This window comes from Diadema antillarum, unplaced genomic scaffold (genome assembly GCF_040938485.1).
Source record: "Diadema antillarum isolate AM-2024a unplaced genomic scaffold, OU_Dant_1.0 seq00001956_RagTag, whole genome shotgun sequence".
NCBI lineage: Eukaryota > Metazoa > Echinodermata > Echinoidea > Diadematoida > Diadematidae > Diadema > Diadema antillarum.
Window position 1 is genome coordinate 49,866 of NW_027272616.1, and position 72,089 is coordinate 121,954.

The 72,089-nt window shown below is 38.9% G+C and overlaps 5 protein-coding genes across 5 annotated transcripts in view; 2 read left to right on the top strand and 3 right to left on the bottom strand.

Annotated features, from left to right (window-relative positions):
* Nucleotides 1-8,500: 8,500 nt before the first annotated feature.
* On the bottom strand, nt 8,501-21,221 carry LOC139713388 (methyltransferase-like protein 22). Its single transcript, XM_071625123.1, has 9 exons — nt 21,170-21,221; nt 16,836-17,096; nt 15,330-15,370; nt 14,569-14,713; nt 12,888-13,034; nt 12,187-12,264; nt 11,710-11,809; nt 10,820-10,976; nt 8,501-8,603 (listed from the first exon to the last, which is right to left on the bottom strand). Exons 1-9 carry the CDS (start codon nt 21,219-21,221, stop codon nt 8,568-8,570), a joined length of 1,017 nt encoding a protein of 338 aa, XP_071481224.1. The 3' UTR covers nt 8,501-8,567.
* Nucleotides 21,222-21,852: 631 nt separating this feature from the next.
* On the top strand, nt 21,853-27,512 carry LOC139713387 (ankyrin repeat domain-containing protein 40-like). Its single transcript, XM_071625122.1, is given in 5 exon segments — nt 21,853-22,079; nt 23,675-23,823; nt 25,500-25,676; nt 26,433-26,492; nt 26,495-27,512. Coding segments are annotated over 5 exon segments (738 nt in total). The 5' UTR covers nt 21,853-21,954; the 3' UTR covers nt 26,722-27,512.
* Nucleotides 27,513-35,260: 7,748 nt separating this feature from the next.
* On the bottom strand, nt 35,261-53,464 carry LOC139713389 (ribosomal L1 domain-containing protein 1-like). Its single transcript, XM_071625124.1, has 7 exons — nt 53,381-53,464; nt 50,853-50,995; nt 40,336-40,474; nt 39,592-39,740; nt 39,007-39,108; nt 37,036-37,277; nt 35,261-35,511 (listed from the first exon to the last, which is right to left on the bottom strand). The coding sequence occupies exons 1-7, from the start codon at nt 53,423-53,425 to the stop codon at nt 35,261-35,263; spliced, it is 1,071 nt and encodes a 356-aa protein (XP_071481225.1). The 5' UTR covers nt 53,426-53,464.
* A 3,497-nt stretch (nt 53,465-56,961) lies between these two features.
* Nucleotides 56,962-65,383, top strand: LOC139713385 (N-sulphoglucosamine sulphohydrolase-like). Its single transcript, XM_071625121.1, has 5 exons — nt 56,962-57,296; nt 61,579-61,845; nt 62,511-62,664; nt 63,430-63,668; nt 64,331-65,383. Exons 1-5 carry the CDS (start codon nt 57,149-57,151, stop codon nt 65,104-65,106), a joined length of 1,584 nt encoding a protein of 527 aa, XP_071481222.1. The 5' UTR covers nt 56,962-57,148; the 3' UTR covers nt 65,107-65,383.
* Nucleotides 65,384-71,757: 6,374 nt separating this feature from the next.
* LOC139713390 (pentatricopeptide repeat-containing protein 1, mitochondrial-like) overlaps nt 71,758-72,089 on the bottom strand; it is an 8,903-nt gene continuing 8,571 nt past the window's right edge. The window contains exon 9 of the mRNA XM_071625126.1: nt 71,758-71,937. Within this exon, the coding sequence (XP_071481227.1) occupies nt 71,758-71,937 (180 nt within the window). The remainder of the gene's footprint in view (nt 71,938-72,089) is intronic.

The following is a 72,089-nucleotide window of genomic DNA, read 5'->3' on the forward strand; positions in this document are numbered from 1 at the left end:
ATGTGAACTGCTCCTTTGTGGAACAGTGTTTGTTTGTTGTCATCGAGTAGTAGATGGCATGTTTGTTTTTTTATCAGTATCACAAGGTGTACACCTGATGTAGCACGTATGTTGTCTCTCTGACTTTAATATGTATAGAAACCATTCTTGTTGGACATGTATATCTGAAGGTGTGAACTGATATGTACAATATTGATAGAAAGTTGTGAACATGCTTAGTGAATAGAAAACATTTTCTACTCTGTATTTTGATCCCTGGCCCTATGACTGTATATTCAGTGGTTGTTCCCCCAGGTTGCAAACACATCCTTCTCATAATCTCATTGGAAATTGTCAGACCATGTCAAATGATTTGTACTATTCACTGTAACTTTATGTGGCATGGGTAGTGCTATGATTGGCATAATTAGGATTTGGATAACACTTGTAACCACAGTGACCCTTCTAAAGGGGTATCCGGGATACAGAGAAATCATGGTCATTTTGAAGTATGAACATGGTTTGTTGAACTTTTTAGAAAAAAATACCTGCCTGCCAACAACACACAAAGAAAACAAAGAACTTATGATAAGAATGTTCACATCTTTCACAAGCATAATATGGAATATTACAAAACCATCATTGAACATGTGTGCAAGGTATAAACTAGAAAAAGTCCTTCCAAAACTTGCTGAGCCCCATTGCTATGCCTATGGGGACTACCATGGTATGTAGCATGGTAGTCCCCATAGGCATACAAGCTTTCATTGGTAGTCTTACATTAGATATCTATGTAGATGCTTCTGAGCATGCACAATCTTTCGGTTTTTGCGCTCAGTTTGATTTCTCCCGATCTTTCATCAACTTTGTGTGTTTGCGACCCCAAATGACAAACATTTCCTTGAACAGTTTTAGCACTGTAATGGGGATTTCTGCTCATAAATAACTAACATCACATGGTTTAGAGATGAAAAAAAAAAGACTAGTGAGTTTACATACTCTCAAATGGGAGACTGCCATTCCATAGCTAGCTATGGTGTAAATGAGCAAATTTATAATGCATTACATGTACCAGGCAATGTCAATTATAATCCTCTTGATCTAGTTGCCTTGTGAAAGATGGTGTGTATTCAGAGATTGGATAAGACAACTATCAGCCTGAAAGTGTACTGCTTTGTAAATGTATGATCCTCTTCCCAGAATCAAAGTGATGTCAGTGAGAGAAGATATACCTTCTCGCGATACTTTTCTGTCGTACTATACCCACCAATTTCCTGAATTTTGTTGTCTCCTTTGGTGTATGTGCTGCCACTGTTGAAATGGACAAGAAGTTATATTCTATTCCCAGTATGGGGTTCATGTACACCATCATCAGTGACTTGAAAAAAAGAGTCAATTAGTAGACCAAACTGCCTCAAATTTTGTCATACTTCCATGCATACCTGATTCAGAGGTTTGCTACAAGTAATTGCTGCATTTGTCAAAAAACAAAGTTTTACCCTCTGTGTTCTGGGCCTATGAAACTTCTCTCTTTCACGTGGGATTTTCTTACTGCTCTCTCTCTTTCGTGGTTTTGATGTACCTGCATCCAAAATCGGAGTCAACTATCAAGGAACGATCGGGTGTCAAAGGAATCTCACTCTAAACCACAAGTAAGTCACAGTCACACTACGTGAAACTCCGTGTAGTTTACTTCCTGAAAACTTCCTCGTGTTTGAGCATGTGATCACACTGCTGACAAAAGCACATGTAGTTTGAGTGTTGGGGAAACTGCCCATAGTTTTGGTCTCTAACATGCATGCACAACCACATGCAAAATAATGTGCAATGTGCGTGAGCAACATGAAATGGATCTAATCATGTGACAAACTTCTTGAAGTTTCTTCTTCTTCATCCGTGCTCGATTCACACTTTACAAAACTACTCATAGCTTCATGAAAAGTGAGAAACTTCCCAAGTTCATGCAAGAAATTTTACAAGAAGTTTGCGGTCGCATTTGCCAAACTGTGGGAAACAAAATATGTGACCCGCCACAACAAAAGGATCTTAAAGCCGCTGATGGCTGAGCTGAGAAAATTGAGCTTGAAGTCAGATCATCAAAATCGGTCGAAACGATTGGAATTCTGTTTTTGACATAATTTTGTAGTCTAGAGTATCATCTACCATCTGCCGAAATTTTGAAGCTAAACGATGAAAGAAGAGGAGAGAAATGAGCATTTTTCTTGGCTATGATTTTCCGACTTTTCAACAGAAGTGTGTCCGATGGTTTGGATTTAGCGCCGCAGCTAGACTCCGCCCCTAGCAACGAGAGAGTACTCTTATTGGTCAGTGCGTGGCATTGTGGTTACTGATTTGTGTTGTGTAGACCGCTGAATGAACATCACGGAGGTTGCTAGGAGCATACCTTCTATTGTCAAGATGTGAGAACTGTCTTGCCTCCTCTTGATCATAGTAGCGTCTGAAGGAGAGCTTTGAAGGCGGTTTTCTCGAAATGCTGGTTTCCTAACCCACTCAACATGGGCTAATAAAATCATTGATATCTCCGCAACTGAGTACTTGTATGAGCCATGTTATATATGAAATTAAAGTGGAAGAGTAAGGGAATGATGTTGTGTCATTTTCAGAAAATTGTCCTCCCCCGACTGTTGGATCCTTTTGTTGTAGCGGGTCACATATTGGGTGGTGAAACTATGCATAGTTTTGCGTAGTTTGACGATGACTGTAGAGACATAACATTGCAATGCTCTTGAAGAGCATACTCATGATTGGAGTTGGCAAAGTTGCAAGGGAGAGAGATTTCTCTAGGTTGTTCACAGAGGGTTCAACAAATCCATCTTTACATTCATGCTGCAGGCCAGATCAAATTGTCTCCTCCTAGGTGTGTGTGTCCTAGATGGTGTGTCTGACCTGGAAGGGCAATGTTGAGTTGCCATGGAAACAGTTCTTTGTCCTCCATAGAGCAAGAGTTTGCGAGAGATAAAGCTGGATAATGTTAGAAGTACAGGGGACTCTCATAACAACTCCTCGAGACCAGTGAAGTCATTACTTTAGTATATCAAAACTTTGTGATAGTAGGTTGTGAAAAAAACAAAACAAAACTGTGTTACAACAAGAGTTTGTTATGTCAGTCTGTTACATGACGAGAGTCTGTTATATGTTAAGGTTTCACTTTGGTGTGGTTGGTATGGCTCTTGGGAAGCACTGCCAATGCTTACACAAAGTAATAGAAAGAGTGCCAAAGAGGCCTTGGGGGATAAAAAAAAAACGTCAGTGGAAGCTACGACCTGTCTGAGGTCTGTTTGAGAGAAGCCTTGTGGAAGATAGATATCTGTGAATCTGATTGATTTCATGTAAACTGTCCAATACTTGTACCAGGATCTTCACTGTAATGTGTCGTACAAGAGGAATGAATTTGTATGGTTTTCGGGCCACTGGGACATGTCGGAAGGATGTCTTATCTTTCTTGCCCGTGGCAATTTAGCAGATTTCAAATTTTTGTTTGTTTTCACAAAGGCTTCATGTGTGGCCTTGTTTTCACATCTGGTACACAAATGATGCATGGAAGAAAACTGGCTTGATGAGATATGACATGAAACGAGAATATTAACTCTTGATTTGAAGGGCAATAAACTTGTACAATGGAGCTTGCAAGACAATCAATATCATGTGTCTGCTGAAAAAAAGAGAAAGAAATGAAAAGAGAGGAACTTACAGAGAGCTAATGTAGGCTTTGAAAATGAAATTTCTAAGAATGGAAAGAATAGTAGAGGGGGAAAATCGCTATCAATGGCTATTGATCTTCCAACTTTGATTCCCACGAATGATATGTTCAGTGATGGTAGAGATTAATTCCTACTGTCATAGTTTGACAACGAATGACGCCTATAATTAAAGTGACACATTGAGTGATGAAAAGCACTGTACGTTGAGTAGGCTATGACCTAATCAGGCATTACTGTTGATGTGCAACTCCCTGACAGAGACAAATATTGTGTGTATCATACCATTTGGCAATGCTGAGAGCTACAACAGTAATACATTTATAAACTTATTGAAAGGTGTGCAAGTGATGTGTTGTCATATCCTCAGTCTTGTTGTTTTACTTGAATCTTGGCAGTTCATGAAGGTCTGGATGTTGTAAAGTGTTTCTGGAAACATCCCCTTACAAGATGGTTTTTAATGATTTTATCTCAATGAATACGTCTATGACTGCTCAATGAGGATTTCTTGTGAACAGGAATATAATCTAACAGTAGCTTTAACTCTTGGTGTGCCATATTCACAAGCCTGACTCGGTTGATGGCTTGCCAAGGTTGCACATTTTGTCGGAACGCCCAACTGCGCACAAACCAATCGATAGATTTCAAAATGTCACAGTACACAGAGTACCCAAGTTTGATGTCAGAGCAATTCATCGCCATGAAAATCGGTTCCAAACAACATCACCTGGCCCAAGTGTAAGCACTTCTATAAAAAGTTGCATGGCTTTGGAAAAACACTATGTTTTCTAAAAGCACTCATGAGTTGCAGTCGTGGAATAATGTGGCACAGAAAGAGTTAAACAGTGACAAAACCAGCTGCTCACATACGGGATATGATGCTGCACATAATGGCATTCGCAGATCAATTTCTGTATGGAAGTGTCTGTAAAACACTTCTTGAGACAAACATCCCAAAAGACGTAAATAGAAAAAGAAACTCGGCATCAATCATGTCGTTGGATATTGAATCATATCGTCGCTGGGGTAGTAAGACCTTGTACACTGTATGTGAAATGTTGGTGAAAACGAATTTTTTTTTTTTTAATTAATGGTCAGATAATCAGTCAAGTGACGTCCTGTCCAAATCCTAGCTGTCTTACCCCAAAAATGAAGCCACCACGGCATGTCAAAGGAAAGGCTATCCCATGTGATATAGTGCTGTGGCTGCCATGTTTTTTTTTTTTCTTCTTCTTCTTTCTTTTTGCTCTCCTGAACATTTAACATTTTTGAGATATGAGGTCTTGTCACCTCAGCGACGATATGTCTTTAAGCTGTTAAAGTTTGAAAATGCTTTGTCTTAAAATGACATCTTCACTCGATTTCTTGTAGAAACAAGTATGGTCTATGAGAGAGGTTCACACTGGTTGAGCTCATTTGATCATTTTTTTTTTTTTTTTGTGTTTAATTAAGTAATTCCATGATTTGCAGGCAGTCCTGGACTTCTGATGGTGCTGGTAAGTAACAAGAGTTAGAATCACTTACCTGGTAAATGCCAGAAAGTGGTGTTAATACTATGTGAGTAGTGTCACTATCATAGCAGCAGAGGTGATGATTTCTTTGTATTCAGTATCAAAGTAATCTGTGTATTGGTAATTTTTCTGTATTTTTTATTTATTTATTTTTTTTTAAGGAACTTAAAGCGAGTGTTGAATACAGTATTTCACTTCTTTGGATGTAATACATGTAGTAAGTATATTCAGCACTCCCGTCCCCCACATTTGATTCAGATATGATAGAGTACTCTGTAAAATGTGAATACAAATACTACTGATGTGGAGATATGCACACGAAACATATGCAAATGCAGTCACATATGGTCAGATCAATCAGTGAAACCAAAATTCAAAAACGGCATGTTTGAACCAGGCTCTTCTGACGCTTGCCCTGGCAAATTTTAAAGACGAGTGAAATTCATTAAGATACAGGGAAACCCCGTTATAACGAGCTCGGATACAGCGAGGTACCGGTTATAACGAGGATATTTTACCGGTCCCATTTTCATTTGCACGTATTAAAATGGTAAAAATATGCATACGTTTATTACGAGGTACCGGTTATAATGAGGAAAAATGGTGGTCCCACCGACCTCGTTATAACAGGGTTTCCCTGTACATGCATTCCCATGCATAAAAACTGTTAAGTTCTTATGTCTTTAGCATGCAATGTGTCTATGGTAGTTGTTATCAGGAAGTGTGGAATACTGTGTTTAAGGTTTGATTGGTAAGTGGCCTTTGATTGGACCTGTTGCTATTTTCATTGTCCCTGTATTGAACCACTAGGTCTCTCGTTATTGTCATTTGTTTCCATGTTTCTTGTCCCTATAAAGTGTTTCTGTGATCACATGATCGCCCTGTTGTGTGTCAATTGATTTGAAACCACTCGTGTGCAGAACGTGATTTTCCCCTGAAGATTGGCAAAATGTGGACGATTTGAAAATACGACTTATGCGAGTGAGAAATCTTCCTCCTAATTTAGGGAAGAAATCTCTTTATGTATACATCATAGAATTATTCACCTGACAGGTTTGAAAAAGTGCATATTTTGTGTGCAACTTCAGTTGTCAAAGATGGTTGTGGGTGGACTACTGCTTCGAAGAATCACCAAATGTAAGTCGTAAACAGTTTTTGTGATGAGATAGTGTAAGCAGTACTTGTATTGTCTCTGTTTGTGTTGTACTGTATAAAAGAGTGTTCTGCATGATTGATAGAGGGCACTGTAGAGGTTTATGATCTGTAAATGTGACTGATTGATCATAATAGACATGGCTACTCAAATGTTTATGAGGAAGTGAGGAATATGATTAGCATACATGCCACATTCCAGGCAAGGATAGCGTACATTGTACAACATGTAAGTCTAAACAATTGATGCATTTTTTTTTTCATACATATAATGCCTCTTTTCAAATTTGTACATTTGCTGTACATAAATTGTTGCATTGAACTATGCACAGGCTAGAATTAAAACATTTGAAAAGTTTTGACAGTTACCTCTCAGTTTGAATGTGCATTATTGTTTCATCTGTTATCATTTTTTGTTGATAGTTCATAGAAATAAAGACTCACTGGACATTCTTTTGGTTGCAGGCAATAAACATATATTATTTTTCACAATAAACACATGCACAGGTCAATATACATTATACAGTGGAAACTCGATATAACGAGATGGTCGGGACCGAGTCATTTTCCTCGCTATAGCCGATATCTCGTTATATCAGTAGGCATAAAAGAAGGCATAACATAAAGACATTAATTTGCACATGTGGGACTACCCATCATATTTCAATCATTACTGATAACTTGATATTGTGTGTGAGGGAATTACTCACCTTTATGGGTAAGAAGATGTTTTTCGCCAAGGAAATCCAATATCAAGAATGTGTTTCTTATTAATTGTAGATGTTTTAATTTGTAAATTTATATAGCTTGCGATTGTATCAAGATCGTCTGTGGATTGGTATGTGGTTATCGTATGGGTGTGTGTTGTGTGGAAAGCTTGAATATGGTCTGCACAATGCTGTGTGTGTATATGTGACACATCCTGTATACATTATGACTGCGTGTGTGTGAAGATGGGGAATTCCCTACGTAGAAGGCCAATCACAGCATCAGATTGCCTCACACCTGCTAAACGTCATGATGATGTCATGTATACATATGGCCGTCCCACCACATTTTCTGCATGTATCAGTGTGCGCGCACACACACACTTACACGTACAACATGCAGTGCTAGCTGGAGTGCACTGAAGAAAATGATTATGTGTGTACAAGACAGTTTTTGGTGCATCAAGCTTTACAATCTCAGAAGATGATAGCACAGGCGAAGTAAAGCTTTACCGAAGGCATTTCGCTTTACCTCGCTATAGCAGGTTTGATTGACTATGTTTTTCTTTGTTTGGAAGTCACAAAATTTATCTCGTTATAGCAGTTATTTCGTTATAGCCGATCTCGCTATAAGAGTAGCATTTTACATAGACTTGTGTGGAAGGAAATTTGGGACCGGGAAAATTTCCTCGTTATAACCGATATCTCGTTATAGCAGTGTTCGTTATACCGAGTTTCCCCTGTATGTACTCAGAGTTGCCAATTTAGACAAGGACAAAATTGACAAGATGATACTTCCTGCTGCAAAAATTAACCCTACAACCTGCTGGGTTCCATGAATTTATTCTTGTATGCTTTACAGAATCCATCCAGGGCTCTGTTGCATATAGAGATGCAATCAAACATTAGTCAGAAAATCAGACATAAGTTAGACGTCAGCCACCCAGAATTGAGTATTAGGAGACTTATGATTGATTTTCTGCCTAACATTTGATCTCAACTTTTACGCCACAGGGCCCATGACAGGATAAAAGTTCAGTTCAGTTCAGTTCAGTTCTGTTCAGTTCAGTTTTAATTCAGTTCTTTTCAGCGATTTGAGGGCCCATGACAGATTGAAGTTGGCGGTGTTTTCTCATCTTTGTCGGAAGAGCTCGCAATGATGGCTCCACCGAGAGTATGTCAGAGTGGATCAAGTTGTATCTATTGAGTTGATGTCATCATAGTCCCGATCATCATACAGTCGTTGCCTCAAGGCAGAGGCTGAAGTTCCTCTAGTGGACTGGATGTTAAATCCCAAGCCCAGACTCATGAGGCTTTTGAGCGTTGACAAATCCTTGAAAAATTGGCATCTTATTCCGAAAATCTTTATGGGTGGATGTGCTCCCTGATATCTCCGGTCAGAAGGAGGAGCATGATGATGATGATGATGATGATGATGATGATGATGATGATGATGATGATGATGATGATGCATTGGTTCCAGCTGCTGTCCAGGTCTGTCATAATCTAGGAGAACCTTGAATCTCCCATAGCTCCTGCCACATAGAGTCAGGTGGAAAAGAGGAGAAAGGGGGGGGGGGGGGGATGAAGCCCCCAAAAGTGAACATCAAAAACCTTTGTCGAAGATAATTGACACAGATAAAAAGAAATAAACACAGCTATACATGTATTAAAATTTCATTACAGAGAAGTAAAAACATCATGTCCCAAAATTATTATCTATAAAATCCTTATATACTTTATTTGTTTCCGCTATAACAAACTTTGATACATTGAAACAAAAGAAAACTGCCGGTCCCAAGGACTTCATTGTGACAGGAGTCGCCTGTACAAATGTATTAGTGTTTCAGACAAAGATGTATAGGTCTCAGACAAGGCACTGTGAGAAAGCCATCAGCCACCATGGTTACTCGCCTCTTGGTTGACGGCCCTTGCACTATTGGAGTCTGTAGAGTTGATGTTAAGGGGAGAATTTGGGATCGCTTCGTGAGCTAGATAAACTGAGGCGCTTGTACTGAGGGCCTCTTGACACCTACCTGACAATATTGGGACCAACTTTTGGTTGGCGTAAATCATCCAGTCAGCATGAGCTACCACAATGTGATATCCACGAGTTTTTATGCAATTGTTTCATGATACCACATACAAACTGATGGAAAGATCCCTCTGTTGTTGAACGGTGACTTTATTCCTTCCGTTCTAAAATAGTCTATTATTTATTGGGGGGGGGGGGGCGTTAAGTAAATCTCATACTCGTAATACATCCACAGGCAAGCTTATGAAAAATTTGATCTCTAGCTTATAAAGAATATTTATGTAAACTAACACAATGTATGAATTTTCGTAATAGAAGTTACCACACGTCTTTCCATCAGTTTGTACGTGTGACGCAATCATGGAAGCTCATGAACATACATGTATGTTATGGTAGCTCATGTTGATTGGATGACTTTTCACACACTAAAATTTAGTCAGAATATTTGTCAGGCGGGTGTCAAGAGGCCCTCGACGCAACCGTGTCGCTTTATCTGGCTCGCATCAACTCTACAGACTCCCAACAGCATCAGAGTTGTCAAGAAGAGGCTACATGGTTACCTGCTTGTATGAGTGTAATGTGATTGCTCCCTTAATTAAAGGGGAAATCCACCTTCATAGACATGTGGATTGAGTGAATGCAGCAATATTAGCAGAACACATCATTGACAGTTTGAGGAAAATCAAACAATGCGATCAAAAGTTATGAATTTTTAAAGTTTCTGTGCCGTCACTGCTGGATGAGAAGACTACTACAGTTTGTGATGTCACATGCGTACAATGATATAAAGAAAATGTGAAGAAAATGCAACATATTTTCACTTTTCTCACTTGATTAAAGGTCACTTGACTTCCCTCTTTCAGAAGGCAAGGGGAATATGGAGGAAATGTAAACTTTTTTCAAAAAGTAAAATTTTGTGAAATTCTCTTTATATTTTCCTTATGTCGTATGCATATGACATCATACACTGTAGTAGTCTTCTCATCCAGCAGTGAATGCACAGATGATTTAAAGATTCATAACTTTTGAACAGATTGTCAGATTTTCCCAAAACGTTCACTGATGTGTTCTACTAATACTGATGCATTCACTCAATCCACATGCATATGAAGGTGAACTTGTCCTTTGAATGTGACCAAGTAAATTCAATCCGAACTCAATTCACTCAACATGAACATCAACCCAACCTTCCATTTGTCAGATTGTTGTAGTTGGGAGAGACAACTGATCTACAAAGCTGTAGATGTTAAGCATGATTATGAAAAAAAAATGCAGAATACGGGTAGGTGCCACTTGATGCATTGATATGTCATACAACACAATTTTTAGATGTGCAAGTGATTCTATCCTCCTGAACTCACAACCAACAAAAAGTGGTTCAAGAGGACACTACATGGGCACGTTGGGGGGGGGGGGGGGGGGGGGGTAGGCTAGGCTTGTTCAGTTTTTACCTATGTGCAATTACCTACATACTGTAAAAGTGGAAATTTTCACGCATTTTACGCGACCAGAAACTAGCAAAAAAGTAAAAGCACATGAATATTTTTGCTTGCCATATGTTCCAGTAGTTGATGTCTTGATTCCACGGAATTAAATACACGCGGAACTCTTCTTCCCCGGCCGAGCACGAAAAAAATCAGTCGTGCGAAAATATCCACTTTTACAGTACATGATGCAAATGCATTGAAACATCTGGTACACACATCTCACACCTACCAGATATTTTGAGAGAGGACATTGCACATACTGGTAGATATCCCCACTGAGTTGTGACACACTGTATCTATGATCAGCTGCTAGTCTCCTCAACCAGTCCCTAAAGTGGTCATACTCTTTGCATGTGACGTCCAAATCCTCCAGTGTAAAGTTCAGCCTGCTTCCACATAGGGCGCATGGAGTGGGATAACATGAAATGATATCATCAGTCAGCAATGTAAAATACGTAGACAGAATACGAGAGGAGAAATCGATGTTAAATGTGCAACTGAAATTTTAACTCGTTGAGGATGAGTCCCGAGTATACTCGGGCAGGTGTCTGTGGGAAATGTGTGTTCTAGGAAAATCAGTCCATCCTCGACGGGTTAAGGAGTATAATGTAATGATCATAACATAATGCTTATACAGAGTAGGTAAACTGATTAAGAAGTCTCCTTTGAAATGTAGCAAATACAATGTAAAGGTGTATTGAGAGATATCTCACCCAGTAATCACACATGCAGCAATCCATAAAGTATTAATTTTTCTTTTAGCATGCTGTACAGTGCAAACCCACACATTACACACAGCAAATTGTGACAACAAATGTGTATTGTATTATGTCCTGGATGTTTGTAAAATGACCAGGCTTTAAATTTATCAAAGCTACTAAAAGGTATGTGTCAAATATACACCACAAAAATCTATTCCACACATGCAATTGCTAATCCATATCATCTTTCGTTACCACAAGCTAAGTACGAAATATCTTGGAGATTAGACTGTCAATAACTAACACACAAGTTGAATTTGTACAAATAATGAAATAAAAATACAATTCCATCTTTTCGAAATAAATTAAAGCATAGAATTATGACCTTGCACAAGAATTCCAGAGACCCATTACCAACCTCTTTTCAAGAGCCATAAAACATGTCTTTGGTTTTCCTCTTTCCATCAGATCTTGCAGCTTGTGAAAGAAGGCATCTGTCAACGGATTACTGTAAATCACTGGAAGGAAAAATTAATGTACAATCATATGTGACAATGATTTTGAATGAACATTTGAAGAAAAACACAACAATGCACTGCATTGTCTTCCATTGACCAAAAAACATCATAAAAACCAACAACAACAACAAAATAATTAGTTATTAGATATACGATTCATCAACACAATATTACGTCTCACTGAATATAATTCATCGCGGTAGTCATCCACACAATACATTAACCATTCTGTGTCCACGCAATGTACAGCTGTGACTTGCTGGCCGATTTTATCAGCATTCTGTTGATAGTTCCCTACACTTAGAGTAATCACAAGTTACACACTCCACAGCAAGGCAATGAATTACACTATAATGGATACATTGCAGTGTACATACCATCCCCTGCCAGTATGATATCGACGTCCTCAAAGCACCCGATGTCTTCCTGTCTCCAGTGAAATGTTTTCAGCTTATCTAATGGGGGGAAATGTCCACATCTTATCAAAGGATGCTGAATTCATCGAGCTACATACAAACATTTCAAAATTTTAATGCTCACATTCAAATGAAGGATAGACTAACACATATGGCTGTGTTTAAACTGAGCAACCTATACATTATTTGCATCTTTGGGGGCACAGAGGTGACTCCTTCAAATGACTTGGAAATATTGGTGAATAAAGAACTTGAAAATCTAAACTTTGATACAGTAATGAAAATGCCTATAATGGTCATAAATGAAGACATAATACTAGCACTAATACCAACTGTAATATAGAAAAATAAAATCTCTATTTCTCAGCAGAAGAAAGTGAAAGAGTAAAATCAGGCTGAAATTATTCAGCCTTAACACAATCTAATGACAATTTTCATGCAATGTTCAGGTCATATGACAACTTCTAGACCAACTGGTAATGTTGCTCAAACATCTGCACTTGGCTTTTATATGCCACAACTTTGCCCTGCAGGATAACATGAACAAATATTTTTGCTTTGAACATCTGCACTGTATTTTCTAGAGAGCCATCACTAGAATTCAAAACCAGAAACATCATTATGACAGAAGAAGAGACGTAATTCTTCTTCATCTATCTCACCTGTTGTAAGCATTGGAGACAGCCAGTCTAATTCTCTGACCTTGACAAGCAGGTCATCACTGTCCATGTCGCCAGACTTTGTTGTAGGTAAATGAGCATTGGCTAGGATATTTCTCTGACACCTGTTCAGGACATCTTCCCCAATATCTGTGAATTCAGCAGGGTGGCATGAATGGACTTAAAAGTTATGAAACACTGATTCAATAAACTTAAACCAAAAAGTTTTGTGCCTATACATGTACATATCACTTCCTGCAATCAAATGAGATAAATTGATTTGATGATAGCAATTACAAAAGGACCTATATAAAATAAAACCTATTTCCTTATGCAGAGACAATATGCATATCCCTTGCATGATCTTTGGGTGTGGCAGCAGTCCCCAGGTTGCTGCCATAGTAACAGTTACTCTCCCTGGCGGTATTGTTAGATGCGCGTATTGCCCTAGAATACGCTAGGCGGTATGCTTTGATTATTGTATGCGCGCAGGCGCTTCCCTTTGATCTTGTAATGGTAACCAAATAGTAGAATGATTTTATACGCTCAGATCAGTTTCACATCTGTAGCTACTACAGAAAACATCGAAGGCACATTCAGCAACGAAATCTTTAAAGGAAAAGGAATCAAAGTCAACGAACCATAAACAAGCTGCTTATATGTGATACAATGTTCACCAAAGAGGTAAGCAATTTAAATATGATTGTATTAAGTTTTATATACAATATATATGTGATTCTTATGATTATAGTATTTTATATGTTTGTACATAGAGGTTAAGATTTAACAATGAATATATTGTGAAGAGTGATCGAATTAGTATTGATGTTACTCTTTAGCAAATGTGAGATTGAAAGCACTGTGATCTATAGATGTATATAATTTTAGTGATTATTGTATAAATGCATAATTTTAGTGTAAAACATTAATTAGACATATATGAATGACAAAGCAATTTTATTGTAATTTGTGAAACTGAATTAGATCTTATTGTTGTATATTTTACTTATACAATTTTCTTTACAGTTTCACGGGTACGACCGTTGAGAATAAATATCTGACCAATTCCAACTACCGTCCCGTTTGTCAACTGGTAATTTATTGCATGGGCAGCTACAGTGAAACTCTTTGGTGAACATTATATCACATATAAGCAGCTTGTTTATGGTTCGTTGACTTTGATTCCTTTTCCTTTAAAGATTTCGTTGCTGAATGTGCCTTCGATGTTTTCTGTAGTAGCTACAGATGTGAAACTGATCTGAGCGTATAAAATCATTCTACTATTTGGTTACCATTACAAGATCAAAGGGAAGCGCCTGCGCGCATACAATAATCAAAGCATACCGCCTAGCGTATTCTAGGGCAATACGCGCATCTAACAATACCGCCAGGGAGAGTAACTGTTACTATGGCAGCAACCTGGGGACTGCTGCCACATTGGGTGCAATGAGACAATTTATTAGTTTTCAAACAAGAATGCCGCATCCACTCAAGAAACATATCCAGTCATCATGCTAATACAGCATTTTCTCCAAACTTGTGCTTTCCAAATTTCTTGATAGATACATGTATATCTGTACAGCAAATGCACCTCATTCCGTATAAAACAAGAGCCTGTTAGTTTTGTCCGGGAATGTCTGCAGTGATGCAGTCGACATCAATACGGATAAAACAGACTTCATACCTGTACAAATCACAAGCTTTGCAATGGTTGCCATGACAATGCTGGCAAGTCCAGTACCACCTCCAAGTTCCAGTGCCACACAACCAGAAAATCTCTGATGTTCATGCAAGATGAAGTTAGACAGTAGTATACTTCCCAGCCAAACCTTTTTTTGGGTGATAAATAAAAATATATATCTATGAATATAAAGATTGAAATGGGTCGAAGTCATAATCATGGTCTCTCATGCACTGAGTACGTGTATGCTGGTTCAATGGCAATCATTGTCATCTGATTTGCCTAATCAAAAATTCATTTCACTTGAATTTAGGATGAATATCCAAGTGTCAAGTTTCAGATTTTGAATGTTTAGGGAGAAAATCAGTGATTGCAATCATTACTAATCTGTCAAGACTAGAAAACAACGCTTGAGCAAAATAAGTGAAATGAAAATTATTCAACTTCTCCTTGCTTCATATCACTGTTAGTTTCCAAAGGCATGACATTAACTTGGGTAACCCGTCATTCACGTTTTACCTGAAACCTGAATAAGGCTGCACATGCTGATTTGTCCTCAGATGAATTTATTAAATTATGGTCGCAATTGAAGCACATTAAAACATACAAATCATACTGTCGTATACTATCTTACATCCGTGCTCAGAGCTTGAACATTGGAAATTTCTAGATGAAAAAGTTGTTTATTTTTTCCAGAAATTTCCAAACAGGATTTGGTAAAAATTCAAAAATACTGTGAAAAGGTTATTTGAATAGAAACTCACCTGCAAACCAACATCTGGTAAATGGGTTTCCATTGCATGCTCTGTTGGTAAAGCATATGAATATATAAAAAAGTCCTTGTTATCAAACCTGAAATTCCACCAAGTTTTATCTAAAGATTAGGTCTGGTGTTAGAACAGCATTTGAAAGAAATCGAATTCTCTTTAGTTCAAGCTGTGTAAAACATAATATTTGCTTTATTTTTCCTAAAAATTTTGAGCAGTATCATTTGGTTAGCCAAAACACATGCCAGGAGTCTCTTTGCACAGTTTTTATATACTTTTTAACAAAAAATCAATGCCTGCAAATGGCAAGGAATTAAACATTTTATGGCATGTGCTTCCCTCAGAAATTATTATTTTTTTCATGCCATAATATTTCTTTTTTAGACCTATGATCATCCTCCCATTTGAGATTTGTATACTTGGGTCTCTACCATCGAGACATGAATGCAAGAAACAGACATAGATCTATTCATAAAGTTTCTCACTATAGTGCACTATAAAGTGAATTGAATGAATATTGTATAATTCATCTATTTTACCATGCCAAGGCATGTTGAATTAATATCAAATAGATTTAATGCCCCCCACACTGCTTTCTCTTGATTTCAATTTGCCATTATGTGCTGAACGTCTGATCCACCATGTGCTGGGTCCTCTTATGAGCACATAGCAGATTTGTAGCCTTACACTGTATCAACAGCTTTATCAGGTTCAACACACTCGTTTTCATTTTCGCTCCATTTTGAGACTTTGAATTTAGATTTAACAGAAGTGACTAACAAGTAATTCAATATGTGAAAAGTATGGTCCTCATGCTATAAAGCCAAATATATATATATATATTTTCGCGGCATGAAATTTTCGCGAATTGGAGCCGACGGCCTTTTTTGCGGCATGAAATTTTCGCGAGTTGCCTCTAACATTCAATGCGTATAGTGTAGACAAGAACTTTCACATGCATTTTGATTTCGCAAATCTTGGCTCTCGCAAAATTCCTGAAATTAAAATGGACGCGAACATTCCTCGCTTTGCAGTATTTCAATGTCATTTTCATACATAACATTGGGGTCACTGACCCGTTTCTTACGATACTTTAACCCAACAACATTCATCATTGACTGTATTCATAATAGGCAATAACCCTCATTTGTAAATATACCTTTAGCAGCTGCCTTAAGATAGAAATAGCAGCTGCCTTAAGATAGAAATAAATTTATGACGATTTTACATTCAAATTGATGTCAGACATCTCTTTTAATGTGCAGAGACAGATAAACAGAACTTTAAGTTTTCAATAGTAGTGAAAGGAAAGTCTATTCAATGATTTAATTTTTTTCTGCTGCATTTTTTTTTTTCTTTTTTGAGTGGGTGAAATTTAATACATGGTTTGTTTGATGACAAATCAGAAAGGTAAACTAGTAAACAGCTGTGAGTGTGTGTGATCATTTCTGAATGAAGAGCAAAGTTGAGCCAGGGAGGATATCTCCTTGGTTGAGCAAGCACCAATGGTGATGACGTCATATTCATCTTTGCTTGTCGGCCTGGCAACGACGAAGTCTCCGTCATCATCCTGAAAAGCATCATCGGCTCTCGGAGGACTTTCATCTCCTTCTACTGACTGTGTGTGTGGGAGTACTTCATCATGGTCACTGATTCCAGAGTCATCGGCATGCTTCCCATGATCTCCAGTACCTCCCTTGGTGTGATGTTGCTCATCTCTTCTCAGAAAGGGAAATCTCACTTGAAATCTTGTAAATGAGGACCCTGAAAGAAAGAAATGATATGAGATGTCTGTGATGGTATACTTAAGTACATCCCCAAACGATAAACCAACCAAGTCTCATGCTTTAGGTGCAACACTCATGCCTCAGGGTCTTTCTCACACGCCACAAAAAGCCAACCCCACCCCCCCCCCCCCCCCCATCATTGAGTAAATTATGTAATCATCAATGGTACTGAAAATAAACACCTATCCAAAATCACATCCTCTTGATAGGCAAAGAACTATAAACTAAATCAAGGAATCATAAGAATCATATGATTTACAAAAGTCAAATAGGAACAAAAATTTAATGTATTGATCACCGCTGACAATCTGGCAAAGGTGGAGTAGCATAGTTCATTCTTCCTTTAATACAAGACATACTTTTATACGACTCACTACATATGATACTACCTGACACTATTTTATGCTCAGATTTTTTTTTTCTTAAGACAATACTCGCCACAAAAGTAAACGAATTTGAATTCCTTCATTTCATGAACTCCTAGTTTACAGCAAAATGCACACACAAATGAATGAAAGTCATGCATTGTCCTTTAATCCCAATACTTTTTTTATGTCAGTCATATCAAACATATTTACAGAGGTACATGCATGAATGTGCAGTACAACTTACTATAAATGTTATCAGAGGAGGAAGTTAAAAAAACAGACAATTACAACTGTGTCGCCATTCAGTCCACATTCTTGCTACAATCAGGATGTTCATGCACCGTTCTTAGGAAGCAATGTCACATTATATCTGTCATCCTTGAATAAGCTCAAATTTGATATGCTCATCACAATAAGGAACACAAAACCACAAGAATATCCGATTCAATGATCATTTCGCAAGATCCTTCATGGGAAACTTTTTATGCACGTGTCAGTTGGGTTTTATGTTCCGAAATTACCGCAGCTATAACACCATTGGTAAAATCCTGCTGGATGGTCGTCATGCACTGGCATCGACCCTCACTTTCTTCATCATGATGGGCATGGAGGGAACTCATGTTGGCGCGAATAGTCACCATATCGTTGTGTAGTTTCATTTCCAGGGACCTTATCGTTGAAATGATGTCATATTTATCGCAATCGTCCTCACTCATAGTAGCGCTGTCTGCCTTCTGCTTCCGGGTGTTCACTGGCACTGGGAGGGCAGACGGGAATAAGACATGTTCCTATTATAGGGCGATGATGACGGTCCAAGTGACAGCAACGTCGTCGGGTCTGCTATACAGTGTGTCTCTAAAAAAAGTAAACCCAACTTCAACGGCAAATTTTCAGAAAACTATAAAATATTTGTGACCCGCTACAACAAAATGATCCTAAAGTCGGGCGAGGTCGATTATTTGAAAATTGCATGACACAATTCACTAATCTTTCTGCTTTAAATTGATATACAACACGTCTCATAAAAATAATCGGCTGCGGAGATATCGATGTTTAAAAGAGAGCATGTCAAGACGTCTGGGAAATCACTGTTTCGAGAAAAGCGCCCTAAAAGTTCTCCTTGCGACGCAATCACAATCAAGAGACACGCAAGTCAGTATTCACCTCCGGACAATAGAAGTTAAGCCCTAGCAACCCCCGAAATGCTCATTCAAACACAGCGTCGGCGGTCTCCTCACCGACCAATCAGTGACCAGGGGGGCATTTCATGAAGCATTTTGTCTGACAAGTTGTCAGACAAATTGGGCTCTCAGCCAATCAGATGCAAGGATTTCAATAGCTTGTAACAGTTTGTCAGAAAAATATCCGACCAAAATGCTTCATGAAATGCCCCCCAGGATGTCAGGAGAAGCGGCCAGGCATAGTGCAACCGCCCGCACACACCAGTCGACTGGGCAGTGTGCGAGCTTCACGCTTCGGTTAGCGGCAAGCAGCAAACTGACCAATGAGATCACTCTGGTCGTTGTTAGGGGCGGAGCCTATGTGTGGCGCTCAATCCAAATGTTCGAACCAGTTTCTGCTTCGTTGAAACGCCAAAAAAACATGGCCCAGAAAAACGTTATTTTTTGGTCTTTCCTTTCATCATTTTGCTTCAAAATTTCGACAGATGATAGAAGACATGTCAGACTCTAATAATATGTCAAATTCAGAAAATCGTAAGTTTTGACCAATTTTGATGCTCTAACTTCAAACTCGATTTTCACGGCTTCGACCCTGCGCGACTTTAGGACCATTTTGTTGTAGCGGGTCACATTTACACATTATTTTTTCACGGTTAGATAGTCCAATAAGTCCACTGTCCAATGATACCACGTAGGTTATGTAACTCTCATGCATGACTGAGCATGATTCAACTTAGTGAATGGGTGTGAAATCATCACTGTGGCAAGTTCCGTGATCAGCATACTTTCTCACATTGTACCAGATGGCTCTTTTTGTTGGAGGCTGCCTGTCGGGGAACTGCACCCGAAAAGCCTCTTGAACTTCCACGAAACTTCTTGTTTCCTGGTATCGAGTTACCAGGAATACTCTCTGCTCAGTTGTCAACTGTACCATGTTTGGAAAGCATGTGAAGTGTGAATGTGTCAGGAACAACCTTTGCTGAAGTTGTTATGTAATCATAGGCCTAACATGTGACAAAAATTTAACTTCAAATATGCCCTGAATGCATGGCAATAGCAAGAAATAACTTGCCACAGTGATGATTTCACACCCATTCACTAAGTTGAATCATGCTCAGTCATGCATAAGAATTACATAACCTACGTGGTATCATTGGATAGGGGACTTATTGGACTAACCATGAAAAAATAATGTGCAAATATTTTATAATTTTCTGAAAATTTGCTGTTGAAGTTGGGTTTACTTTTTTTAGAGACACCCTGTAGAAATACCGAGAATACCCCATGTACCGAGAGGCCGAGGATGATATGCTATCTAGAGCAGAATTGTAGTCAGGGGGAGACTTTATCCGAACAGCAGGGCTAACTGGTGACACCAGTGTCACGTCAAGGTATACAACATGGTTGGCCTAAAAAACAATGAAATTCTGAATTTAACAGTGAAGAAACAAAGAAGGCCAGTGGTCTGAAGTAATCAAAATGTCACACACAGATGACTGTTGGAGCGCGTAAGCTGCTCTGGCACAAGACTGTATATAAGTGTGGCTACAATCCGAATCGCTGCAGGGTGTTGGATTGTAGTGTGCTCCTCCGGGGTGAAATGATGTCCCTTTCCCTAGTCTGTGTTCCAGTTGTTCCTCGTTGATCTCCTTCGTTCAAGCTCTTCGAGAGATTGGCAGCCCAAGCTGGAATGTCAGACGTCCTCAGAGCTGGTGTACATCTTCAGGCGATCATGATGTAGGACTTTGAGCTTTCCAGTGCCGTGGGTTTACTTTGAATTTCAAACAAGTCACTGATTGAGAGCGCAAACACTAAACAACTATGCCAGGGCCCAAGGACCAATTTGTCCATCTTTATAGGTTTGGACTAAAAAGTAAAAGAGTATAAGAAGGCCATTCTCACTCCCTCCTTCACCTTGAGCATCGAAAAATCTCACCCCAAATAAGAGCAGTCCCTGATCTGACCTTGATGGCTTCAACTCTGCAAAGACACAGCTATAGTCGATGCCTACGCATGCTGTGCAAAGCTTTATGTGTACATGTGTGATGCTGTATACATACAGTAGTCAGTAGCATATATCCCTAACTACTCGCCTGGCGGCGCGGTCTCCGGGGCTACATATATCCCCGGCCCGGCCTAACTTATAGTAACTAAGTAATTTAACTGTACTTGTACATGTGGTATCTTCTTTATCTAGACTAGATCTACTAGAATCTAGGCTATATGGTATTTCTGTGATGTGCATCATGCATGTTACCGGTACATAATTTAATATTGTCATTCTGTAAAAAAAAATTTTTATCAATTTATAAGCTACCTTGGCCTTGTCTGTAGCTACAAGTCGTGTCACGACTCACGACCACACTGTCTAACTACTAACGTACGTTAGTCTATGCTGTCAGCTGTCCCCTCTCATAAATAAATTTATGCTATAGTCACAAAACTGCATCGAGAATATTGTATGCCCATCTGGCGTGGTAAATAAAGTCCATGATATTTACCTGTAGCTGTATCCGCGATCACTTGATCGCTACTCGATACTCGCGGCTTCATAAGGAAATGTACATCGGACAGTACCTTATCATCTCCATTTTGATGATACAAGGATACCATTTTGGAATATTTCTCGTCAGTTCTCGTATGCGAATACAGACAGTACTAGTAAGTAGTATACAGTCCACAGTCAGTCACAGCGCATTCTTCGCTTCCCTGGGTTGATACACAATGCACCACGCGGCACCCTAGGTGTTTTCTGCGCACGTTCCTCTCGAGCTCTCGCGCCCGAAAAAAATAAAATCGGTGTTTCCCCTAATGTCAAACGCACGTGCGTTTGTTTTTGTTCCGAGGTCAATCCATTCAGATAAAAGGGAAGGGCAATTCTCGTTGATTTAAGAAAAGTAAACACAAACTTTGTCAACTACATGGTAATAAACATATCGCTGTGTAAATTTGAAGTCCTCAAATATGTACCCAAAATGCGTGATGGTCTGTGATTTTGTTCGTAAACGCGATTGCTGTCTTCATAAATCCAGAAATTAGGGATGGGGTGCACGGCAGAGCTAGAGGTGACGTGTCAGCCTGTCACGTCTCCGTCGATCAGCTCCAGACGCCCAAACCGGCTACACGGTAATGTTTCCAATTACGCCGCGCCGTACGTTGCAACATCGCGGGCAAAGTTCAAGGCGTGCGCGTGTGATGCTGGCTAGCAAGCTTCGAAAACCTAGTTTATTTCCCTATTTGCCGCATTTTACACGTAGAAAAGTGACAGCATCAGGTGTTAGAAACAATGGATAACCAGAACGTGATAGAAGAGAAACTTCGCGAGTCTTCCAGCATTGGTGATCGAGATGGAATCGAAGATTGTCTTGGCCAAGGTGCAGACGTCAATTCTCAAAACAAGATGAATGGATGGTAAGTTGACGAGTACGAGAAGCGTGTTGGGCGTGTCGTGCATGCAGCTAGCTGGCAGATGATCGAACCTCACTGGGAAATGTTGCGCAAACAAGGTTGTCGTAGCCGATGCACGCGGCTGCGTGTACTCTGACCGTACCGATGGGGCTAGCGCTGTTAACCGCAGTGAGCTAGACTTGATCATGTTCTAACTCATGCAATACTAAAAACGTCAAAAGAGTTTGGGTACTAATTTTACAACATTTGATATAAATTTATATGTACAATTTGAAAGAGAAACAAATTTCCACCAACCATGTCATAATTAAACCGAGACCACATCCATAGATAGGTGCACATCACATGGTGCTCATCGATTGCCTTATAAAAGATGCAGATCTCATTCACAGAATTGCTAAATTATATTACTAGACGGTGTCTAGAGCTGTGTGTATGTTGACCAAGATTTCATGTAGAAATACAGTTTTGCATCTACACAGTCACTCACAGGTCACTCACAGTTAGATCAGCAATCTCTGTTCTTTCCCCTGAAATACAAAAAATTACAATGTCAATGGATAAAATTTAGGTGATTTCACTAAAATCTGTGTATCGTTTACTACTGTAGGACCATTATTTTGTCGTTGTTTACGTTGATGTATTTCTGGTTTGTCAACTCTCCTTTTGTTGTCTGTCTAGACCTTGTACTATTCAATAATCAGCATTAGTTGCTTTTTAGCACTGCCTTGCAGTCCGACATTCAGTTGTCACCTTCATGACCAAGTTGCTTCAGACTTCTTCAGTTTTGTCACCTTCATTCTTTCTCTATTCAGGTGTGTTCATTCATTCCATCCCACACCTGATTCTTGAGTTGAGCCCAGACAGCTCTCATTATTATGTAATCACCCCTCCTGCTTACATCATCTCTTATGCTCCTCTTTACTCATTGGTTGATTTATTGAATTAGACTCTTCCACTTTATTGAAGTCCTCTGTTCCATTTAGTTCTATTGCTTGTCGTAAATGATTTGAATATATGTAAATATTGGTTATGTAAATTATGTTAATGAAGAAGTTTACTGAAGGCTTGTTGTCATCAGAATAAAATCAGAGCACTACCAGATTTCATCGAGGTCGGTTCATCTTATTTGCGTCTTTCTTGAGTTCTCTACATTAAGTTATCTCCCCCTCTTACAAATAGATTTTAGTTACACAGGATCAAGAACATTTCATGATTATTTACAAAACATTTATTTTGACACGCTACAACTACTATAATACTAGTAGTACATTGTACACAGACAAGTTAAGATTGCATCTACAATTTACAAGGGCACATATTAAGAGCCATATCAAATTTTGATTCAAATTGGACTTAAGAATACTTTTAACACATTTGATTGTAAAAGTTTGACTGTACTCGATAAAGACATTGATTTCCTAACTTCAAATTATGGTCAGTAAGTTTTTCTAACAAGACTGTGGTGAGATATAGGCTCAGTCTGGTCTCAATCCTGAGCTAGTTTTCTTTGAGCTGTACATTGGTTTTCAGCAAAATGATTGTAATATTGATCAAGTTTCCTCATGATCTCTTGACTTGTTCTGTTTTGATCACAGGACTGCACTCCACTGGGCAAGTAAGCGTGGACATCCCACTATAGTAAGATATCTCCTGTCTAGAGGAGCTGATGTCTCCATAGCAACACAAAAAGGAGAACTTGCAGTACAGCTGACAGACAGTGAAGATGTTCGCAATATTCTTGCAGGTACAGTTTAGTCCAGAATTAAACAGTTCTACTTTCTGTATATGAGATGCCTGTATATAGATGCATTTTCATTCAAACTGAGGAAAACTGTTTTATTTGAGTTCTAAATTTGTACCTTTTATGTGATTCACATCAAGACTTATGAAATGCTTACTGTTTTGAAAAAGGTTTAAAGCTGTTTGATTCTTGAAACTTCTCTGAAAATAACAAGGGAGTGTTATGTCTCTGTACAATAGTAACTATTTGTAGTACATTAATGTTTATAATAATCTACAATTCGCTGATGAAACAGTCTTCTTCCGGGCCACCTAAAATTCCATTTGGCCATTTGAAACTCTTGCTCAGGCTAGTTGACAAGCTGGCCACCCAAAAAAGAAAGAAAGAAAAAAGTTAGGGGCAAACCCTGACAATGACTATTTTAATATACTTCTGCTGCATTCTGGCTGTAAATTATGATCTTCAGTCAGACACCTTGAAGCAGGGAAGATGAAATGTTTTATGTTAAGGTATTTGATGCTCTGAGACTTACTGCTTTTATTCTGAATTACTGAGGAGGGAGGATGGGTAGAAAACATCAGAATTGTAGACATGTTAATGAGTTAATGACAGACTTTTGTTATCTTGCATGTTAGAATTGTAGTAGTAGTAGTAGCAATATCAAAGAAACAGAGATCCTTTTTAACTCAAAATGTAATTGCCTATCCTCGGCCACAGATTTTGTAACCCCCCAAAAGTTTCCGATCAAAGGCTGAAAAAAAAAAGTATTGTGCTACATGTCAGCTCCAGCAGTGTTATTGTGATTGTCCAGCTCTGCAGAGCTGGCTTGCAAATTTGATGGATTGGCAGCTCTGGTTTCACTGGTAGACTGGCCATTGCCAGTTTGGTCATGTGGCGGCTTTGTTGAATGTCATGGTGAATTGATTTGGTGATAGCAGCACATTTATTAAAGGAAACCCAAACCCAAAGAGCAATGTAGATTGATTGAAAGCAGCAACATTTACATAGAACACATTCAGTGAAAATTTGAGGAAAATCAGACAATCTTTGCAAAAGTTATGAATTTTTAAAGTTTTGGTGTTGGAACCGCTGGATAAGGAGACTACTTAAGTTCATGACATATGTGTGGACAACAATTCAAAAGAAACTATAAAGAAGATTCAGTATGCTTTCACTTTTGTAGCATAATGAAAGAGCACTGGACTAACTGCTTTCAGAAAGCAGGGGGAATAATTACTGCCCTTAACATAGGTCATGGTATCAAATTGATGGAATGTGTAATTTTCATTAAAAAATGAATTATTGTGGAATTCCCTTTATATTTTCTCTATATTGTTGTCCACAGTGACGTCATAACCTCCAGTAGTCTCCTCATCCAGTGGTTCCAACACCAAACCTTTAAAAATTCATAACTTTCGTATCGATTGTCCGATTTTCCTCAAACTTTCACTAATGCGTTCTAAGTTGCTGCTTTCACTATATCCACATTTCTCTTTGGGTTTGGGTTTCCACTAAGTGTGGGATATTTTTCAGTTGGGGGCATATGAAGCATTTCTCTTTGTAATAATGAAAGAGACTTCAATACCAGTGCTCGTAATGACCCTTCTTCCTCCCCCCCCCCCCCCCCCCCCCCCCCCCCCGCAACATACACATGTCATTTTTCAAATTTCCTGTTGTAGGCACTTCTGAACCAGGGAGTGCTGTCATCAAAACCGAGGCCTTACCAATCACACCAAACTACTTGAAGAACCCAGTGTTTCCTCATGGAGCATCAAGAGGTTTAAAGTCTGGCGGTCAGCACATGGCAAACGGGCTTCCTCCTGGTCAGTCTGGTTCTGCAGTGGACAGTGCAGATGGTGGGTTGCTGACCCATTATTTTTTATTAGCCATGACTTACTTGAAATACCATCCATGACTGTGTCATGGGAAAAGATTGAGATCTGACTAGCCATGTGCTCAGCAGAGAATATTAATTCTTCCTGCTTCTGACATGTGTTACATATTTGTAGTTAAAACTGTCAGAGCATTTTTCTGTGTGGTCAGCTGTGCCAGCTGTCTTCAATGCATCTTTGGATGATATTGAGGGACTACAAGATCACAAAATCTTTACAGGGGAGCAAATACTCTACAGAATTCATGCATGGACCAAAAAATGATTCGGACCATGTTATGTAATGTTTCTGTGCAGAAATATACTGTGTATGCCAAATATTTTGCAAAGTTTTTATTTTCACGAATTTCTAGAGTCAGGTGATATTCGTGAATTGAAAAACACACAAAAATATCAACTCTGATCCCGACATGATTGTGACATGCATGCATACATTTCTCTGTTCAGTGCTGTGCTCCACAATTGTGAATTTGACTCCTCACGAAATTGTTTCGTGGCATATATAGTATGTGATTCAAATGTCTAAATGTAATGTCTCTCGTATCCACTCCAGACATATCCCGGTGTATCTCTCGCTCAGTCATATAAAAGTGAATCATTCTGATATACTTCATAATGGTTTCAAAGTTTGTACTGTGGTGTTTTAGTTATTCAGTGCTCTGGTCCCATCAATTCATTCAGCTAACAATCATGCCTTCTCCGCCTTTCAAATTCCATGCAGAGCTCGTCCTGAAAGTGCGCGTGGCAGAGTCTGCCGAGAAAGACTTCATTGAGGTGGAGCTGCCCGCAACGCATTGACTTTTGAGAACCTTGTCCAACTTTGCTGCGAGGAGTTGATGGTGGAGCCCTCCGAGGTCACCAAGATCAGGAAGCTGCCGAACACGATCGTACGGAAGGACAAGGACGTGCTGAGATTGCAAGACTTCCAGGAGCTGGAGCTGGTCACAAAGAAGAGGCCTCCGTTTGGGGCAACGCCGTACACCGTGCCTGTCCACAACCTTCTCTACTGAGCGACCATGCCTTCTGACCCCCTTCCTATTTTTTTTACGCTTCTACCCAGAAGTTATGTGACATACATGTACGATAGATGCTGAGATCATATATTTTACTTCCATTAGATTCAGAAATCATGAAATATTATCCTTTTTTATCTGTTGATACTTTATGACATAATTAAGATTTAGTACAAGTGATGTTGTGTGTTCCAAAGCCTTTGGTGAATATTTTTCATGAGACTGTGCATTATTGCATCCTGTGACTGGGTATCTAATCAGTCAAGAAGTATATATTTATATATATTTTCATGTCAGTTTTATTGGTCTGCCTTGCATCTCTGATTGGATAAAACTATGATTTAAAACACTTTATTCTAAAACTTCAGGTTTCTTTACCATAAGGGATAATAGACACATTATGTAAGGGAAAAGGGTGGGGGATGAAACAAAGTTTGGTAAGCATTCACTGTATTTATTAGAGATTACCAGAACTTTAATTTTGTAAAGACTTTTCACTCCAAATTCTGCCCGTCAGTTTGTAACTATCATTATGGCATAATAATATCGAACAATTCAGACAAATTCATTACACGAGCTGTGACTAGGTACTTCAGCTATGCTTTACTTAAAGACAATCCAATGATGTATGAGTGCTGCAAATTGCATACCAGACTGTCTGCACAATTGCATTTGTTCTATGGAATAGTAAAATCATGCCATAAGCCTATTTGCAAAGACCAATTGCAAACTCTTCCTTTTGTACTGTCAGGTCCATTCTTCTTTTCTATGGTAATATCTTATAAAGGAATCTTACAATAGTAAGTTCTTGTAAAATATCATCTTTACAGTATTTTTTCTAATACTCACAGTTGGGTTTTTCGACCACAGTCTGCATTAGATTGTGTTACATGTTTGAAAACGCTGCAGCAGTACTATCAATCAGTCCATTACAAGTCTTTTTTGCTACATTAAAAGTCTCATCAGATGTACATTGTATTAGGTTTTTAGAGTCACTGACATATTGTCATGAAAAATTTACTGCCTTTCAAAATGAATTCAAACCTTACATGTGGTTTATCTGATTCTCTGCCAATTTTACCTAGGCAAAGCATGACGACTACTCACATGGGCCATTTTACACACACATCATACACACAACATTTCCTTCTTCATAAGTCACATGTGGTTTTTTAAAGAGCATTTTATGATCTATGGGGTTGGTTTCATGTCACTACGTTTCCAACCGTCATTTCCAAAAGTTGTAAAAGTTGCAGCAGTCACCCCATCAGTTCTTGCCACTGATTGGTTGCTCTCCGGCCGCTGCCATGGCAACTATGTAAATTGCAACTGAAATGGTCCCTTGACAACCATTCATCCTCTTCCTCTGTCAGAAGTGGACACACACCTAGATGTTGGAGGGGTTTTAACCCTTTGCAGGCTTTTGGAAAACCCCACAGCATTTTACACACTCTCCAAAGTCCCTGGTATATAAAGGGTTAAATCTATTGAAACCAGAACTAACAGTGCCTTTTTACATGTAGGCCTATGCACAGACAGACACACACATAGTTATGTACTCAGTATCCATTGTGCAATGACTTGCAGCCCTCTGCTACAAACTAAAGCACACTGAAATAGGGGTTATAGGTTAACTACTTTTTTTACAAGTATATTTTGTCCCATCGATCGTATTCTGTCATACATTGTACAAGTCAATGACTCTCCTTTAGTGTTATGAATGCATGCTTTTATGTCTGTGTGCGTGGAGGTATAGTAGATAATGTTATTCCTGTAGGTACTTTGATATCAGTATTCATATTTTTAGTGTGCCGCAACAGCTGTGTAAATACTGAGGAATTTTAGATACAATGTACTGCGTGATATCTTTTGATGTTTCTTATCGTATTACAAATAATTTACAACTATTGTATGTTGCATGGTATATATTTTCCACATTGAGATTTTTTAAGAGTGCCTTTTGTCCAATATACTCCATGTCAGGCACGATTTCACATTTCTTTATTTTTGTCATCTTCATTTTATTTTCTCCCACACCCCTCACTCTGTCTCTTATTTCTTGTAGCATTTGAAATTTTGCTGAAAATTAGTTTTGCCATAGAGCTGCAGAAAGTTTAGCCTTCAGCTGTTGATTTTTTACAAATTACATTTCCAAGCTATTTGTCATGATATAGGAGCAGTCTTATTTTTAATGAATTACTGGAACATTGTTTGTAAGTGGATATGTATTCTTCAGATAGATATCGTTGATCAGGTGCTGTCGGTAAAAGAGATAAAAATGTTATGTCTTGGATTATTGTAAATGCTACTGTGAACATTGCATATAATTCTATTACATGAAAGATAAGTCTCAAATTGTGCATGTAAGAAGAAGGACCTTAATGCCACACAAAGTGTAAGGAGTTATGTAAGCAGCCTTCCAGCTCTTAATGTACAATATGTGAATACAATAATGTAGCTGTGTAGGGTTCGATCTTACTGCTATTTAAGTTCTCACTACTTTTGGAAGAGAAATTTTCATTGGTAACTTTGACAGCTGCAGAGTAGTCTAAAGTTTAAAAACCACAGGGCATGTATTCTCTTATCCATAGTGCATTGCAGGTTTCATATTTGCAGTTCTTGTAATTTTCTCCTATACAGCTGTATTTGTGCCGTGTACAGGGATGTGAGAGTACTTCCAGAAAAAAAGTCTGAAAAAATCTGAAACTTATGAAAAAAGTTCTGAAGTGCCTAAAAATTGTGAACATTTTTGAACTGCAGAAAGTCTGAACAGTGGGTTTGGGGCAGAGTAAAAAAAAGTCTGAAATCGGATTGAACTCTGAACTCTCACATCCTTGTGTGTTGATCAGCAAACAACGAATGGCGTTACGAACGTAAGATCACCACAAACACTGTAGTTTCAGTCCTGTCTGCTACCTTCATAGCTGAAATTTTGTGCAATCAAGGGTCTGCTCAGCTTGGTTTTGTCATGGCAGAGGATCTCTACCTACATGCCTTTAATGTGTAATGATGTAATGAATGTTTTTAATGTCGACCATTGCTGGTTTGTTTACTTATAGAAATAACAGCATAGTCTGTACTCAAGACTGATTATTGAATTTTCTAAGCCTGTCAGTTGTGTACATATCCTCGTAAGACTTGTCTTGCACAATACTTCCATGTTAGTTTGCAGGCTTTTTGTTCTGTGGTGCTGGTCATATTGAGACATTGCTGTTCTTCCAAAAACTTGTTTCACATCACAAAATGGAGTTGTAATTAATCTCATTATGCTCTCACAAATCTTTAATTGCATTTTAGTATTGTACAATCATTTGAATCCGTCAGAAGATCTGCTGTGTTGTGCTGTTGTTTTGTACCATGAGGTTTATGGTATTTCAGCTGAAAATATAAACTGTGTAACTTCTAAGTAGAGTGTATTGTTCTCTTCCAATGCTGGATATGAATAAGGAAATGTTTGCACTGCTTTGCGTCTACAGCTTGCGCATCGGCAAATGATACCCACTGTGTAGGAACAAGAAGTTGCTCTACCCCTTGACTTGACGAAACTGCCATTCACTGGACATTGTTGTCCTGTCGTTGTTTAGCAGCTTTCCATTGTGAAAGAAGAATATGTACAGCAAGAAGCTGTCATGTTTGCTATCACATGTACCCATGTTTAACTCATCCAGCCCCAGGACCACATTTATATGGTTTGACATTGTTACAAATGTATCTCTTTATTTTGATATCTACTACAGTGCACTCCCATTATACATGTAACAAAGTCCTCAGGGCTGGTGGTTTTATTTTGTTATATCAAAATTTCATTATAACCAAACAATAAAGTACATGGAGATACATGTAGAAGCATGTACAAGATATATTAATGATAATTTTGGGTTCTGAATTTTTACTCCACTGTAATGAGAATTTCTTTATAACCTTGTTTGTTAATAATGGGAGTGCCTTCATTGTTTAATGTTTAATTGGTGAGGATAAAAGCTGTTTTGTTTTTTATGCCTCCGCCACGAAGTGGTGCCGGAGGCATTATGTTTTCGGGTTGTCCGTCCGTCCGTCCGTCCGTCCGTCCGTCCGTCCTTCCGTCCGTCCGTCTTTCCGTCCGTCCGTAATGAATTTTGTGGACAAGGTAACTATCAAAAGCTGTTGAGGTATCCTAATGAAACTTGGCATGTATGTGTATTAGGGGGTGAAGTTGTGCCTATCAACTTTTGGGTGCACGTGCTCAAGGTCAAAGGTCAAAAGGTCAAGGTCAAATACATAAAATTTCACTATTTCCACCATATCTATGCGATGCCTGAAGATATTTTCTTGAAACTTAGTGCATACATGTATTACCCAATTTAGATTCTCTGGTGAAAGTTTGGGTCATGAGGTCAAAGGTCAAAGGTCAAAAGGTCGAGTAAAAGTATTAAAACTTCTTTTTTTTCTCTGTAAATTGGAAAATTGTTCAAGGTATCTTCATGGAACATAGTATATACATGTACTGACTGGCAGTGATTATCTAGAGAATGTAGGGTTCATGGGGTCAAAGGTCAGGGGTCAAAGGTCAAGTGCAACACTTCAAAATTTTACTATTTCCCTCATGTTCATGCAATGCCAGCAGGATTATTATTTTTTTTACACTTGGTGTATGCATGTGTAACCTAATAGAAATTCTCTGGAGAGTTTTTTTTTTTTCTTTTTTTTTTTTGCCTCAAAGGTCAAAAGGTCAAAGATCAAGTGAAAGTGCTGAACTATCATTTGTAACTTTTTCCTCCATATTTCGGAAGTGGCTCAATTTATCTTGAAACTTACTGCATATTTATGCATGTTCTACCTGAAAGTGATTATCTTATGAATTTTAGGGTCAAAGGCCAGATGAACATGGTAACAATTTACTATTCAGTACAGAAATTGCACTTTTTCTCCATACTGGTACCATGAAAATTACTCAATGCATAAATGTATGAATGGGTCAAAGTCAAGTTAAAGTCCTTAAATCCCCAAATACATGCTCTCCTATTCATCCAATTAAACCAAGGTCAAGGAAGGTGAACACTCAACACATTTGTGACAAACTTGTCATTTCAATATTTTGCCAGTTTTGTGAAAATGTAATCACACATTGTCCACATGTACTATCTAGACCTATTAGGAGAATCATGCATTATGGCGGAGGCATACCAGTCGCCATAGCGACATTTCTAGTTTCCTTTGAATCCACTTTGGTCAAATACCATTGCTCATTTTGGTTGCAAAATTATCAAAAGATATTAATTACCAACCCCTAAATTGGCGATGCATTTTGGGCAATTCAGCTTCCTTTTTCTTTCTTGAATTAGCTTTTATCTTGTTTTTTTTTTTATTTTATGCAGATATAAAGAATCCAATTTGTCCATTTAGTCTTTTTTTTTCTTAGATTGAATACTTGGAAGAAAAAAAAGATGCGGAGTTGGCAAATTGATGTGGACAACATGATCCCTGGACTTGATTGGTTGAATACTGTAGTTATCAACAATTCTGTCAGTACTTCTAGTAGCTGCCCTGTTTTAACAGCCATACTTTGATCACAGATTGCACCGAGGATGGTTAATATGTGCAAGGCAGACAGGTTTCACTGATGCAGGTTTGATTGCTCATCCGACGCAGTGGTTGAATTAGATGTGTGCTGAGGGAGTCCGAGATAGACATGTTCGTCTACTGTAAAACCAGGAATCTTTGCGTGCATTTTAATCTCGCCAAGATTCGCAAAATTTAAATTCACGCAAGAATTTTTGTGTACAGTATATGCATTGAATGCCATTGGCAATTTGCGAAAAACTTTATGCCACGAATATATCATGTTTTACAGTACACTGTATATGCACTGTTTCAGCATGTTTTGATATCAAACATTTCACATCTAGGGCAGAGAAGCATCATATTTTTTCCTTCCATAGTGTAGTAAGATTTATCATGCAAACAGTTGTGATATTTGTTTGTCTTATTGTCAGTACAGTACAATGATTACATAACTATGCATTTTAGTAATTCCTTTGGTAGGTCCTCAACATGCAATGCAATTACATGATGCCATTTTGTATTTTGTGCCATAGATATAGTTCTCTTGATCTTTTCTTTACCTTTTATTTGTAGTCAAATGAGATCTTAAATATACACATTTGTATGCATGTGTTGGCAACATGATTGTCAAAAAAAAAATGGGACAGTAAAACCTTTGCTTTATAAGGCTGTGCTCCAAGAGAATATTCATTACAATGAAACACATACAATTACAGGTAAAGACTTTTCCCCCAATCTAAGTGGGCAATGATAAACTTTGTATTCTTCTTAAGTATCTCTCACAACAAAATGTCATACACAATGTAAGACTTTATTTGAGCAGACAAGTACCACACTGGTCAGAAGAAAACAAAAATGTTTCTATTGTCAGCCTTCTCGGTTTTCAGTGGCAGAGACTTATTTACACGAGTGTTGTCATTGATGGAAAGGACATGTTCTGCTGAAAAAAAAAAAAATTACTGTATGACACTTTCCTTCCTATCCATTGTATCACAACATGGATTGCTTTTCACTCTCCATCCTACCACATTACCTCCATCTTTTTTCTTTTTTTTATAAAATGAAAAGTCAGATGATTGATTTGTTATGTGAAAGTAAGTCCAACTTCTGCAAGTTTAAGTCTGTGGACAATTCTCATGTGTGCCAAATGTATAACTGTAACTGTTCCCTATGGCTTATTTGCAAATTTGAGTTCCCCCCATGTTGGTATGCTTGTACTTGTAGTTTTGGCATAAATATAGAATTGAAATGGCAAGCCCGGATAAGAACTTCCTGGTTGTCACACCGAAACTTGTGTTTTCTTTTTTTTTTTTGTCTTTTTTTTTTTGTCTTTAAAGCAGACAGTTTCTCTGGCTGCATACCATGGGAATTCACAGAGCAATAAATGACCAGTTACATATTTTACATGAATATCTTCTTTTATTCTTATTAACTCCATTCTATTTTCTGTACAGCAGATGACGGAATATTGAACAGCATGAGTAGAAATGAAGTTGAGCGATAAGAATGAGCGAGAGGACAGAGCAACAGACAGACAAACAGAGGAAAAGGAAGATACAGGTTTTGGGTTGGTTTACTGTGTTTCATAATGTAACAGAAACACAAGGAACATGTACATTACCGTACATACATGTATTACAGTGACATAATATTATCACATACTTTGTACTCTGTAGTGCTGCTATTTCTTGGTTCTGTCCTGAACATATTCTTTAAAAAAAATTTTAAAAAAAATCAATGTAAGGGTACTAAATGGAAACAGGCTGCCCCAAGTGCTATCTAAAATAATCAAAATGACCATTAAATATGTTATCCGGCCAGCAATGCATGAAGCAGAGCAGTGAAACAAACTTTACCAACATCATATAATCTTGTGAACGTCCTTTCACAAAACCATTAATATTCTTCTTTATCTCATTCTTTTGGGAGAATCGTTAAAAGACAAGACAAATGCTAGACATACACTGGTAATTCGCACAGCATACACCACACTGTCAGTTTAGGTAATGGAAGGATAATGACTGTACAATCATGCTGTTGATGGTATTTAAGTCTCTTGGTAGCAACAATCAAAATTGCATCATCTTATTCAAGCATATGGGACTGTACTATGTCCCCCGAAAAAAAATTACAATGGGACCCTCCTTAATGATATCTTTAAAAATAGTGAATCAATCCGAATACAAATTCAGGGTATGAAACTATAACTCATTGCCCACATCTTACAGAAAACCCCATTCGATTTGCTTCATTGGTCAAAGAGAAATGAGGAATTTTGTAGAGGATGTCAAGAATCTCTTCCTTTCAAGTTCTGTCTATTGTATTCACACACAAAAGCATCGAATTGCTAAACTTGGAAGACTCGGACTCATGACATGCTTTACAACATTCCACATTTCTCTGTGACTGCTTAACCAAATTGAATGGAGTTTTCTGCAAAATAGAGCTAAGATGTTATATTCTAAGACCTTGAAGTAGCATTTAGACATTAATTATATTGGGTGTTATCAATGCAAAAATTTGATTGTAATTTTTGTTGGGACATACAGTACAGTTGTTTTGTTTTAAATAATTTTGCCAAAGGCTTGAAGTACTGCAAACCTTAATCACATTTGAACAGAGACATCCAACAAAAGTCAATAAATGCTACAGCTGGCATGCTTCTTTTTGTATTATTATTCATAATAAAAATATGGAATAACACTTTTGATTATGAAATACCTTCTATTTTGTAAATAATATAAAATATGATAAAATCGTAATATCACATACCTGAATGCATTGTAAAAAAAAAGGAAAAAAAAGGGAAAAAAAGAAGTGCTATTAAAAAAAAGTATTTATATATGGAAGTAGATCAAAGTCAATAAAATTTTTGCCAGCTCAAACAACACAATGGCATAATTCCGTAGAAGAAGTGCATCTTACAAAGATAATGTAAGGCTTCAATCCACATACAAGATGCGAGTGACAGTTCCAAGAGAGAATGAAAATTGCTTCATTTCTTCTTCTTCTTTCCCCCGACTTTTGGGGTCGGCTTCCGCAATCCCGCTCCACCGACGCTACCCTGCCCTGACTTCTTGGCCACCTTTCCCGGCGTGGCAGCTTCACTCGCCTTCTGTTTTTTTCTCTTGAGGCTCTTCTTCTTCTCTGAAACCGCTTGGACATCTTTCTGGTCAGCCTTGACCTGGGTCTCTGTCTTGGCCTTTGCCTTGGCTCTCTTGGCTTCCAACCGCATCTGCCTGTTTACTGGAGATGAACAGGGCGCGGGAAATTGGGACATAGCATATCTTGTAAATAGCCAACATTTGCACATCAAAATAAAGACATACAACTATTAAATACAGGTGCATACACAGAGACACACATACATGTACTCTTCTTTCTGTATTCATATTTGCCTTTGTTCCAAATAAACTTTTTTTTTTTTTGCAAATAAAGTGGACCTGTTCAAATCTTTAGCAACTAGTATGCAAGAGTGACTGTGGCATGATCAATCAACCAAGTGTTCAAAACTAAATAAAAATACAAGCCATCAGAAAAGGTAGGTGCGTAACTTGTCTCCATTAGCAGGAAGAAGTTGCATAAACTTTTGATAAGGGGATGAAGCTGTGTGATCATTGACAGTTTTTTTTTTGTCCTTTTTTTTTGGGGGGGGGGGGGGGAGGGGGGTTTCCGCCTGTTTTTCACTTGCTGTACTCTTGGACACCATTTTCTTTCCTTTGTGACCCATGTAAGTGGTGTCTGCCCTGTGGATTTGAAGCAGTCATAGAGATTTATTTACAACAGTGGCGGATCCAGAGGGGGGCGCACCGGCTGCGCATCCCCTCTTTTAATTTTGTAAAGGTGCCTCCCCTTTACGGAATTCCTGGATACGCCCCTGTACAAGGTCTACAAAAGTCTACAAGCCGTTACTCTCACTCACTTTGCCACATGGCTACATCATAACAGTCTATGCGCCCTTATAATACTTCTATTCACTCTACAAACACTGAAAAAGAATCAAATCTTAAATCCTTACTCTGTCTTCAGTGGAGGTCCTACATATCATTATAACATGCCTTATTCATTAAAGGACAAGTTCACCTTCAAAGACATGTGGATTGAGTGAATGCAGCAATACATAGTAGAACACATCAGTGAGAATTTGAGGAAAATCCGACAATCCATTCAAAAGTTATCAATTTTTATAGTTTCTGCTCAGTGACAGCTGGATGAGGAGATTATTACACCATGTGATATCACATGCGTGTAGAACAATATAAAGAAAATATTTAAAAATTTGACATATTTTCACTTTTCTCACATTACAAAAGAACACTTGACTCGCCTCTTCCAGAAGGCAGAGGGAATAATATTACTCATAACATACATATGTCAGTGACAAGTCGAGCAAATGTGCACCTTTTTCAAAAAATAAAATTTTGTGAAATTCTCTTTATATTTTCCTTATGTCGTTCTATGTATGTGACATCATAAACTGCAATAGTCTTCTCATCCAGCAGTGACTGTGCACAAACTTATAAAAATCATAACTTCATAACGATCATCCGATTCCCCCCCCCCCCCCAACTTTCACTGAGGTGTTCAACTGATGTTGCTGCATTCACTCAATACAAATATATATGAAGGTGGACTTGTCCTTTAATCTTCAAGTACCAAAACTGGTCATGATTTCATATAGTCCAGGCCCCATAACACATAGCAATGTGAAAACCATGCATCTATTGATTGCGAAGGAAGAAAAAAAAAATAAGCAGAGCCATGTCTTACATCTTGTGATGTCAGAATTATCCACCACTGTCCTGTCCTGATCACCCTTAGCAACAGGTTCCCATTCCTCATGAATGAGAGATGTGTAGACGGGAAGTGAGACCGACTTTTCCGTTCGGACAAAGATGGACTTTATATTCCTCTGGCCCTCTGGGATGAATCTCTGGAGGCTGGCAATGGTTGTCATGATGTTGTCTGTAACAGCCTCAGCAGGCAGGGCCGTATTGCCTATGGTTACCGTGCTACCAGCGATATGCAAAGAGTCGAAAATAAATGCAAATATTACATGACTTGGAAGATATGTATTTGATGCGGAATCTTTCATGGATTGTTCCATCATTTTAAAGGAGAAGTCCACCTTCATAGACATGTGGACTGAGTGAACGCAGCAATATTAGTAGAACACCTCAGTGAGAGTTTGAGGAAAATTGGACAACCTGTTCAAAAGTTATGAATTTTTGAAGTTTCTGCTCAGTCACTGCTGGATGAGAAGACTACTACAGCTTGTGATGTCACATGTGTACAGTGATATAAAGAAAACATAAAGAAAATTCAACATATTTTCATGTTTCTCACATAATAAAAGAATGCTCGACTTGCCTCTTTCAGAAGGCAGGAGGAATAATATTACCCTTAACATACATCAGCAACAGGTTGAGGAAATGTGCACTTTTTTCAAAAAATTAAATTTTGTGAAATTCTCTTTATATTTTCCTTATATCGTTGTACGCATGTGACAACATACACTGTAGTAGTCTTCTCATCCAGCAGTGACTGCACAGATATTTCAAAAATGTATAACTTTTGAATGGGTAGTCTGATTTTCCCCAAACTTTCACTAATGTGTTCTAACAATATTGATGTATTCACTCAATCCACATGTATATGTGACCCGCTACAACAAAATGGTCCTAAAGTCGCGCATGGTCGAAGCCGTGAAAATCGAGTTTGAAGTTAGAGCATCAAAATTGGTCAAAACTTACGATTTTCTGAATTTGACATATTATTAGAGTCTGACATGTTTTCTATCATCTGTCGAAATTTTGAGGCAAAATGATGAAAGGAAAGACCAAAAAATAGCGTTTTTCTGGGCCATGTTTTTTTGGCGTTTCAACGAAGCGGAAACCGGTTCAAACATTTGGATTGAGCGCCACACATAGGCTCCGCCCCTAACAACGACCGGAGTGATCTCATTGGTCAGTTTGCTGCTTGCCACTAACCGAAGCGTGAAGCTCGCACACTGCCCAGTTGACTGGTGCGTGCGGGCGGGTTGCGCTATGCCTAGCCGCTTCTCCTGACATCCTGGTCACTGATTGGTCGGTGAGAAGACCGCCGACGCTGTGTTTGAATGAGCATTTCGGGGGTTGCTAGGGCTTAACTTCTATTGTCCGGAGGTGAATACTGACTTGCGTGTCTCTTGATTGTGATTGCGTCGCAAGGAGAACTTTTAGGGCGCTTTTCTCGAAACAGTGATTTCCCAGACGTCTTGACATGCTCTCTTTTAAACATCGATATCTCCGCAGCCGATTATTTTTATAAGACGTGTTATATATCAATTTAAAGCAGAAAGATTAGGGAATTGTGTCATGCAATTTTCAAATAATCGACCTCGCCCGACTTTAGGATCATTTTGTTGTAGCGGGTCACATATGAAGGTGGACTTGTCCTTTAAGTGTCAAACAGATAGTCTTTGAATGCAATAATAACATGAGGAAAGAATTCAGTGCTCTACCATTTTGACGAACATGGTTATAATGAAATTCCTGTTGCAACGAAGTAAATATTCAGGCCACAACATTATCCACTCTATGTAATTTTATTGTCTATTTGTTCGGTTACAACAAAAATTTCGATATAACGAAATAAAACTGCCGGTCCCAAGGACTTCGTAATAACGGAAGTCCACTGTATTGAGAGTGTTTTTATTTGTTCATCACTGTGGAACCAACACAGGTCTAAACGGTAAATTACCTGCAGCTCCCTCTATGGGTGAGAATGAGGTAGGTGGCATTCACAGCAGTTTCGAGCTCTGACTTTAGATCCTTCTTCTCCAAGTTGACTGTAACTGGATACCTGATCAATTAAAACAAAACAAGATTAAACAAAATATCACACCTTCATATCAAAACATAAAACAAGATTAACCAAAATATCACACGTTCATATTACCACCCCCCCACCCAAAAAAAAAAAAAAAAAATTAAAGAGAAATGCTTTGAAGTGCAAGACTAATATAGAACAACGTGAACATCACGACTTGCATATTTTCACCAGGAGACTCAATAATACTTTTAACACTTGACAACTATAACTAGAATAACTCTAAACACTGGATAACTTCGTTTTAATCTACACATTAATATGTGCTTTACAATCAAGTGCTGTCCACAGAATAAATCTAAGTGAAATTGAGTGGGCTTGCTAAACTTGAAGATACCGGCTGTAAGATATCTTCCTTCGACTCTGCAAACCTCCACGACGAGGATTCCTTGCCTAGCTTCCAATTCTGAGGACTGCCAGCTACTGCCTACACATAGCTCTCTAATTTTTTCTCACCTATTCCTCTTGTAGAACTCTTTGCCAAGATGCGGGTGCAGCATCCCAAAGATGCGGCTGTCAGCGAGAAAGAGGTTGTAGGACCTAGAGAGGCGCCGCCGCGCCTCGAAGGGGATGTACTCCTTTCTCAGCATCTTAAGTGGTATAACCTGTGTGGGGAGACCAGACATATTCATGCTTTTCATCGTAGAAAACTGAATGCAGGAGGAATGGAGACGGGAATTTCACATTTCATCCCTTCAGATAATGGCAGATTTTCATGCCATACTGTGATATTTTTAATAGGACCATCTACACATGGAATACTTTGTAAAATTTAAATGGATTTGGTTTTCTTTCAGGATAATGGATATGACTAGATGTCATTTACTTTCCAAATTGTAATCATGCAATTTTTTAAGACCATTACTTACAGTGATTCAATAATGCAATATGTACTCACTTGGGTTCTTCTCACTTTCAAGACTCTACAGAGTGTATTAGTCTCTGTTGGTCTAAACATGCACAAATTCAACAGGATCTTGGCATTGGATATAAATCATGTTTGTTGCGGGAGTCATCTATGTTAAATGATAAAGTAAGAAACTAGAGAATCAATGCTGAGAATATGAAGTTATATATCTTCGCTCAACTGAGAAAAAGAGACACATCTGCCTATGGAAGACAGTGTAATGCTGAAGAACAGAGAGAAATCAACAGCCGAGACAGTAGAACATTGGAAGGACTTGGGGACAATCTACCAACCTCATCGACACATGTGATGCCAGCCATTCGCAGTTTGTCCTTATAGTTTAGCTGGCACTGTTCGGAGTCCACGTTGGGTTCATCTTTGACAAAGAGACACACACCAGGGCTGCCTGGGTGAGGGCAGTGGGGCAGTTTGCTGGATTAGGAAACAGACAATTACAACAAATAAAACCGTTGCTTTACATATGTATACCTGGAATCAAATCAAAGAGCTGTAAAGTCAATATTTGTTTGCAGCCCCCCTCCCCCCCCCCCAAAAAAAAAAAAAAAAATGTTGTAAACACTGGTTTGCTCTTATCAATGCCTCACGACCCTGGGCAAAAATCTAACAGTAACCTCATTTTTGGATTAAAATTAGATGAGTGCTATTGATGCATGAGGGTACCGATAAGTACAAACTTAATAGTAGAGCAGATAAGCCCTCAAAATCACGTGAATTGTGCAAAATTTGACTAAAGCATGAAGCTTTCACCAGTGTTAGTACATACCATAAGATTTATTTTAAGATCGGGAGGTAAGTCTGATTTGACCTCTGATGACCTCCAGAGGTCAATGTACTTTAGATATCAGAAAATCGATGTTTTTAGACATTTGCGAATTATATATGTGGTTATGTTGCACTAAACATGCATTTATACCACAGATAAATCATTTCCAGATTAAACAGAGCACTGACAGGTTTTTACCTTTGACCTCTGATGACCTCCAGAGGCCAATGAACTTTAAATATCAAAATATCGATGTTTTTAGACATTTGTGAATGATATAATATGTGGTCATGATTCACTAAACATGCATCTATACTTCAGGGAAACCATTTTCTGATTCCACAGAGCATTGACAGGTTTCTACCTTTGACCTCTGATGACCTTGAGAGGTCAATGACCTCAGAATATCAGAATATTGAAGTATGACATCATTGGTGAAAGGTCAAACATGGTAAAGATGTACAAAACAAGCATATCTGTGTACAATGACATCGTCTTCATATTCCAAGGCACACAGACGAGTTTCTGCCTTTGACCTCTGATGATCTCGAGAGGTCAACGACCTCAAAATATTAGAATAGTTTGGCATCATCAATGGTAAACATGATGATGTTCTAGAGAGCACTCGTAGGCCCTGCTTATTAACGAGCCATTACCGTTCACCTATGAAAATCACACAAGGTCAAATACCTCGAATGAAATGTGAGGATGTTAAAATTGATATTGCGATAGTTAATAGTTAATGATTGTTTATAATGTAGGGCTTTACAAACCATGCATTTCTGTTACCAAAAAAGTGGCTACTCATTCCGCAGAACTTTTCAGGTAATTATCTAAGTCGGGTATGTGCACAGAGCAAGGGGTGTCGATCTGTTTTCACGTGGGGGGGGGGGGGACTTGGAAAATATGTAAAAGCATAAGTTCATGGTGCAAAGGAATGAAGCGGAGGGGTAGGGGGAGGATGTGGGTGTGGGATTGGATTTTTGCAGGTTTAGACCTGAAATCAGTGATTCAGTGTAGCTCTTGTTTAATGTGTGCGTCATCACTTATACGGAAGTTGATGGGGTGTGGGCGCATCTCACCTACCCTCCTCCCAAAGACGAAGTTTTTTTTTTTTTTTTTTTAAGAATCTGATGCATACGTTTTGGGGAATATTTAGAAAATTATGGATCACCAAGGTGTACCAAGTCTATATGGATGGGAACCCAGCAAGCGCAGCGTTGGCGAGGGTAGGGTATTCCACTCCCATTCGAGAGAGCTCTTGTATTTTGAGAAATGAGATTCAACGACCTGGCACACAGGCACTTTTGAAGGAATACCTCGAAATTTGTATCAAAAAGGTGTAGTAAGTCAGCCATCTATGGAGGGAGACCAATCGACAGAAGGATGTGGATGGAGGTATCCCCCTCCCACATTATGGAGCTTTTGCATTCTTTTGTTTGCAATTCAATGATCTCGTGCCACTCTTGGCTGAACTACCATTTTGAAAAAAAAAGTCCATACCCAAACGTGTAGCCATAATCAATGCATGGAGGAGAGGTTGATACAGCGAGAGGAGGGTATGAAAGGGGCTGTCCCCCAATCCTTCCCATGCGAGGGAGCCTTTGCAGTAAGAATAGAAATGTAAAAAAAAAAAATCTAGTATACACATTTATGATGGAATATTTGGGAAATTATCAGTAAAAGGAGTGTACCAAATCTAAGGGTAGAAACCGAGGAGGGATTGTTAATTGAAAGATACACTACCCCCTCCAACAAGAGGGATTTTCTTTAATATGTCGGAACTGAAATTAAAGATCTAGTACATACTTTGTGATGATATAGAACAACAAGGAAAAGTAGAAATTACGCGATGCGTAATATATGTCCCCGCCGGAAGTAGCATTTTGTAACAAAATGTGCAATATAGGTAAAAAATCAAGGTCAATGGTCAAAGAAGTCAAAGGTCAAAATTCTGTGTAGAAGTTTTGAAGCCCTCACCTAGTGCCATCACATAAAGCAAATGGAATCGAAATTGGGTTAGAAATGGCGAAGGAGTAGCATTTTGTAGCCAATGTACAATATAGGTAAAAAATCAAGGTCAAAGGTCAAAGAAGACAAAGGTCAAAATTCTGTGTAGAAGTTTTGAAGCCCTCAACTAGTGCCATCACATAAAGCAAACGGAATCGAAATCGGGTTAGAAATGGCGAAGGAGTAGCATTTTGTAGCAAAATGCACAATATAGGTCAAAAATCAAGGTCAAAGGTCAAAGAAGTCAAAGGTCAAAATTCTGTGTAGAAATTTTGAAGCCCTCAACTAGTGCCATCATATAAAGCAAACGGAATCGAAATCGGGTTAGAAATGGCGAAGGAGTAGCATTTTGTAGCAAAATGTACAATATAGGTCAAAAATCAAGGTCAAAGGTCAAAGAAGTCAAAGGTCAAAATTCTGTGTAGAAGTTTTGAAGCCCTCACCTAGTGCCATCACATAAAGCAAACGGAATCGAAATCGGGTTAGAAATGGCGAAGGAGTAGCATTTTGTAGCAAAATGTACAATATAGGTCAAAGGTCAAGGTCAAAGGTCACAACTGAAATTCTGTGTAGAAGTTTTAGAGCTCCCATGTAATGCTATCATATAAAGCAAAGAGAATCAAAATTGGCTCATAAATGACAGAGAAGTAGCAAATTGAACATTTTGATCACACACGGACGCACACACGGACGGACGCACGGACGGACGGACGCACGGACGCACAGACACACACACGTACGGAGCCCGTTTCATAGTCCCCTGCTCGAACTCGTTCGGCGGGGACAAAAATGGGACAAAAGCACTGAGCGTATATGGAAGGGGACATAACGAAAGATAGTGTGGGGGAGGGGGTATGCAAAGGAGATTCTGCCTTTTAATCTGGTGCATACTATAGCTGAAATGTTCAGTGACAATTCATTTTCTGTCAAAAAAGTGAAGAAAAAAAATCTCCATCTCAGGAAATACTTGGAGGCAAAGTTTTATGTCCCCACCATTCCCCCTCCCATATTTTCTCGGGAGGCGGGGCAAATGCCTCTTGCCCTCCAAAATGAACAATCGTGCATATATAGGAAAGCCTTTTCATCTTTGGAATTCAAATAAAAATATCTCTTAAAAACATTTTTCACAGAATAAGGGAAATTATCATTCCCCAAAGTATGTTATATCTGTGGAAGGAACCAAGCAGGGGGAAGGAGTCTATCGAAAGGAGATATCCCCTCTCACAGAAGGGAGATTTTGCATTTCAGAATTAAATTTTAACAATCCGATGCACACTTAAAGTGAAAAACTTGGGCAGTTTTCTGTCTAAAAAGCAAAAAGCAAAAAACAACAACAAAAACTAACAACAACAAAACATAGTCCACATCTCAGAATTTAATGGGGTGGGGGTCAACTATCCCTGCCACCACCCCACCCCTCCTCCAAACTGATGCCCCGGTATGTGCATGTGTTTTATTCCACTTGTTGAAAAGAAGAGAGAGTTTTAAGAAACAATATTGTTCAGTGGTCGCTATCCCAGTCAAGTAAATTGTTTATCGATAAGGTGATTTCCTTCACCTGTATACCTTAAGATGATGTAGGCTTGGTATTTGCCTTGCACGTTATTACATCTATTTCTTTTTTAGTATTCTCGTTTATATTTTGATGTGAAAGTTGTTTACTTTGCCAAGATTTTATTTGTACATAGAAAAAATAATCCAAGACTGAAAATGAAACTGATACAATATCTAATGATTGACATGATGCACATATTGTGTATTTCTATAGCAATAAAAGTGAGCAATTCAAAAGGCGTGTACTCATTTCACATGAACATTAGCGATGATCCTCTGACCTCTGGAGGATATTGAAAGATATGCATCAAAATGTAAGAATATTGATGTCTGGTCTCATTGGTTTGTAATGGCTAGCTGCTTATGAAATAATAATTCTATTTTTTTTAAAATGCATTTTGTGTGTGTGTGTGTGTGTGTGTGTGTGTGTGTCCAAAATTGTATGCAGAGTATTCCACACACAGTTCAATTTTGACTTCCATCTAGGACAATGAGCGGTTACTTTTTTCTCAACTACACTGTAATATCAAAATCTATTGAAAAAACACGGTGGCGGCTGGGTCTAACACATTATCATTCCTTTTCGTTGGAGATCCATGCGGGATGGTCAAAACAAACATAGAAAAACAGATATCTCAGACCTAATTGTTATAACAAAGCATCATATCCTCATATACCCAACCCAACCCTCTATGCCCAGACAATGTAAACCACCCCATGGACTTACTTGGAGCTTTAGAATATCCTTTGTCAACAGAGAGAGACATCCAAACCTTTGCAGTGCCGACTAAGATCTGCCATGGAACTGATTGGTATTGGCTCTGCATCATTGACAGCAGATCTCGTTTCCTATTCTCCTTCTTCTTCTTCTTCTTCTTCTTCTTCTTCTTCTTCTTCTTCTTCTTCTTCTTCTTCTTCTTCTTCTTCATTATACTGTGTAATCTTGTGATATTCTGCCATGCAGCCTTTTCTTAATTGGTTAAAGAAGGTATCCAAAGAGCTATATGAAGCAAAAAACAACAAACAAATGCAAAAACAAAAAGAGAGACATATGTATCTTTAATAACAGAGCTGAATATTGAGTATCTATCTCCTGAAGTGTTTCAAAGAGATACAAGAGACAGTGGCCGAGAGTAGCCGCCACCTTTTTTCGGAGTAGGCCTACTTTGTGTTCTTGCAAATGATGCCTGACATTTTTGGTCATTTGCCCTTTTTGAAGAATGCAGCAATAGAGCCACAACTTCCTGCGGAGTGGATATTGTGGGGTTCTTGATGCAGAACATCATCGCTGAATTTGCCTGTGCTGTACTTTCTTACAGGGATTGCCATTGTAGTTTTGTTTTGTTTTGCTTTGTTTTGTTTTTCAAGTGTGGCTGTAACACTGCTTGTTTTGCATATGATGGTCATTGCAGCTAAAGAGTGCGTATCTTCTCTGGATCATTCCAAACTTCATGATGTTTCACCTGGGTGAATGGATCCCAGATGATGCATGCATATTCCAGGACAGTCCTGAGCGGCATGGAGTAGCAAAACACCTGAACTTTATGATACTCGTATCTTCGTCTGGAGAGAGTCTTTGGTTGAAGTATAACCTTTTTAAGCTGCTGTGGCGATTTGATTCCAGCTGAGCCTCCTATTGGAACTCCAAAATATTTTGCACAATCCGCTTTCTCCACGGTTTGCCATGAAGGCTTATCTATTCCCTGGGTAGGTCTCGGATGGCAATAGCTAGTTGCAATACACAGGATTGCTTCATGTGGAATGCATGTTGGGCCTCACAGTATGTCGAAGTTTTCAAGATGGTCCATGATGTCGCAGCTGAGGACTGTATACTCCAGGACCATGAGTCATTCATCGCAGTCATACTGTAACAACCCACCAGCTTTACACTGGCCAATACAGGCCCACCAGCTGGAAACTATGCAAATATTGCCCATGAGCTTGACACTTAGGCAAACCAGTCCCATAATGAGTCCGACAAATGGGGGAAAAATCTATGAGACTTACACTAAATAGATTAAACACTCTGTATATTAGTCTCGTGGGCCTTGTTTTCCTCGAGTGTCGAGATAATGGCCATATTTGCCTATATTTGCTAGTCTTCATAACTAACCCAAACATAACAGTTATATTTGAGGTCACTGCCATCACTCAAGAAACTTAGGCTTTATTTCTGAAGTAATTGACCTCTCACATTTCAGAGACCTGTTACTATAAACCAATGCTCTGTGGAATATGCATACATACTTTGATCAAAACGTCAATGCGTGATTTGTACAGGATTAAGCATTTACGATTACACCAATGAAGCCAAACATCAATACAGGTAAGCCTACACATGTGACCTCAGTGACCTCTCATTGTCCTGAGAGGTCAAAGTTGGATATAATGCACAGGCTAATGACCAATGTTCCATGGAATGACAAGATTCTTCTATTATAGCATAAATGATTGTACATCGGGTATTGCAAAGTTGACCATTGACTATCGATAGAATATCAATATTCTGATATTTTGAGGTCATTGACCTGTCACCTTCCTCAGAGGTCAAAGGTAGAGACACGTGAGTAATTTCTCTTGCTCTGTGGAATAGGAAAACAATTCAATTGTAATACAAATGAATATAACATCTAAATCATGTTTGTCATCAACCAATTGCACCAAATATCAATGTTCTGACATTTTGAGGTCATTGGCCTCATCATAGGTCATCTGAGGTCATCAGAGGTCAAAGGTAGAAATCTGACTCGAAAGGCTCAGTGGAACAATGAGGCAATTCCTCTTACAAAAATTAGTTTGTAGTACATAATTATCGTGTTTCAGTTATGAGTGACGCGTTAAACAGTCAGTCCGCAACGTGAGCGAAAACGCACATATTTATTCAAGTCGTATGCACGGCTGAGCGGTGCTTGCATACGTAATGAGCAGATACATGGTCATGAATAAATCCGTGTAGAACGAGTATTTCTTGTCAGTTTTCGACACTTTTAGTATTGACTAAAAGAGAAAAAATTAGCAAATATGCTCATGATCAAAATAAAACGGAAAAGAAGAATATAGAATATCAAAATCTCTCTCGAATTCGGTATTGTATTCAAAAATATTCTTTCACGTTTGACGCCAAAAAACTAACCTGAAATCTTTCATGCCCCTCTAAAATATGGTGAAGACTATGTCCGCTAAATTATATAGTATCACAATAAGGGCAAGTTTTCTCATCTTCATTTCAATACCGGTCAGGAACTAGCAAAATTCAGAGACATGTCTAGCGTCGAGTTTAAAAAGATTATCCTCGCATTCGCACCGGAATTCTGGGTCTGTGATTGGTCGAAATCTGTCGCAGGACGCGGCGTGTCGCATTGAGCAGTATCCATTGGCTGCTGACTCAATGCTGTGAGTTCAAAAACTATGTATCAGATAGAAGTGTCATTGATATGAGTAATAGCTGAATAGTGTACAATTGAGTTGGAGGTATTTTGAAAATGAAAGCCTATATTAGTTTCATGAAATCCATGATTTTTTTTTTTGAATGTTAGGTTCCAGATTGTGATCGAATTTTCACTCTCTATACAAAACTTGAACTTTACACAGAAACCAATGATGTGTATGTGAGTGTGCACTTACAATGACCCTGAACAATGGACCTGGCTACCACCTGTCCCGAGCTCTGCTGCAAGGCACATGAATGCTTTATCAATTATTCATGTGGATTGCCCTGAGCACTGCTAGTCTGAATTCTTGACACAGGGTGAAATGCATGCACATGAATGAAGTAAGCACATGTTTCCATGTGCTTGCACACACCACATTTCAGAATGAACAAAGACTAGCTGCGATAGTGGAATTCCTCATGAAGCATTCCAATCCTCATTTGATCCTGGTCATTGTCCACGACCATTGTCTGGGTATCAACAACACACTCCACGCGTGTTCATTCACTACCCCACTTCTGGTAAGAAAACATAATTTGCCTTGTTTTCAACAGGAAAATTCACAACCTTAAAAATGGTGCCCCTCTTCGTTTTTTAATTGATCATATTCGCTCAAGTTTCACGATTGTGAAATCGAAGAAATTACGGAGATCTATTTTCAATACCAGTCAGGAACTAGCAAAACATCAAACTATGATCTAAAAGCTTCTTGAACACTGGCAAAATAATCGTTTACTTTGATGCTAAAATGGACTACTATATTGAGATCAAAAATAGGGAAACTAGGTATCAAATTAATGAGCATAATCAGCTCTATAACCTACCCAACCATCCTGGGTCAAACAATGCACTGCGAAAGCTATGAAAGCTGTTATTGCGACCTCTGCAAAAACTCTCGCAAAGTATCGCGAAATCTCGTCAGTCTCAAGGGCACAAACTGCGCAAACGTGATTCTGAATAAAATTGTCGTTTGTGCCTCATTATCGCACGCGCTGCGGACTGACTGTAAAATATCAATTTTCTGACATTTTGAGGTCATTGACCTCTGCAGGTCATCAGAGGTCAAAGATAGAAACCTGTCAGGGCTCTGTGGAATATAAAGACAATTTCACTGTGACAAAAATTAAGTTTTAGTACATCATTACTGTGTTTATCATTAACCAATGACGCAAAATATCAATTTTCTTAGATTTTGAGGTCATTGACCTCTAGAGGTCATCAGAGGTCAATTCAGACTTACCTCCCGATCTTAAAATTAATCTTATAGCATGTACTAACAATGGTGAAAGTTTCATGCTTTAGTCAAATTTTGCACAATTCTTCGGCTTATCTGCTCTACTATAATTAGATGGTACTGAATAATTCAATCGCTATATTTTTAGTGATCCGAATAATCAAGCCTAGCTGATGAAATTGCCTTATAAGATCTTGTAAGACAAGAATGTGAACAGATTATGGTGACCAATAATGATACCAATACAGTATTATTAGTGACTAAGACAAGACAAATTGAATCAAACAGTCCAGTGAAATTTCATGCACTCAAAATCTTGCCGTGCTAATCTAACAAAATGAAGTGAGTGAAATTTTGCATTCATGTAAAAAATGCATGTCAAAAACGTAGCACACTAGGCATCTGATGCAATAATGTAGCCACTGAGTAGGGACTATGTTTACCTGATACAGTGTATCTGAGTTTAATCTAAAGAAGGAATATATTGTGGAAGCAAATGGAGGGAGAATTTCATGCCAAGGCTAGTTCGCAAGTTGACATATTCACTGTTTTAAGTTGGAAATCACTGAGACAACCACAATATTAATAATCATGATGGTCTTTCATTTTTTTGTGGTCTTTTCCTATCACAAACTTTATACAGTTAAACTCGCCTAAGTCGACATCGCATATGTCGAATAATCGCGCAAGTCGATGATTTTAAAAAGTCCCAATTTTTCCCCATTGACTTACCTACACGTATTAATTCACTCACAAGTCGAATTTTGCAAGTCGAATACTCGCCTAAGTCGATGAAATTCCAAGAACACTGTCACGGAAAAACCATTAAATTCACTGTGCCTAAGTCGAATAAGATTTTACTGTGCAATAAATCACTGTCAAAATCACGAGACGCCAGTTTTTGTTTACATAAGACCTAGTCCGACCAGACAGGTGACAAAAAAAAAAAAAAAACGATCTAAAGTCTCAAAATTCAAAGCGATCGCATGCGATTGTTGAACTCTCTTCGTGTTTGGAGGTCCGCTGGTACAGCCCTGTCGCGCTACGTACGTACAGCTATTGGGCTGTGTATAGTTATGCGTACAGCGACTGCACTGTGTATAGTCTGTGTATGTTTGCAGTCTGCGCTGTGCAGTGGATGGATGAAGCTGCTGAGTTTTCAGAGCGGAAAGTAGGGGGAAAGTTACGGGCACGGGTAAATCAGAATTACACCTCTACACGCATTCCAAGCCACGGTATGGTAAACTGGAATCAATCACTGCTCAAATATCGTTCATATTCACTTCCCCAAGGTTTAACAAGGGTGTAAAGTAATCGGACCCATGCCAATACTGTAAATACACTGTCCATGCAAAGTTAGCCGCGGCCCTGCCGGGCGACCCGTGCTGCGACACACCTCTCTAGCTCTCGGCTCCAGAGCAGACAACGTCATACATTTATACATAATGTACGTGTTGTGTAACTGTTGTTAAGTCGATTTTTTTTTACTTACGCACAAGTCGAAAATCGCCTAAGTCGATGTGTTTTGCTCAGTCCCGAGAAGATCGACTTATGCGAGTTTAACTGTACCATTTTCTCCTTATACAGGTGATTTTGATTATGAATATAACCACCTGCCAAATTGAATGTAAACCTGATTTCGTGAAATGTGCCCACGAAATATTTGGCATTTACAGAAACATAAAACTGCACAGAGTGCCACAGTCCTAGACATAGCCCCTCCCACTAAAAAACAACAACAAACAAACAAACAACAACAACAAAAACAAAACTAAGACATGCATGCTTGGGTCTCACATCTGATGTGTCTTGCTTTTCTTTGTGGTGATCTTCCACACAGAGACTTGGAGCTGAATCTTCAGGGCCTCGCCAAACATAATTTCGTCCGCATTCTGCTTTGACTTGTGAAAGGCGATCAGTGCTGTGGCAGCTTCCTTCACCTAAAAGTAGATCATAAAAATATGACAGATACCAAATGACATATTGCAATTCAAGAATAGTAACGAAAACTTGAGAATAAGTTTTCACAAAGAAAAAGTGTTACTGGGTGTGTGTAATCACCTGGTAATATTTCAATTCTGTTAATATGCTGATGACGAATTTCAATTCAATCATTACAAACAGTCACGTTTCTATGCACAACACACACACCTCATTAGTCATATCAACATCATGATCAGTCATAGTCCCCATCCCATCGGCCATGCATCAATCATCAATGACCAACACTTACAACTGTGTTCAACATACATGACATGGCCTGGGCAATATCTCGAAAGCGAAGCTCTCTGGAGTCTTATAGAGACAAGACATCATATACATACGTGTGACAATATTATTTTTATCAAGACCAGATTTAGGTACATACATGTAAATTAACACTGACCCCGCGACCCGGTCAGTATGCATGGTCCTGGTCAATAATGCAGTTCACTCGTATCCCACGAGACAAGCATCAGATATACATTTAGTGAACCCTGGTACTGCACTAGCCTATAAATCAGTCAGACATAGCGGTCCTGATGTCTGGAATGCGCTATCTCAGCATGTTCGTAATTTACAAAAAATAGTTACTTTCATAAGGTCGATCAAACATATTCTATTATCAGCTTCACGCTGAACTCCTGGATACTATCAACTATTAAACTTGCTGTGATCATATATTTCCCCTGAAATCGACACTTGATTGGGATTTATGAGAAATTTAATCAATTTAATCAGTATACTTTGCTTATAATGACTTGACACTTTAAACTTTTTCTTGCTCTCTCTTGTCAATGTCCGACAGGACAAATAGGCACCACACATGCATTTCTTCTTTCCCCCTCATGTTCCCATGCTCTCTTTGTAAATACCCCCCCCCCCCCACTCCTATCAAGCATATACTTGTGTGCACGGGGGTTGCAACGATTTTCAAGCTTTAAACTTATGTTGCAATTCCTTTGCGTGTTCGTTACCTTGAATTTAGCTCTCTTAGTGGAATTGTAAAGTATACTATCCTGTAACTGCTTCTTGGTAGATCTATAGTTATTGTATTCTGTCTTGGCTATATGAGATGTACTTGCATACATTTGTATGCATTCCTATTTTGTGAACACGCATGAAATCTTGAATAAATGAATAAATGAATGAATAATGCATAAATTTTAATTGTGTTCATCTCCAGCCTTTGATCTCAGTATAGTAGTCCATTTTAGCATCAAAGTAAACGATTATTTCGCAGGTGTTCAAGAAGCTTTTAGATCATAGTTTGATGTTTTGCTAGTTCCTGACTGGTATTGAAAATAGATCTCCGTGATTTCTTCGATTTCACAATCGTGAAACTTGAGCGAGTATGATCAATTAAAAAACGAAGAGGGGCACCATTTCTAAGGTTGTGAATTTTCCTGTTGAAAACAAGGCAAATTATGTTTTCTTACCGGAAGTGGGGTAGTGAATGAACACGCGTGGAGTGTGTTGTTGATACCCAGACAATGGTCGTGGACAATGACCAGGATTGGAATGCTTCATGAGGAATTCCACTATCGCAGCTAGTCTTTGTTCATTCTGAAATGTGGTGTGTGCAAGCACATGGAAACATGTGCTTACTTCTTTCATGTGCATGCATTTCACCCTGTGTCAAGAATTCAGACTAGCAGTGCTCAGGGCAATCCACATGAATAATTGATAAAGCATTCATGTGCCTTGCAGCAGAGCTCGGGACAGGTGGTAGCCAGGTTCATTGTTCAGGGTCATTGTAAGTGCACACTCACATACACTTCATTGGTTTCTGTGTAAAGTTCAAGTTTTGTATAGAGAGTGAAAATTCGATCACAATCTGGAACCCAACATTTAAAAAAATCATGGATTTCATGAAACTAATATGGGCTTTCATTTTCAAATTACCTCCAACTCAATTGTACACTATTCAGCTATTACTCATATCAATGACACTTTTATCTGATACATAGTTTTTGAACTCACAGCATTGAGTCAGCAGCCAATGGATACTACGCAATGCGACACGCCGCGTCTTGCGACAGATTTCGACCAATCACAGACCCGGAATTCCGGTGCGAACGCGAGGATAATCTTTTTAAACTCGACGCTAGACATGTCTCTGAATTTTGCTAGTTCCTGACCCGTATTGAAATGAAGATGAGAAAACTTGCCCTTATTGTGATACTATCTAACATGCATTTCAATATGTGGGACTAGAGTGATCAGAATCGGCAGGTTGAGAAACAAATCACCGAGCGAGCGCGGACGTGAGCACACCGCACAGCGTGTTGATGAATCAAATAATCAACTAAAATAGACTTTAAATCATGCAAGCAGAATATTACCTTGTCTCTGCTGATAGCAGAATTCGCAGGCGTATCCATGATCATCAATCTAAAAATGGTTATGCTTCGCACCCTTCGTTCGTAATTCGGTAGTGTGCACGTGTTCAGTTCATTTATGTGTCTTTACTGCGCATCGTGCGTGTGCCCTACACTCCATGCAACATTCAACAAGCATACAAAATCGTCTCGCTCAACTGTGTGGTATGGTATGGTGGGAACTGTGGAGGCCGCTAGACAACTCGACGTGGAAAGAATTCGACCCAGCTCTACGTGCTGTGTCTTATCATAATGACATGCGAATTGAGGGTCGAATTTGATACAAATATTTTCACTCTTCCACACGGGGGAGATCTTGCATTTTCGAAATGTAATTTAACGTTATGTAACACTCTCTGGAAAAATATTTTGGCACTTTTGAATAAAAAAGTAAGAAAAAATAATATTCGGGGATTGCGAACGGGAGGACACATCCGTCATCTCCTTTTCTGCATGCGTGTCTTCGCAGTGTACGGTGAAGATGCAGATACGGAATGTAATAAGATACCATTGCCATTGCCTTGATCGTCTTCATTTTTCTTTTGATTGAAGAGTTTCCAGATATTCGCTCAAAATCATGTCCACCAGAAGATTGTTGAATTTCAGTATAAAAATCGAAAGGTTTATACATCCACCCCGGCCCTTTGGTCAATCTCCATAATATAGGCCCTATCAATCTATAGGCTGATGATGGAAGCCCAGGACAGGGTGTGGGAGGGTATTCCCCCCCCCCCCCCCCAGTCCCATACAAGGGAGCTTTGCATTTTTAGTACATTGTACTGAAATAAAAAGAATACTAGTACCACTCATAAAAATTACAGCCCCCCCCCCCCGAAACCCGGGGGAATAATTAACCATGCCACCCCCCCCCCCCCCCCCCATCTATTATACTACCGTTATCTATATATTATATACTGTACTTCCGAGTCCAGGCCGCTGTTCCGTGGTGAGTTCTACAGGTGAACTCTGTTTGTCCATTGGAGTGTTATATTATGATAAAGTTTGAATTTACAAATATTTAGCACATAAGCCATACATAGATAGCAAATATACGGAGAATAAAGACTACCCACTGTTATCAACCGTCATCTCAGTCGATTACTGAAGAAGGCTCCCACCGATGGCATTGAAATAATTTCCGAGGACAGGGAATTCTAATTCCCTATATATACTGTTCTCCGTATCTGAAAGAACGAACTGACGATGGGATTCAGTTGTCGAGTTTGGTATATAGAAATGTGGTTGGGTGGCTCGTGGGTAACCAAATGGCCAGTAACACTATAGTAATTATAGGATTTTTAAGACGAATAGTCTCTTTGAAAGGTATTTAGTCCAGTTGAGTAAGAGGGATGGAATTTCATTGAGCCGTTTTAGATGTAGGTCAAATCAGTTGCCACTTAATAATAGAAGATTTGTACAATCATTAATTTAATGAAAGGGATGTTCAATGCCCTTGTTGTGATAGACATGAAACAGGTGATGAATTTCACTATATGTTTTCGTATGCCCCTTCTTTGAAAAGGAAAGACAGTTATATTTAAGCAGTCATTATTTGGTTGAACGTCCTTGCTCAGTACACATGTCCACTTTTTTATTTTCATGTTCGCATTTAGGACAGCTTAAAAGATTAGTATTATTTGTGACGCTGATCATGTCATATTTTGCAAATTTGCAGAAGCCTGAACAAGCTGAGTGTACTTTAGTCAAGAAAATATTATTGTAACTCGTAGTGGTAGAAAAATTAAGCATCCCGTGATACTCGATCTATAGTTTTGTATGTTACGATTGTTTGGTCGTAATTCGATGGTTCATACGATTAGTTAACTTTGCTTGCCAATTTGTATATCACTGTATAGGTATAGACTATTTTATATACATCATTGTAATATATCACAAACATGTATTCTTTGTTGTTGTAATGACCATCCCATCTTGTATTTATGTGTTGTACTTTCATACCCCGGAATGGGGTCGGAAGAGTCAATAAAATCTATCGTTAATCTATCTAGTAATGTTCATGAAGCATGTGTAGCAGCACAATGAGTCATGCTTTCATTTTCTCACTATAAGACTTGTTTTCGTCCACTCGCTGACCGTATCCGCCATCAAGGGTCACTCTTCCAGCGTAATACAAGCACATTTTTACGATCGCTCTGGTCCTCTGTATCGCGAGTACTCATAAATAGGGAGCTTTAGATTTTGACGCGCGGACGTTTGAGCCGACGCTTGCGCTGGACGTTCTCCTCTCCCTGCGTCGTGTGGAAAAGTAGCTTTAGATTACACTGGGACGCAACGTATAAAAAATACAATCGTGCCCCCATTATGATAAGCTCTCTGCGTCGCAAACTGTGCGGACGTGAAAATAGCCCAGTACGCGTAGTAAACAACACAGGCGACGCAAGCTAAAAATAGATTGACTTTACGCGCGCTACTGCGCAAGCTCAGAGCATGTTTTTTTTTTCCTTTGAACGTCCGCGCGTCTAAAATCTAAAGCTCCCTATTCTGTCCGAACATTCCTCGCGAACAACGTAACTTCACCTTCGGTCACTCCTACGGTCACCATGATAACGCGAGATGGACATCCTTTCTAACCAATCTCCTTCTTTCTTCGCTCCACGTCTCGAAGGAGTTTCGCACGCATGTTACAAATCCATTCACAAAAATCAACTTTTCACGCACACCACACCTCTTGACCAGCTTTCGACGTGAAAGCACGGAACTTCTCTCTCTCTCAATCTATCAATTTCCCTTTCCATCTCTAATTTCGCCGTCTCGTGGAGCATTCAACATTGTGTCATTTCATCATTGTGCTACTTCAGGGAATCAATTTTGCGTCGCGTTATGTTCTTGTGTATTTACCAAACGGGAGAAGTGCAATAACTGAACTTTCAATTATTGGAGGACCATTTCCTGCAACATCGACTCCAGGCGCAGCTCAGCAACGCGGGAGATATTGTGTGTTATAGAATCAACGAATGGTGAGTAGAATGATTATATTCTCTACGCTCTATTAACTATCCTACTACGAAATCCCTTCACATGCATTTGATATGATGATAAATACCATAACATGCATTTGTGTAACCCTGTTCTGTCAAACACTGGTTCCTACATATACCCAGTCAACAAGAGCCACCCAAAGCCACCCAACCACCCGAGTAAGGAATTGAGTGAAAATCTTCGCGAAACATTTTTCCCTCTAACTTAAGGCCCTATGTAATACTGCACACCACTCCCACATTCAAGGAAAAAGTTTGTTTTCGTCTGGTTACTATATACTAAGTAAATCGGGTCGAGATTTTTGTCGTATTGCAAACGTTTCAAACCCCGGCCGCGCTGTCCAGCGTTTTGGCCCGTACTTTTTAGGGTCGAGTTATCCGGGGGGCCAGTTTGGGTCATTCTGGCTGCCGAGACTTCAAAACAGTGCATGCAGTAGTCACACCGTTTTGAGTCACACAGGTAACTAACTGTGTGCACGTTGCACACAAGAGCATGCATGAAGCGATGTAATCTCTGTGACGGAATGATTGCCAGCGCATCTCGGCATTCCCAATTTTTGCGAGGATTTCCAAGGGCATACCTGTTGACATAGCTAGGTCTTTGGCAGAGTCGTGCAGAGATATTTCCCTCCACTACTCTCCTGCCATTCTACCTAGAGATTGGCCGCCCAGCGTTGTTGCCTGACAGAGGAATTTTCACTCAGCAGACGATATCCTACACCAAGAACTGACAATGACCATTGCAGGTGACGAGTGGCATCACTGCCATCAGAGGCCCTCTTCTCTGAATTCCCACCACTGGCTCTTGTGTGCATTCATTTTACTTTCCGGTTCTACTGGGTCTGCATATTCTGCAACCAAGAATGTCCTCGTCCTCGTGGGTAAGTTAATTGGTAACTTTGTGTAGAGTCTACTTGTTTTACAAAAGAGTACAATAACGTATTAATCCAAGCAAGCCAGGGAGATGGAAATTAAGAAAGTTTCCACCTCCCTGATCCAAACTTTTTTTTTTTTTTTTTTTTCTGGTACCGTAGCCACCAGCAAAAAAAAAAAACAAAACAAAACAAAACAAAACAAAACAAAAAAAAACCCTGCAGTCAGAGTATCTAATACAGTATAAGTTTGATATGTTTGGCCATTTGGTAAGTTGCATTTGTTGCCTCTTCTTGCTTGGCAATTATACCAGTGTGCAGGTTCAAGCTCGCTGCTTGCTCAGCGCCCCCCCCCCCCCCCCCCTCCACCCTTCATTACCGGTACTCAACACCGGGTAGTTCATGCTGTATATTTCACTCTTTTCCTTTCTTTATCCCTCTGTTGCTGTTCCTTATCTTGTTTGATGTTTCCTCCCCATGCATTCATCCTTATATCCTTCACAGATTGCCCCTCTCCCCCCACCCCCACCCCAGTGCGGGGCGCCTAGCTAACCGGTAACGACTCGGTACAGTTTAAAGGGTCGCTGGCCGGTGCGGTTAAGGCCTCCCTAGGGATCATTACTGACCCTCCTCCGCTGTGCCTTTTGTCTGTCCACCCCCCTCCCTTTACCTGTTGGTTGGGCTCCTTGCCCATGACCTCCAACCCTTCCCTTTTGACTTGTTTTCTTTGTTCTGTGTCCCTCGCTCTCCCTGACTATTCTTGATGCATGTATTTAAAAGCATGCAAGCTTCCCGTGATTCAACCATATATAATGCCGTCCAAAATTTGACCGCCTCCTTCCTACATATGTATTAAAAACCCAATGGCCTGAATTCACGAAGGTGGTACAATTGAAACCATGGTTTAACTTTAAACCATGGACAAAGACCATACATAAATAGTTTTGTATGGGGCGCCAAGTGTCGCATGGCCCATTTCGTTATACAAAATCAGTCATTTTGTCGATGAAAATCGATCCGTTGACGAAATGAGAAATGACTGATTTTGTAGCAAAATAGGCCATGCGACACTTGGCGCCCCATACAAAACTACAGTCTTTTCCACGGTTTAAACCACGGTTTCAATTGTACCACCGTCGTGAATTCGGGCCATTGCGTTTGCGTGTTGTCGAATTTTGGCACGTGAGGTCGAACCTTGGCATTTTAGCTTTAGTCCTTTATGTGATTGCTTCCCCTGCCTATTTGTCATTTTGCCTCTGACGAAGATCCTGCTAGGATCGAAAGCTCAGGCCCCTTTTGACTCCATCAAAAAAAAAAATTTTAGTAAAAAAAATGTCTGAAATATCTGGGATAGTCTGGACAGTTTATAATGAAATACATGATAATCAGGTCCTTTGATTCAGTGTAGGGCAAGTCCAAGATAACGCTCACGTTACGTATGGGACATTCAGAGACTTTTATGACCTGAAAAATAGTGTTAATGGCCTTTGATCATATTGAACTTCATCATGGTGATTGATATCTAGGAGAAGTATAATCATGTAAAAAAATTGAGAAAAATGACTTTGACAATTATATTCTAGAAGAGAAAATATGTGCCGTTACGTATGGGACCAGAAAAATTTTGTTTTTTTGAACATTTTTTTCAACCTAAAAACTCTCTGAAAGTATATCATTCTACAACTTGTAACTCACTGTGATGAAAGTCACAACACTCAAGATTATCACAGGTAAGTTTCATGTCATTAGGCAAAAAGCTCTAATTACAGGTTCTAATTAAAGACAGACATGACATGTTACGTACGGGACAGTTACGTATGGGACAGTTTGTCCCCCATTCATTTAGTGTGTGAAGAACCATGTTTATGGGTATTTTGTATAATCATTGAAGTAAAATCAGTTGAAACTACTCAAATACTGATCCAGATTGTCAAGGAAACAATATTCTCCAAATATTCACCATCATAATCATATTCAATCATATTTTTATATTTTTATGACCAACCTGGGTATGCATGCCATTTGTCCCCCATTCGATTAGTGTGTGGAGAACCATGTTTATGGGTATTTTGCAAAATAATTTTGCAAAATACCCATAAACAAATTTTTGCATAATTATTGAGGTGGAATCAGTTGAAATTACTCAAATACTGATCCAGATTGACAAGGGAACAATATTCCCCAGATATTTACCATCATAATCACATTTAATCATATTCTATATTTTTTATGACCAACCTTAGTATGTATGCCCTATTTTTATCAGGATAGTTACTACTGAAAAATTGAATAGTTTAAAGTGTTTACTTCCATTGATGAAGGGCAGTTTGCCATTCAGTTTCAATAAAAAACAACTTGACACAAGAAATATCAAGTTTGATAAATAAGCAATACCTGCTGCGTGGAACCCCAGTGATCGAGTAGATATGTCTGTCTAGCAGTCAGGTCATTGATTCAAGTCACACCTCAGTATGTACATGTATACCCATGAATTTTGTTGTGGCTACTATTGAAAACTGAATAAGGGCAATTTGTGTATCGCTTCCAATAAATAAAAAATCATTTTACTTTATTTTTTATATATATATCATATCACAACCATTTCAAATTGGAACTCCATCACATAAGCTTTGAATTCCTCCAGTCTTAGGATTGTATGCTCTTAAGTAATTCATATAATTGGTTTCCAATCATCTCAATGTTGAAAACTGAATCCCCATTTCTACAAAAAACTATACCATCCCTTTAATGCTGATTTACTCTTTTGCCATTTTCCCCTCCCCCTTTCTGAAAATTGTTCAGTCAAGTTAATGTATTGTTTCAAGTGTCTATAACTCAAAAAGTAGCTACAATATTGGGATGCTTTCTTCAGAATGATTGACCATTTGTGCACTGAGAGACCTTCCCAGCTAGCTACATGCATTCACATGCAATATGTATGAGGATGTCCCATACGTAACGCATTTGTCCCATACGTAACAGTATTTCAATGCCTACTAAAATATATTTCTTTTACATTTTTTTCTTTTTTCTCTGGTATTTAATTTCTCTAAACAATAAATTAGAACTTTACAAAAGGGCATTAAAATAACCTTAGCAATTTTAGAAAAAACCTAAAAAAATGACCTCATTTTGTTACGTATGGGACATCTCATGATAGGACACGAGCTAATTTGCATAATCATTTGCATAATCCCTAAATTTTCATACCAAGTTAAACTATGTGATGAACTTCTTTTGTCCACATATTAATCAAAGATCATTTGATTTCCTTTGAATTGATATGAATTTTTATAAATGTCCCATACGTAACGCTGTGTTTCACATTTATGCAAATGAAGCCCTTGAAATTTGCATAGATTTACATAATATCATTTTTTCCTCCATGGAAATCAAAACTTCAACTCATAAGCTTCAAAATGATACCAAACATGTCAATATTGAGCAAAGATGAAATTTTGCCTTCTGAGGGGACCTTATCTTGGACTTACCCTGTAGAAGAACCCAGGCTTAGGCCTAGATAGGCCCTACTAGAGTATGACTTCAAAAAACATTTGTAGCCTTAAATTGCTTGATTTCTTAGTTTGTTTGTTTGTTTGTTTGTTTGTTTTTTTTTTTGTATAGGCAGCTTAGTTTCAATCCTGTTGATGTACAGAAAATTCATTCATTCATTCATTAGTTGTCAGACTTCTGACCAGCATGAATTTTGGAAGCTTTGATCTATTTTCTTTTGAATTCTCTTGTGTTCCTTGCCAGATTGTTGTGAATTATAATTACATACATAATCATATAGAGTCTATATGTACTTTTTTTCCCCATGGTAAAAAAAAAAAAATGCTCTTTCCCTGGTCGAATGCAGTAGGACAAATCAGTAAAATGGTAATGAGACTGGTTTCTATATGCCTTCTTACTTTCTACATTTGTACTCTATATAACTTTATTGTATGTTGTACCGCCACTCATAACTCATCATTCCAACCATGCAGGGGCATAAGAAAATAATTATTTTCTTAGTTTATTTCTACATCCTCTTTTGTATTGTCAATGATCAACACATTTTGACTCACTAACAGAAGAGACATTTAAGTTAGAATGAAAAATTTGTCACATCTGCTTTCATTCTGCATGGCTCTTTCAGCCATATAACCACTGTGAAAAAAAAAAAAAAAATACACAGTGAAAGCTATAGAAGAATCCAGAGGGCAAAACCTCCAAAAATGATATTAACGACATTATAGCTCGATACATAAAATTCATGGTCTTTGATCTCATCTGACATATTTTGTTGTAGCTGACGATGCTGGCTTCGAGCTCGGTGTTTATAACAACACGGTGGTCAAGTCCCCCCACTTGGATGCCCTGGGGAAGCGAAGCCTTGTCTTCAAGCATGCCTACACCTCTGTCAGTAGCTGCTCTCCCAGCCGGTCAGTCATCATGACGGGTCTCCCACAGCACCAGAATGGGATGTATGGTCTCCACAATGGCTACCACCACTTCCAATCCTTTGACCAGGTCCAGAGCCTCCCTCTGCTGCTCGGCCAAGCCGGAATACGGACAGGTCAGTGGAGGTTGTGTCTCATCTTCTAACAGGATTTTGGGAGAAGGGGATGTTAACTGACCACTGCTCAAGTGAACCTCTCCCCTGTTCCTCTGATAAAGTAGAAAGTGATGCCATATTCAGGTTCATTTGTTATATACTTGCTTACAGTGCAACATGCTTGGTTGATCTTGTTACTGCACCATAGAGTTTCCATTTGTTTATTGTATTCAGTTGTAAGAAGATGAAAAGGATGTTCTGTTCTCTTGTTCCTCAATATTTAAAGTTATTTTGTTGTACAGCATTCAGAAGAGTACTGGTTTTAAGAACGACAACCTGACTCTTCTGCCACTTACGCTGTGATGACTTTAAGAAATGCATATGTGCATAAATAGAATAGGTCCTACGAAAGGGCCAATTTCTGCTCAGTTCAAGAGATTTTAGTGAAATGATGCTGCATTTTGTGCCTTGAGCCCAGAAAGTTTTGCATGGTAACCAGTATCATTTTCTTGTTCTGTTTCATTTGCCAGTTGTTAAAACACAAATGTATTCTCAACGGTAGAACATCCCACAATGCTCTGCCCATAGGAGAACATTACAAATGGTCCATCATCATGTGGACATGTCTATCCAATTACTGAGTGATACACTACCTAGCTAACTCATCATATTTGCATTTGTCACAGGGCTCATAGGCAAAATGCACGTGGGGCCTTTGGATGTGTACCCATATGACTACAACAAGTCACCGGCGACGGGCTACCCTGTCATGCAGGTTGGGAGGAACATCACTCTTATTAAGCAGTTTGCAAGAGAATTCTTACAGAGCAATGATACCAAGTAAGTGGGCAGATATGCTTGGAAAAAAAAAAGTTTTTCCATACCATTTATACACCCAGGCAGTTTGCAGCACAGCTTGCCAGGCTACTCTTTGAACAATACAAAAGTTGATTGCCTAAGACTTATATTGAATGGAATTTAGATGGTTCACTTGGGCGCAACAATGCGACAGTCTCGCGTACAGACCAGAATTAGACAATGGGATTAAGGAGGATTTGGTTATCAGTGTGACATCTGCACTCATTGACAAATAACAGTTTTAGTAGAGTTACTGGCCAGCAAATAAGTACAGCGAGAACTATTAACCTGATTCCAGTTACATTTTGCATGGTTGATTCTAACTCAGTTGAAGAAGAGAATGAAATTGTAATTCAAACTATTATGTTAGGACTCTGTAAACAATTGCTCATATTACTGTAGCTATGTACTATCATGAAATTTTAGCTCTTTCATTTATAGATTTGCTGCTTACTTTCTTGTATTTGTTTTTCCTCAGCATCTTCCGTTTGAGGGGCATTATATGGTTTAGAGAACACAAAGGAAAATCTCATACAGTCAAACCTGTCTATAGCGGCCATCCAAGGGAGATGAAAAGAGTGACTGTTATAGACAGGTGGCCGCTATAGACAGGTTTTTTAACATGATTTTTCTCGAGGAGGGAATTGTTTTTAGTGGTCGTATATAGCAGGTGGCCATGATAGGCAGGTGGTCGCTAAGATACAATGTAGGTTTGACTGTATTTCCTGTTCTTCCTCATTCACACAGGCCATTCTTCCTGTACATTGGTTTCCATGACACTCATCGATGTGGCCATACTGACCCCCAGTATGGTCAGTTCTGTGAAAAGTTTGGAAACAGAGAGCCCAACATGGGCGACATTCCAGACTGGACCCCGACATACTACAACCCCAATGATGTCATTGTTCCATACCATGTCCAGGACACCCCCGTAGCGAGGGCGGACATTGCAGCACAGTACACCACTGCCAGCAGGCTTGACCAGGGTGGGTAGAGATAAAAAACAATCACTCATCCCTGTTGATTTACCAAGTAGCCCTCTTGTGATTTGCTCAGGATTATCCACACGAAGCAAAACATTTCAGGTCATGAACAAAACATGAGCATTATGGTATAATCTGTAGAACATGCACAAGGTAAACTATCTCAGTTGCTGCATTTCATTTAGTTGTAATGCTGACTTATCCATGCTATTCTTGAATAATTGTTTTGCTTTAACAAAATTTGTTATACAGTGGACTCCTGTTACAACCAAGTCCTCGGGACCGGCCTTTTTTTTTATATTGAAATTTCTTTATAACCGAACAAACAATAAAAAAACATAGAGCGTATAATGTTGTGGCCTGAATTTTCACGTCGTTGTAACAGGAATTTCGTTATATAATGGTAACCATGTTCGTTATAATGGGAGTGCAGTGTAATGAAAGAAAACTGCCAGTCCCGTGGACTTTGTGTTACAATGGGAGTCACCAGCTGTATGGAACGACATGACTGGGATTAACTGTGAAAAGGAAGATTTTCCCCTCTTTTCTTATATATTCCGGATAGTTTTAAGGAAAGAATCATAGCCAAATCATAATCTGTGATTGTATGGATTCTCTTCATTTATCTATAATGAGTTACCTGTGACTCCTTTTTTAAACTCAAGGTGTTGGCCTAATGCTGAAAGAGCTGGAGGCAGCTGGCCATCTTGATGACACTCTCATCATCTACACCTCGGATAATGGTATCCCCTTCACAAGTGGTCGCACCAATCTCTACGAGTGTGGGTCGAGGGAGCCCTTCATGATTTCGTCACCATTCCACAAGGAGCGCTGGGGACAGACTAGTGACGCATTTATCAGCCTCATGGACATTACACCAACTGTCCTAGACTTCTTTGGCATCAATTATCCAAAGTACAAAATCTTCAAGGGCCAAGTGCAGCTGACGGGAAAGTCCCTTCTCCCTGCCCTGACCGATGAACCGGTCAGCTGGAACATCAGCTTCTCAAGCCATGACCTCCACGAGGCCACCATGTACTACCCCCAACGGGTCATTAGGACCCCGAGATATCGCCTCATTCACAACCTCAACTTTGGCATGCCCTTTCCCATCGACCAGGACTTCTACATCTCGCACACTTTCCAGGATATCCTCAACCGGACACGGAACCACCAGCCCATCAACTGGTACAAGACGCTCAAGGAGTATTACTACCGGCCAGAGTGGGAGCTGTTTGACCTGGAGGCCGACCCGACAGAGGTCAACAACCTTGCCTATGATGAGGAACATGAAGTTTTGCTGGCCAGTCTGCAGAAGCAACTCTGGATTTGGCAGAATGCCACAAATGACCCCTGGAGATGTGCTCCCTGGGGTGTTCTGGAGGACGCTGGACCCTACAAATATAGTCCTACCTGTCTACCCCTGGATAATGGGCTGTGAGACAGTGTCAGCAGCTCAACAGTTCTAGCTCCTTAAAAAATGGTGCTGATCAACTCCTTTGCAATGCACCAAGGGGGTTTTTCATCAAAATTGACTCTTTGATGGAAAGACTTTTTATGCGGGATATGTTCCATGACCATGACATATTTGTGGTGATAATACTTCTCTATGGGGACAACTAATCATGCCAGCTTGCACTCACTAACATTAGGGTAGGTCTTTTTATGCCTTTACCACGAAGTGTCACAGAGGCATTTGTTTTGGGGTTTTCTGTCTGTCCTTCGTCCCTCGGTCTGTTTTTCAGTCCTTAATCAATTTTTTGGACAGCATAACTTAATAACCATGTGAGGTATCCAAATGAAACTTACCATATGTATGTATGAGTGGGCGAAGTTGTGCCTATTAACTTTTGGATGCACATGCTCAAGGTCAAAGGTCAAATGGAAAGTGCTAAAAATTTCTTCCCCCCCCCCCCATGCCTCCATACCTCAGAGATTGCTCAAGTTATATTCATGAGATGTAGTGCATATGCATGTACTGCCTGAAAATGATTCCCTTGGGAATTTTTGGGTCATGGGGTCAAAGGTCAAGGGTCAAAAGTCAGGTTAAAATGCTAAAATTCTTCTTGTTTGGCTGAAATTACACTACTTTCTTGTATCATGGATATTAATCAATGCATACACTTAATCAAACTAGGTTTATGCATGCATTAGCGCACAATGATACTGTGGGGAAAGATTTGGGTCTTGGGGGTTAAGTGAAAATGTCAAGAGTTTTTCCATTTTTTGAAAGTAGCTCAAAACATTGTTGGGAAAATTGGATGTTACGTATTGGTGATTATTTCAAGAAGCTGGTTGGCCGTGGGGTGATGGGACAAGGGTCAACGATCAAGGGGAAATGATCAGATTCCCAAATAGTTACCTTCTGAAGATCACATGATGGTGATAGTGAATATTATGGCAGTTCAATGATAATGGCAATAATGATAATTTCAAAATGTCAAATTAAGCATTGTACTTTCCATACATCAACTCAGTCGACTACTCACATATTCTATCAATCTTTCTGCTAATCCAAACCATCAAATCAGTACCAGACCTTTGATACACTGTTTGATCATTGTGTAAAATTTCTTTATGTAGTCTTTTGCCTCTTCAATGTAAAACAGGTTTGTATTCCCTTTAGGTTTTGATTAATTTCTTGCAGTTCTCCTGAAATGAGCAAAAATGAAGAACTGCAATTACATCAATAAAAAGTTGTAAATTCACACAAGAATCTTCTCACAAGACTTTACTAGATTTCTCAAAGGTACACTATCAGCTCATGATAGAAGAAGTGCTGACCCAAAACATGATTTATTTCAAAATGTGATTTATACGACTCAAACCTTTGCTACAGTGTAGTTTTTATAGCTTGGATTTATAAAGAAAGCCGAGTGTGGCATCATTTGCATATACACGATTGTACATACAGTTTGTGATATACATGCTGTTATATTATCTGTGATGGACTTGAAAAAATGAATTGTTTATCATCTAAACACACTCAGTCATTCTGGTGCAAAGATTGTCAGTGTGATGAAGATGATGATGATGATGATGATGATGATGATGATGATGATGATGATGATGATGATGTTATACCTGTAAAATTCTTGCCTGGTGTAAATCAGTATTACTTTGAAACATTTTTTTTGTGGATATGAACAGTTTAGCAATCAACTGAAGCGCAGCTGTGAGGATAATGCTATTGTCATGGTTATGTCATCATCCAAGGTGGAATACATAGGGTAAAACCCACATTTGCTTTGTTTTGTCCAACTCTATTATTTGTTCTTCTGTAATTTGGGGCAAATGCTGAGGATAAGTTCTGACCCTGTGTACATTATCTCTAAGAGGGCTATGCAATAATGGTTTTCTTCATGAAAATCATGTGATAAATCATCAAGTTTATGTGTTTTGTTCACCAACTGACCGAAGAGATAGTTCTGAACTCTTGTACAGACCATGTACAATGGTTACTGGCTGTCGGAAATGGAAAGGCTAGATTAACTATTCCGATATAATTCTATCAGTCTATGATCTGACATTTTTTTTTTAAAGTTTACTCCAAAGTGAGAGAGGAGAGAGTAAGAGCAAGGAATGATTTACTGGACATATTTCCTTTCCATTTCAGTTCAGGCAACTCCCGTTATAACAAAGTCCTTAGGACCAGCAGTTTCCCTTTGTTATATAATAATTTCATTGTATCCAAATATATAAAGTGTATAAAGATATCAAGCTGATAATTTTGGGCCCTGAATTTTACTTTGTTGTATGTGAAATTTCATTATAACCATGTTCGTTATATTGGGAGTGCACTGTATCAAACAATAATAATGAAATATTATATGACATACAGTACTGCTTGTACAGATGTATTATCCAAAGATGCGTATTGGTAAAAATGTGATGGTTATGTGTTTGTAACTATAAAGTGGTAGCTATTCAGGTGAGCACAACTTAACTTCTTACTTAACTAGGGTGTATCTGAACATAAAATATATAATATACTTTTATACATTGAAATAAAAACTAATATGAGGAAAATATTTCATGGTTTGGAAATTTGAGTCTAATTAGAGTGGTTTCCAGATTTAACTTCTTGCCCCAACCCCCCCCCCCCTTTTCAGACTTGTTTTTTGAAGATAAAATCATGCAAAGAAATTTGTAGAAATGTGGCTAGAAAAATGAACTACAGTTGTACTTTCACTTTGTCAGAGTTGAGTTTTGTGACATTGTTTGCACACACACACACACACACACACACACACATACACACACACACACACATACACACACACACACACACACACACACACACATACACGCACACACACACACACACACACACACACACACACACACACACACACACACACACACACACACCACACCTCACAGGCCTGCACATACTAATAACCACTACTGATCACTAATCTTCTTGGTCTTTTGATCTGTTATCAATGGTGTAAAGCTGATTGAGCTTTGCCAGGGTTGGAGAAAGGCATTATTCCATTGAAGTACAGTACTCTCCGCATAATCGGGTAGGCTTGAGCAGAGCGTTTCTTACCCGATTAAGCGGAGTACCCGATTAACAGAAGAACACGTCTCATTCACAATTGACACACACAATGTGTATGTACATGCATTGTACACTGCACCAAACATCTACACTGTATGCTGAAGACGCGTGCTTGCACGGCACATTATACATACCTTACACTTGCTCAGTTACAAGCAATAATTACTTACACTCTTTTTATGAACAATGTGTCTTCAGAAAACTTTGTCGTTTGACTATGGACTCCTCGCTAACACACAGGCGTTTTCCGAAATGAACACGTCTCTTTGCGTGCATTAGTCACGTAGAACGTCGGGTTACTTTTCGAGAAGTGACTGGGAAAAGTCAAATTTTGGAGTTGGTGCATGGCCTGATTTTCGTTGCAAACATCTCGTATTGTGAATTTTGTTGCGGAGCAAGGGAGGAGCGCAAGTGTGTTCAACTCATGTCCGTCTGTGCAATTGTGAGTGCCAGCTACATGCGTAATGTTCGTTTACGTGTGGGAAGTCGGTACTGGTACATATGTGTTTTCATGTTTAATCACTCCCCAAATGATCGGTCTTCTTTGCAAATTAAACAGAAAATGCGATTAGCCGTGGAAATTTTGACAATCATGATTTCTTGAAGTGTTATATCTGCGATAATATGTGGGTAGAAATTAGATTAGAAGAAAATTTTTTTACCCATTTATGCGGAGAGGCAACCCGATTATCAGGTAATTCTAATGTGGATTGGAACTGATTTTGACATTACTACCCAATTAAACGGAGTACCCGTTTAAGCGATACCCGATTACGCGGAGAGTACTGTACCTGTAAAGCTGATCAGTAGGGTCTCATTTAATACTCTCCAGATAATCTACATATATCTTCTAGAGGGCTGTACAACTTTTTTTTAAAAGGAAATTACAAATTGAAAATACAAATATAGTATGATAAATATTCATTCTGTTACCCAGTACTGTACTCGGTATAAGATGTGTTGAATGCATAATACACATACACGCACACACACATATACACACACATGCACACACACATACACAAACACACAAAAATGGTACATCATGTACACACAAACCTACAATGGTTGCAAACAGCGTTAACTCTACAGAAATCACAATTACTGAATCAATCGGGATGGTACACACACACACACACACACACAAACTCACACAGTGGACTTCTCCACTGTATAGGTCTTGTGATCCCTGAAGAAAGTGATACATGTATCTCATTGCACACAAGCATCTGTGCATTCAACATTGTGGTTGACCCAGGCCTTTGAGAATGGTTCTTTTCATAAGGGTGCTGAAGCCCCTGAGCCACCTGTAGATTACTGGACTGTAAGCAGCTTTTCAGTATATGGGGGATGGGGGGGGGGAAGTGTCATACAAGGCTATTTAATGCAGGATTTTTTTTTTTTTTTTTTTTTCAAAAGGAGATGGGGGAGTACATACAACATCATGTACAGTGCGCTCTTATTATAACAAACACAGTTATAACGAAATTTGGGTTACAACGAAGTAAAAATTTCAGACCCCATCAATATCCACTCTATGTTTTTATTTGTTTATTTGTTCATTATAACGAAATTTCGATATAACAAAAGAAAATGCCAGTCCCGAGGACTTTGTTATGACAGGAGTCCACTGTAACTCAATAATTGAGGGAACATGCAAGTGAGGGAGCACAGGGATCAAGCGTGGGCAGTGTTTGTGGGAGGGGAGATGAAGGAGCCATTACATTCTTATGGGGCGCTGCAAGAAAGTCAAGTTGCAATCGATTGCAAGACTTGCAATTGACTTTGGAGATGTGTTATTCATTGCAAATTTCTTGCAACACCCCCTTAGAATTGGAATTCAATGATCTGGTCCATATTTTGGTTGAAATATTTGGAAACTTTTCAAACAAAAAGCACATTGCATAATAAAATGTTGAGTAATCATTTACTAGCAAGTCAAAGAATGCCCTCCCCCAACCAAATTCTGTAATTGTTACGTGATTTTTCACTCACTCTATCTGAAAATCTAATATCTAACCACAGCAATGTGGGGGGGGGGGGGGGGGGTCATAATAATAATGATAATAATACGGCCTTTCCACTGATAATGATATCAACAAAATCAATTAACATTGCCAATTTTCTTTTACTAAAAATCAATAGTCCTGTTTATGCTGGACACAGTTCAACACAATTAGGTATAGATAGGTCTTTGCAACAACTGAAGTTTATCGAATTGCATTGGTGATGGCTGGTCATCATACAATGTACATGTATTTCAAAGAAAGTTATCTGTTTACTCCACTTCCTTCAGCACAAAGTCAATACACAAATTTGTTTGACTACAATTGGTGAATGACAGAAAGTGAGGGAAGAAACATATAGCACACTGAAGCCAAAGGATTTGAAATGCTCTGAAGAGAGACTATACCACCTCAGACAGTGTCAAGTGACTTACATGTATAAATTTCTGATGTAGAATTTCAAATCCTGAGGTTAAACGTTCTGTATACGTGTACCAACATTCTGTGTACAAAATCCAGACACAAATCATCATCTGAACTGCGTTATGGGATTGATAGATGAAGCGTGTTTAGACTCAACTCTGACTTTCAATGGTCGTAATTTTCAACAGCATTGTATGAACATCTTCTCCCTTGGGAGATCCTCCAAGCATGTTATGACTACGGGAGAATATAACATATGGTAAAATATGATATGATAATGAGACTATAAAAATATATGATCTTATCCATCCCAGGGTAGCCTCTTCAGTGTTAACACTGCTAACCCAGAGGGCCCTGCCATTATAATTACACCAGCATCGCCAGGTACATTTATCAATACCAAGGACATCGTGGGTAAAAACATCTTGTCCAAGGATGAACACTAGAGGTGGGATTAAAACCCAAGACATTCGGTTTACAAACCCTTGGACTTAACCACTATACCACCTTGATGTCATACGATTATGAGTGTCCGATTTGCTGATTGGTACTTAAATGTCAAACCTACATGGTATTTTTAAGTGTTGGATCATCAGAGCCTCACAATGATTTCTGGCAGGCTTCACAATGGCGAATGCAGAGTCACTTTGGTAGACGTTCATATCGCTCATTACACTGCTCCACTGAAACCAGTGTTTGTCCACACATGGGTCACAAGTTGTAGAAATACAAATCTGGTAGTCATTGTCTTGGAACATGCATGACTACAAAGACTTGAGGTCTTCACCGCAGGTTTTTATTGGTTTATTTGTTTCTCAATAGTAACAACATGTCCAGGCCTAAGGTCTGAATATACTCTAAAACACAATATTTTCACAGCATGAAATTTTCGTGAATTGAAGCCAACGGCCTTTTTCACGGCATGAAATTTTCGCGAGTTGCCTCTTAACATTCAATGCGTATAGTGTAGACAAGAACTTTCTTCACAGGCATTTTAATTTCGCAAATCTTGACTCTCGCAAAACATTCCTTGTTATCCAGTATACCAAACACATGATACTATGAAAAGTTGAGAAATATTGCAGGTCTGCATCCTTGCTCACACTGCTGTCTCGTGGAATTTGATCTCACTTCCATCTCCCTGTCTAGTCCTGAATTTGCTCCACGGGTGCTCCGGTACATCCACTTCCATGCGAGTCAACCACATAGTGTAGAAGCCTCGGAACTGATTCAGTTCTTTCTTATTGATTGGTCGATGGGTTTTTTTATTTTCTTTAGCCTGTAAGGAAGATGAGAAATACCAAAACTAAAAGAGAACCAAAGAGATAAAACACTTATCCCACACCTAGCCCTATAATTCATGACTTACATCTTCATGAAATCCATTTATTTAGACAGCATTAAATCTATAGACCTAACTTCTCACATTTG

Excerpts from the sequence above, each read along its gene's own strand:
- LOC139713388 (XM_071625123.1), bottom strand. The coding sequence starts at position 21,221 with ATGAAGCCGCGAGTATCGAGTAGCGATCAAGTGATCGCGGATACAGCT. Across the intron at positions 17,097-21,169 it reads GATCGCGGATACAGCTACAG|GGTCCTCATTTACAAGATTT; the intron begins GTAAATATCATG and ends TCTTTCTTTCAG. Across the intron at positions 11,810-12,186 it reads TATCATACTGGCAGGGGATG|TGATTTACAGTAATCCGTTG; the intron begins GTATGTACACTG and ends TTTTCCTTCCAG.
- LOC139713389 (XM_071625124.1), bottom strand. The coding sequence starts at position 53,425 with ATGATCATGGATACGCCTGCGAATTCTGCTATCAGCAGAGACAAG. Across the intron at positions 50,996-53,380 it reads CTGCTATCAGCAGAGACAAG|GTGAAGGAAGCTGCCACAGC; the intron begins GTAATATTCTGC and ends ATCTACTTTTAG. Across the intron at positions 39,741-40,335 it reads GCATCACATGTGTCGATGAG|GTTATACCACTTAAGATGCT; the intron begins GTTGGTAGATTG and ends CTCCCCACACAG.
- LOC139713385 (XM_071625121.1), top strand. The coding sequence starts at position 57,149 with ATGACCATTGCAGGTGACGAGTGGCATCACTGCCATCAGAGGCCCTCT. Across the intron at positions 62,665-63,429 it reads TTACAGAGCAATGATACCAA|GCCATTCTTCCTGTACATTG; the intron begins GTAAGTGGGCAG and ends TCATTCACACAG. Across the intron at positions 63,669-64,330 it reads TGCCAGCAGGCTTGACCAGG|GTGTTGGCCTAATGCTGAAA; the intron begins GTGGGTAGAGAT and ends TTTAAACTCAAG.